Source organism: Phyllobates terribilis, unplaced genomic scaffold (genome assembly GCF_046119375.1).
Source record: "Phyllobates terribilis strain yellow unplaced genomic scaffold, ASM4611937v1 Scaffold_10__3_contigs__length_209671492, whole genome shotgun sequence".
Taxonomy (NCBI): domain Eukaryota; kingdom Metazoa; phylum Chordata; class Amphibia; order Anura; family Dendrobatidae; genus Phyllobates; species Phyllobates terribilis.
In genome coordinates this window covers 168,549,412-168,621,500 of record NW_027362770.1, presented here as the reverse complement: position 1 = coordinate 168,621,500, position 72,089 = coordinate 168,549,412, and the positions used below count along the sequence as shown (strand labels likewise).

Below are 72,089 nucleotides of genomic sequence, written 5' to 3'. Positions count from 1 at the left end.
GAGCCCATCACACAGTATGATGCCCCCCCGCAGAGCCCATCACACAGTATGATGTTCCCCCCGCAGAGCCCATCACACAGTATGATGTTCCCCCCGCAGAGCCCATCACACAGTATGATGCCCCCCCGCAGAGCCCATCACACAGTATGATGCCCCCCCGCAGAGCCCATCACACAGTATGATGCCCCCCCGCAGAGCCCATCACACAGTATGATGCCCCCCCCGCAGAGCCCATCACACAGTATGATGCCCCCCCCGCAGAGCCCATCACACAGTATGACGCCCCCCCGCAGAACCCATCACACAGTATGAAGCCCCCCCGCAGAGCACATCACACAGTATGACGCCCCCCCGCAGAGCACATCACACAGTATGACGCCCCCCCGCAGAGCACATCACACAGTATGACGCCCCCCCGCAGAGCACATCACACAGTATGATGCCCCCCCGCAGAGCACATCACACAGTATGACGCCCCCCGCAGAGCACATCACACAGTATGGCGCCCCCCCGCAGAGCACATCACACAGTATGACGCCCCCCCGCAGAGCACATCACACAGTATGACGCCCCCCCGCAGAGCACATCACACAGTATGACGCCCCCCCGCAGAGCACATCACACAGTATGATGCCCCCCCGCAGAGCACATCACACAGTATGATGCCCCCCCGCAGAGCACATCACACAGTATGATGCCCCCCCGCAGAGCACATCACACAGTATGATGCCCCCCCGCAGAGCCCATCACACAGTATGATGCCCCCCCGCAGAGCACATCACACAGTATGATGCCCCCCCGCAGAGCCCATCACACAGTATGATGCCCCCCCGCAGAGCACATCACACAGCATGATGGCCCCCCCCGCAGAGCACATCACACAGCATGATGCACCCCCGCAGAGCCCATCACACAGTATGATGCCCCCCCGCAGAGCTCATCACACAGTATGATGCCCCCCCGCAGAGCTCATCACACAGTATGATGCCCCCCCCACAGAGCCCATCGAACAGTATGATGCCCCCCTCCAGAGCTCATCACACAGTATGATGCCCCCCCGCAGAGCCCATCACACAGTATGATGCCCCCCCGCAGAGCCCATCACACAGTATGATGCCCCCCCCGCAGAGCCCATCACACAGTATGATGCCCCCCTGCAGAGCCCATCACACAGTATGATGCCCCCCCCCGCAGAGCCCATCACACAGTATGATGCCCCCCCGCAGAGCACATCACACAGTATGATGCCCCCCCGCAGAGCCCATCACACAGTATGATGCCCCCCCCCGCAGAGCCCATCACACAGTATGATGCCCCCCCGCAGAGCACATCACACAGTATGATGTTCCCCCCGCAGAGCCCATCACACAGTATGATGCCCCCCCGCAGAGCCCATCACACAGTATAATGCCCCCCCGCAGAGCCCATCACACAGTATGATGCCCCCCCGCAGAGCCCATCACACAGTATGATGCCCCCCCCGCAGAGCCCATCACACAGTATGATGCCCCCCCCGCAGAGCCCATCACACAGTATGATGCCCCCCCCGCAGAGCCCATCACACAGTATGATGCCCCCCCCGCAGAGCCCATCACACAGTATGATGCCCCCCCGCAGAGCCCATCACACAGTATGATGCCCCCCCCGCAGAGCCCATCACACAGTATGATGTTCCCCCCGCAGAGCCCATCACACAGTATGATGTTCCCCCCGCAGAACCCATCACACAGTATGATGCCCCCCCGCAGAGCCCATCACACAGTATGATGCCCCCCCGCAGAGCCCATCACACAGTATGATGCCCCCCCGCAGAGCCCATCACACAGTATGATGCCCCCCCCGCAGAGCCCATCACACAGTATGATGCCCCCCCCGCAGAGCCCATCACACAGTATGACGCCCCCCCCGCAGAGCCCATCACACAGTATGACGCCCCCCCCGCAGAGCCCATCACACAGTATGACGCCCCCCCCGCAGAGCCCATCACACAGTATGACGCCCCCCCCGCAGAGCACATCACACAGTATGACGCCCCCCCGCAGAGCCCATCACACAGTATGACGCCCCCCCCGCAGAGCCCATCACACAATATGATGTTCCCCCTACACACACAACCCCTGTGCAGTGAAATCATTATAGAAACTACTCCCCGACAGTCTACTCATACAGACGTATAACAATACAATGGTGATTTCTAGGCAAGTATTTTTGATTTATTTATTTTTTTTTTTGGAGAGGATGTGACTAAAACAGCCGTACTGCCTTCATTTATTTCTTCTTTTAAAAAACAACAACCCTAATATGAGATTTTTATGAATTTCTTGATTACGGACGCAGCGATTCTAAGTGTTAGGCTACATTCACACATCAGTGTGAGTGTTACCATCCGAGAGATATGTAATGATTTTTTTTCCCTCTCAGGTGTCATCGTAGTTGCTTCCATTTTGTTTCCTCATCCGCTTTTTTCACTGAAGCAGGTATGTGTCTGAACTTTTGTTTACTCATTGACTTAACAACGGTTCAGTTAAAAATGGATGAAACTGTGAAGTACAAGGTACAAATTCTTTGTTTCATCCGTTTTATATAAGTCTGATGTGCAAAACTTTGAAAATAAGACAAGCTCTGAGTCTCATAAACTGCAGACATGGATCTGTTTTTCAAATGGATGTGGGCATGGATCAGTGAAAATTTAGGGGTCTGTGTGATGCCCGAGATAAAAAAAAAAAAAAAAAAAAAAAAAAAAGACCGCACAAGGACGAATCACATGGATGTGTGAAAGAAGCCTTAAAGTAATAGGATCCATCTTGACGTTCAACTTCTTTTGAATAGTCTAACAATGAATATGGGGGACGTGGTTGATCATATTGTTTCAGCATTACGCAGGAAGAGGACCTGTCACTTGCTAAAAAGAATGCGAGTTAAATAGCTTAGGAAAAATCACTGCACTCCCCTGGTTCTGAATCCTTTTCCCGTTTTGCTCTGCGTCGCTCCATTGCAGAGATATTCACATTTGTTTCTCCTTGAGCTCACTATGTGAAATCTCTGCTTGTAGTGCAACTGGACAGTTCTCCTGAACCCATCCCTCTCAGAAGCTGCCAATAACAGCTCAGCAGTCTCAGGCAATGCTGAGCTGTGATTGGCAACATCTAAGAGGGAAGAGTGTAAGAGCACGCACCCAGAGAAAAGTTTGAAGGAACAGCCCCGTAACACTAAAAGCAGAGATTTCACATAGTGCTCTCCAGAAGAAACAAATGTGAATATCTCTGCAATCGAGCGACGCAGAGCAAAAAGGAAAAGAGCGGCAGAATCAGGAGAGCTCAGGGACTTCTACAAGGTATTAAAATCAATTTTTTTTTACCCAGTGCCAAGTCATGTTTAATTTCAAACATATGTTATACGAAAATACTGATGTTTTTTTTTAAAGACAGCAGTCTTTTCCCTTTTTAATTAGGATGTTGGCCTTGGCTACAGATTGGCATAAAGCCCAGGTTATTATCTGTAGTTGGCATGCACTCTAGACACGATTGGGTTATGGTGATATAAAATCTCACAGCTTCAGGATGTGAAGGGTCAAGAAAACCACAGTGAGGTGGGATAAACTGGCTATAGCTAGATCAAACACGTGTTATAGTTGTGTTAGCTTTCTACATCCAATAGTTACATCAAAATGGTGCACACAGTTCATGAATTTTGCAAAAAGTGCACCAGTGGCATTTAACTAGCGTGCTCTTTGGCTCCCCACAACACGATTGCAGAGAGACGATGAGTTACAATGGCAGCTGAAGGCCCCCATCTTGGTACTTAGGCTGAGCTTCAAAGGAGACCCCAATTTATACCGTGGTATTGCATTATATAGTATGAGCAATCAAATGATCACACATTCAAAATCCATATGGGTACTTAAAAAAAAAAAAGTTTTAAAATATATATAAAAAGTTTTAATCCCCTCCTTCCCTCGTTTTTAACTACAGAAATAAAAAAAAAAACATAATTGGTGTCACAGCATGCATGAGACCGGTCTATAAAAATATAAAATTATTTAAAACATACGCAGAAAGTAAAAAAAAAAAAAAAAATTCCCATCACAGCATCTTGCAGCGGCATGCTATTCCATCCGGTTTGCGTTTAGTTGGACCATCATTTATTTTTCAACAGGACAATGACCCCAAACACACCTCCAGACTGTGTAAGGGCTATTTGACCAAGAGGGAGAGTGATTGGGTGCTACGCCAGATGACCTGGCCTCCACAGTCACCAGACCTGAACCCAATCGAGATGGTTTGGGGTGAGCTGGACCGCAGAGTGAAGGCAAAAAGGCCAACAAGTGCTAAGCATCTCTGGGAACTCCTTCAAGATTGTTGGAAGACCATTTCCGGTGACTACCTCTTGAAGCTCATCAAGAGAATGCCAAGAGTGTGCAAAGCAGTCATCAAAGCAAAAGGTGGCTACTTTGAAGAACCTAGAATATAAGACATATTTTCAGTTGTTTCACACTTTTTTGTTAAGTATATAATTCCACATGTGTTAATTCATAGTTTTGATGCCTTCAGTGTGAATGTACAATTTTCATAGTCATGAAAATACAGAAAAATCTTTAAATGAGAAGGTGTGTCCAAACTTTTGGTCTGTACTGTATATATACACATACATACGTACACAGTATATATATAAGTTACAAGCTTGCTGTCGTCGTGTGGATACTGACCTGGAGAATCATGTTGCACAGTGATTCTTATTTATTGCACAATGAACATCGTAAAAGCAAAACCTGGAAAACAATGGTGTAATGCAGTTTTTCACAATTTCACTTCCCTTGGAATTTTCCTTCTCGTCTTTTTATCAGTACATTATGTAGTAAAATTAATGTTCTCACTCAAAATAAGTCCTGCAAAATAAAAATATAAAAACCCTTATCTATATATATAATCGTCTTATCCCGTCTTTCTGTCTGTCTGTCCAGGAAATCCCGCGTCGCTGATTGGTCCGGCCGCGGCCAATCAGCGACGCAGGATTTGAGAAAAAGATGGTGGTCGTTAGCGGCTCATCTGCAGGACAGAGGTCAGCGGCGATGCAGCAGGGAGATGACCGGCGCGAGGCCCTCATCTCCTGGCCGCTAGCAGCAGAAGGACCCCGACCCGCGGCGCCGCTGACCTCCATGCGGCTAGGGTGTCAAGGGAGGACCGGGGAGCGGCGCTGCGGGTCGGGATACTTCTGCTGCGAGCAGTCTCTCATCTCCCGGTTTCTCGCAGCGGAAGTAACCGCACAGGCAGCGGCGCTCCCCGGTCCTCACCAATACGATTCGCTGATTGGTCGCGGCCTCCTGCCGCGACCAATCAGTGATCTTGGCGCTAAATTTAAACACCGCTGTGCTGATTGGTCGCGGCCGCTGCCCGCGACCAATCAGCGATTTTGGCGCCACATTTTAACACTGCTGTGCTGATTGGTCGCGGACGCTGCCCGCGAGCAATCAGCTATTTTAACGCAAAATTTAAACAGCGGCCGCTACCAATCAGCGATCTTGGCGCCACATTTAAACACTACTGTGCTGATTGGTCGCGGCCGCTGCCTGCGACCAATCAGCGATTTTGGCGCCACATTTAAACACCGCTCTGCCGATTGGTTGCGGCCGCCGGCCAACTGCGACCAATCAGCGATTTTGGCGCCAAATTTAAACAACACTCTGCTGATTGGCGCCAAATTTAAACAACACTCTGGTCGCGGTCGCTGGCTGCGACCAATCAGCAATCAGCATTATTGGCGCCAAATTTAAACAACGTTCTGCTGATTGCGCCTGGTCAGCCGCATACATATTCTAGAATACCCGATGCGTTAGAATCGGGCCACCATCTAGTGCAACTATATCGATGAAAAAATAAAAAAAATAAGTTATGGCTCCTAGTACAATGGAAGGAACAAAATTAAATGTCGCAAACAAAAAGATGAATATGGCACAAAGTAAAAAAAAAAAAAAGCACAAATCACTAAAAACTGTACAAGAAGAGGAAAATGCAAGAAAGTATTTAGTTTGAAGAGATGCATATACTGACCAGAAGGTGGAGCTGAAGACTTGTTCTATAAAAAAAACAACAACCAGAAACATGCTGAGAATTACTCCTCTATGGAAATTGCAAAAATAAATACTAATCCTTCTTGCCAGGATCCAGATCTGCGAAGAAAATGCCCCAGTTACTTGACTTTTAGAAGAATGAGTGCAGCTCTGGAGTATAATACAGGATGTAACTCAGGATCAGTAATGTAATGTATATACACAGTGACTGCACCAGCAGAATAGTGAGTGCAGCTCTGGAGTATAATACAGGATGTAACTCAGGATCAGTAATGTAATGTATGTACACAGTGACTGCACCAGCAGAATAGTGAGTGCAGCTCTGGAGTATAATACAGGAGGTAACTCAGGATCAGTAATGTAATGTATGTACACAGTGACTGCACCAGCAGAATAGTGAGTGCAGCTCTGGAGTATAATACAGCATGTAACTCAGGATCAGTACAGGATAGGTTATAACTCAGTCCCATAGGAGACCTATGGTCGTCCAACACTTTGAGGCGTTTTTAGGACTGGAGTTTCACTGGTTTCCACCAAAACCTACTGATGGGGTATCTTGATTCTTAGGGTGACTGGGATTAACGAGGTTAGTTTTCCATTAGGCTCATGAGATACATACTCATAGACCTCCTTTCGGAATAGTGTTTGCTGCTCCAGGTCAGAAGTGGATTTTAGTGGGTCCGGTAGTTCTCACTACATAATATATTTCTGACAAACTTTTCCCCTTTGAAATGAATATGCAACTAAATCTAAAACTAGAGCTTCACTGTCAGGAATGATACAAGAAGCATTACTGAAGAAAGCATGGCCACAACATGAAGAAATCACAGGCTCTTCTCACCTGAGACGCTCCCATTCCCAGACAAGAAGAATGTGGAGAATGCGGCCTCTCGTGTTACTCGCTGTTCGGGGAGCAGAGGCGCCCCATGCGGATATTTTAGAAAAGCCTAAATTATAATGTTATACTTGACTGCTGGCGAAGTGAATATGTATCAGTGGTGTGCGGTCATCTCCAGCCTAAAGCACCACTGATGGTTTAGGAATTGTAGTAACGGGAGTGAATCTTTTTCTCATCTATTTTTTTAAATTTTAAAGGAAGTGTGAATACTTTTCTCTATTGCTTCATTGGGGGACGCAGGACCATGGGTGTATGCTGCTGACGCTAGGAGGTTGACACTAGGCAAAAAGGAAAAATAGCTCCTCCTCCGCAGTATGCACCCGCCTACAGGCACCAAGCTCACCAGTTTAAGCTTAGTGTCTGTAGGAGGTAGACCTGGATCCTAACAGATCCAACCCTGTTGTGTTTTATTAATCTTTGTTCTTTCTTTTTCAGATACAGCTCTTCAGGTCTAACAGGGAACACTACGTCCCCTGTTAACCCATCTCACATGCGACCGAGAGAGCAGTATGGCAACCCCCACATCGCCAACTCTCGGACCCGCTGGGCAGGACTTATCCCCTGTCACCTCAGGGTGATTTCTGGTGGCCAGTCCTTGCCTGTTCCCCACCCCAGCCCCCTCCTCGGAGCGGCCTGGGAGGGAGACGGTGGTCCCTGCGGGTGACCTTCCCCCAGATTCTGGGGTTGACACCGTCTCCTGCACTGTCCAGGACCGGACAGTGTGGGAAGGAGGAAAAGTCAGGATCCCCCCCCCTTTTCCACGGAGGACATCCTGAGACCTTCCTCAGAGGGGAAGAGGTAGAAGACGTATCGGGATCCTAAGAGCACAGAGAGGTATTTCTTACCGACTCTCAGTCGCAGGTCCCAGTTCCCCAGCGTTGCCGCCCCCCTCTCACCAAACATGGCGCTTACTCTACAGCGCTTCCCGGGTCACGCCCACATCTTCTGCACCCTCCCTCCTTCTTCCCATTTTGCGTGGCAATTCTGCCCGCGCTTTTCTCCGTCGGGGGGTGTCTCCGGTGGGCGGCCCCTCTTACCGACGGGTATACGCCCCTTCGACATCGACCAACCAGGGCCGAGGAGCACGGTGACGCTTCCGCCACGCCCTCGGGCTTCCCGCGGACCTATCAGGTCGGGTCTTTCTAGCCCGCCCCCTTCCCATCTGCCTATCAGAGCCTCGGCACTGCTCGTCATCAGGGCAGCTTACTTTACTCCTCCCCTACGCCGACGCCATCACTCTGCCTCACTGCAGATCTTCTTCCGGCGGCACCTACTCTGTCTTCCAGCAGTGACCCGCTCCAGACTCACCTCCGGAGTTCCGTTGGGGGACACGGGATTGGGTAGGCTCTGTCTTAACACTGACCCACACCCTTTCCTGCCCACAGCCGCCCCCCTCTGCAGTATCCCTGGTCAGGCACATATGCCCAAACCCAGGGAGCTCTCGGTCCGTCCCTCTCACATTGTCACATACTACGCCTGTACTCTTTGCGGCACTAAGTGGCCCGCGGGTCTCTCAACAGCTTTCTGCTCGACCTGCAAACCTCCCGCCATTCTGGCACCCCAGGATCCCCCCCGCCGCCCAGGACAAAGGAACTCCCTCCCCTCCGTAGTGGGCTGTTGCTATGTCCCAATCTGTCTCTGACCTCACCAAGGTATCTCAATCTCTGGTGCAGGTCTTAGAACGCTTACCAGAACGCTTACCTATGTTATCCACGGCCACCAGTGCTCCGAACGTTCCCACAGACGGTTCGCAGGCACCCCTGCCCCCTCCAGGGGCAGACTGAGAGCACGTTCTCAGAAACGGACATACACAAGCTCATCCTCCAGCTCTCCAGACTCCAAGATGCTCCCTGCGTCTCAGGTCGCCCTGGGATCTAACTCTGCATCAGATTCAGACTCTGGTTCCAACTCAGACCAGTATTCCAAGATCCAGGACATGATTGACAGCCTTATAACAGCCGTCAATCAGACTCTGCATGTTAAAGAGGACAAGAGCCCTTCTCAGGACTACTCAGTTTCTTTCAAAAGAATTAAGCGCCCCGCACGCACTTTCTCCAACCATGCAGAATTTGACGTCTTTTTTTCAAAAGCAGTGGGAGCATCCAGAAAAGCGCTTTACAGGAAAGAAACAGTTAAACATGCTATACCCGTTTAACCACGACCTTATCAGTAAATGGACGGAGTCTCCAGCTGTGGATCCTCCTGTCTCTCGCCTCTCAGCCAAGATAGTGCTGATTCTTCTGGACGGCTCCTCCCTTAAAGATACTACGGATAGACAGGTTGAGGCCCTGGCTAAGTCAGCCTTTGAGGCTGCTGGCACCTCCCTTTGCCCTTCCTTCGCCTCAACTTTGGTATCTAAAGCGGTGTCCGCATGGGCCAAACAGCTCAGGCAGGGCATCCTAACGGGGGCCTCCCCGGATGATCTGGCCAACCTAGCGGATCAAATCGGCCACGCAGGGATATATCTACTCACGGCGTCCCTCGACGCCGCTGCATGCTCAGCCCGGGTCTCTAGCAATCTTATTGCCTTACGTAGAATTCTTTGGCTTAAGGCTTGGAGCACAGACCTGGCTTCCAAAAGATCTCTAACTAATCTCCCTTTTCAAGGCTCAAGGCTGTTTGGGTCTAAGTTAGACCAGATCATCTCTGATGCCACTGGGGGCAAGAGCACCTCCCTTCCCCAGCCCAGACCAAAACGCCCTTTTCCTAGGAGACGTTCCCTTCAGTTCCGGTCCTTTCGTCAGTTCGCTCAACCGAACCCCTCCTCTCAACAGGACCGTACTCCAGCACAGCGGGAGAGACGTAAGCCTTCCTTTAGGCCCATTCCTAACTGGCACCCAAAGTGTCGCTCCTCCAAGTCCTCTGGGTCCCGATCACGATCCAACAGGTTTTCCTCAGCATGACGGGTCACTCCCACCTGGGACTTCTCCCAGGGTGGGCGGCCATCTGCTTCTGTTCCGAGACTCTTGGCTATCGGCAATAGAGGATGCCTGGGTCAAGGAGATTGTTACCTCTGGCTACAAAATCGAATTCAACTCCAGCCCAGGAACACGATTCCTCAGGTCCCACCCTCCTCAACCATCTCTGCTTCCCGGTTTCCTTCAGGCCATCGCCTCCCTTCTGCGCTCAGGAGTCATAGTCCCCGTCCCCTTTCAGGAAAGGTTTTCCGGTTTTTACTCCAATCTTTTCGTTGTTGCAAAAAAGGACGGCTCACTACGTCCGATTCTGGATCTCAAACAGCTAAACCGACAAGTAAGTATCCGGCAGTTCAGGATGGAGTCCCTCAGGTCGGTAATAGCCTCGATGGAAACCGAGGAATATCTATGTTCAGTGGACATTCAGGACGCGTATCTTCACATCCCAATCTGCGCATCACATCAGAAGTTCCTTCGCTTTTCCTTCCAGAACGCACATTACCAGTTCACTGCTCTCCCCTTCGGCCTCGCCTCAGCCCCAAGGGTCTTCACGAAAGTAATGGCAACAGTCATGGCCATTCTTCGAACAAGGGGAATTGTAATCATCCCCTACCTCGACAACCTGTTAATCAAAGGCCCCACGTTCAGGGACTGTCTCCACAGCCTCCAGATCACCTTGAACACACTCTCTCGGTTAGGCTGGTTGATCAACACAGACAAATCCTCCCTGGTCCCATCCCAACACTTAACCTTTCTAGGGATGCAATTCGACACGACCCGTGCCCGTGTCCTCCTTCCGAGGGAAAAGATATACTATCTACAGCACGGGATCCACCTTCTCTCCAACCCAAGTCCACACTCCCTTCGTCTATGCATGAGTGTACTGGGAAAAATGGTGGCAGCCATGGAAGCAGTGCAGTTTGCCCAGTTCCATACCCGGCCTCTTCAACTAGCCCTTCTCTCAGCTTGGGACAAGAACCCGTCATCTCTAGATCGACGCATCAGGTTACCTTGTCAAGTGAGAGGGTCTCTAACCTGATGGTCCCGCCCTTCTTCCTTCAGACCCAGGAGGTCATTCCTACCGCCGCGCTGGCAAGTGGTCACCACCGATGCCAGTCTTATCGGTTGGGGGGCACTCTTCCTTCACCACACAGTGCAGGGCCGGTGGAGTCCCCACGAAGTTTCCCTACCGATCAACATTTTGGAGAGAAGGGCAATTTACCTGGCGTTGCGTCACTAGCAGGGTTCCCAGTCCATATACAATTAGACAATGCCACGGCCGTGGCATACATAAACCATCAAGGAGGAACGCGCAGCAAGCCCGCTTTAAGAGAGGTGGCAAGAGTGCTAGTTTGGGCCGAGAAGACAGTTCCAGCAATCTCAGCAGTCCACATCCCAGGGGTCGACAATTGGGCGGCCGACTTCCTCAGTCGGCAGGGCCTTGCCTCAGGAGAATGGTCTCTCCATCCCGAGGTGTTTCACCAAATCTGCTTACGGTGGGGCACACCGGACGTCGACCTCATGGCGTCTCGGTTAAACCACAAGGTCCCATCCTTTGTAGCTCGGTCCCGCGATCCGCTAGCGATCGCTCAGGATGCGCTAGTCATATCATGGTCACAGTTCCAGCTGCCCTACCTCTTTCCATCTCAACCTTTGATCCCTCGAGTCATCAAAAAGATCAAGACAGAGGGAGTACCGGTCATCCTAGTAGCCCCGGATTGGCCCAGACGCGTCTGGTACGCAGATGTAGTAAACCTGCTCGTCGACTCCCCCTGGAGACTGCCAGACCGTCCGGATCTTCTTTCTCAAGGGCCTTTTCTTCATCAGAGTTCTCGTTCTCTGAATTTAATGGTATGGCCGTTGAGGCCGCGGTGTTGAAGAAGGCGGGTTTTACTGACAACATCATTCAGACCCTAATTAACGCCAGAAAACCCGCTACCTCGCGCATATACAGAACCTGGAGAGCCTTTGTTCGTCACTGTGAACAGAATCAGCTGGCTCCCATGTCTTTTTCCTTACCGGTTATTTTGGCCTTTCTTCAGTCTGGCCTGGAGGCATGACTCTCTCTTAGCACTCTCAAAGGCCAAGTTTCGGCCTTGTTCATTCTCTTCCAGCGCAGCTTGGCTGGCCGTCCTCAGGTTAAGACGTTTCTACAAGGGGTGGCCCACTTGGCACCTCCTTATCGCCCTCCAGTGGACTCATGGGACCTTTAATATGGTCCTAAGCATTCTACAACAGCCCCCGTTTGAACCCATTCAGGACATCTCAGCCTCTCTTCTCTCCTGGAAGGTGGCTTTTCTGGTAGCGGTTACCTCAATTAGGAGGGTTGCAGAGCTCGCAGCCCTCTCTTGTCGGTCGCCTTTTCTGGTCTTCCATCAGGACAAGGTAGTTCTCAGGCCAGTGCCTTCCTTTTTGCCAAAAGTTGTCTCCTCTTTTCACATTAATGAGGACATTGTTTTGCCTTCCTTTTGCCCGGCTCCAGTGCATCCACGGGAGAAGTCCCTGCACAAATTGGACCTGGTCAGAGCTCTACGTGTGTACCTTTCTAGAACGGCCTCCCTTCGGCGTTCGGATGCCCTCTTTGTCATCCCTGAAGGGCATCGCAAGGGTCTTCTTGCTTCCAAGTCAACAATCGCCCGTTGGATACGTTCGACCATTTTGGAGGCATATTGCATCTCGGACAAACCTCCCCCTCCGGGAGTAAGGGCTCGCTCCACCAGGGCCTCTTGGTCGGTCCGCCATCAGGCTTCGGCCTCTCAAATCTGTAAGGCCGCAACTTGGTCTTCACTCCACACCTTTTCAAGGTTTTACAAGGTCCACACTTATTCTTCGGCTGATGCCAGTTTTGGACGGAAGGTCCAGCAGGCAGCAGCTGCCACAGTCTGACCTAGTCTGTGACTATCTAGTGTTCTCCCACCCAGGGGACTGCTTTGGGACGTCCCATGGTCCTGTGTCCCCCAATGAAGCGATAGAGAAAGAGGGATTTTTGTTACTCACCGTAAAATCTCTTTCTTGGAGCCTACATTGGGGGATACAGCACCCTCCCTGATTTTGGGCATATGTCCACTTGGCCCGGTTGGGTATCTCATTCAGCTTTCACAGTTGTGTCCCGTTGGGCATTGCATTGTTGTTTTTTTATGCTTCTACTGCTTTAGCCACTAACTGGTGAGCTTGGTGCCGGTAGGCGGGTGCTTACTGTGGAGGAGCTATTTTTCCTTTTTGCCTAGTGTCAACCTCCTAGCGACAGCAGCATACACCCATGGTCCTGTGTCCCCCAATGAAGGCTCCAAGAAAGAGATTTTACGGTGAGTACCAAAAATCCCTCTTTAACATGCATTGTATCTGGTGGGTTGTTCCGCTCATAATGACTGTGCCCATTTTTTTTTGCAGTGGAGGAAGGCAGGACACGAATGTGGCTGATTACATGGTGACAGCTGCAATCAAAAGCCGTATAGTAGGCACGTCATGGTGTCCTGCCCTTTTTCTAGTTTGGGGGCAACATCCGGAAGCCTAAGTTTTCTGAAACTACAACTCCCATCATGCTCTGACAGCCCAAAAAATATCTAATTCAAGTATGAATCATGTAATAAGGGAACAGCTGCAAATTCCATGAACTTTTTTTTACGCAGCATGTGGATGAGATTTAGTTGGATCCACTTTGCAGATGGTCAGTATTCAATGACCACAGGACAAGACCGTGCAAATTGCTAACTACCAGCCGGCATTATACCATCACAATGACATTACGCCAGGCCGGCTAACCAAAAGAGGAGCCGGCAGCATCTGTCGCTCAGCTTCATATACAGCATTTTTTTTTCTATTACATTCAAAAGGCTTGCAGGAAAATATTAAACTAAAAAGTGCAGTTTTTGGGGTCTTTACAAAATGCATGCATGACCCAGAGATGGTTTTCCTCTGTAAAGCTTCCTGTAAGAGTATAAAATATATATATACACATATATAGATATATGTATAGAGAGATTTTATATATACATATAATAATTTTGCTTGTTTTCCAATAAAAAAAATTTTTTTTATATATATATATATATATATATATATATATATATATATATATATATATATATATATATATATACATACATACATATACATATATACACAGACACACCTCAAAAAAATAAAGGGAACACTTAAGCAACAGAATATAACTCCAAGTAAATCAAACTTCTGTGAAATCAAACTGTCCACTTAGGAAGCAACACTGATTGACAATCAATTTCACATGCTGTTGTGCAAATGGAATAGACAATAGATGGAAATTATTGGCAATTATCAAGACACCCTCAATAAAGGAGTGGGTCAGCAGGTGGGGACCACAGACCACATCTCAGTACCAATGCTTTCTGGCTGATGTTCTGGTCACTTTTGAATGCTGGTTGTGCTTTCACACTCGTGGTAGCTTAAGACAGACTCTACAACCCACAGAAGTTGCTCAGGTAGTGCTGCTCATCCAGGATGGCACATCAATGCGATCTGTGACAAGAAGGTTTGCTGTGTCTGTCAGCGTAGTGTCCAGAGGCTGTAGGTGCTACCAGGAGACAGGCCAGTACACCAGGAGACGTGGAGGGGGCCGTAGGAGGGCAACAACCCAGCAGCAGGACCGCTACCTCCGCCTTTGTGCAAGGAGGAACAGGGGGAGCACTGCGAGAGCCCTGCAAAATGACCTCCAGCAGGCCCCAAATGTGCATGTGTCTGCACAAACGGTCAGAAACTGACTCCATGAGGGTGGTATGAGGGCCCGACCTCCACAGATGGGGGTTGTGCTCACAGCCCAACACCGTGCAGGACGCTTGGCATTTGCCACAGAACACCAGGATTGGCAAAGTCGCCACTGGCGCCCTGTGCTCTTCACAGATGAAAGCAGGTTCACACTGAGCACATGTGACAGACGTGACAGAGTCTGGAGACGCCGTGGAGAGCGATCTGCTGCCTGCAACATCCTTCAGCATGACCGGTTTGGCAGTGGGTCAGTAATGGTGTGGGGTGGCATTTCTTTGGAGGGCCGCACAGCCCTCCATGTGCTCGCCAGAGGTAGCCTGACTGCCATTAGGTACTGAGGTGAGATCCTCAGACCCCTTGTGAGACCATATGCCGGTGCGGTTGGCCCTGGGTTCCTCCTAATGCAGGACAATGCCAGACCTCATGTGGCTGGACTGTGTCAGCAGTTCCTGCAAGATGAAGGCATTGAAGCTATGGACTGGCCCGCCCGTTCCCCAGACCTGAATCCGATTGAGCACATCTGGGACATCATGTCTCGCTCCATCCACCAACGTCACGTTGCACCACAGACTGTCCAGGAGTTGGCGAATGCTTTAGTCCAGGTCTGGGAGGAGATCCCACAGGAGACCATCCACAACCTCATCAGGAGCATGCCCAGGCGTTGTAGGGAGGTCATACAGGCACGTGGAGGCCACACACAATACTCAGCCTCATCAGGAGCATGCCCAGGCGTTGTAGGGAGGTCATACAGGCACGTGGAGGCCACACACAATACTCAGCCTCATCAGGAGCATGCCCAGGCGTTGTAGGGAGGTCATACAGGCACGTGGAGGCCACACACAATACTCAGCCTCATCAGGAGCATACCCAGGCGTTGTAGAGAGGTCATACAGGCACGTGGAGGCCACACACAATACTCAGCCTCATCAGGAGCATGCCCAGGCGTTGTAGGGAGGTCCTACAGGCACGTGGAGGCCACACACAATACTGAGCCTCATTTTGACTTGTTTTAAGGACATTACATCAAAGTTGGATCAGCCTGTAGTGTGTTTTTCCACTTTAATTTTGGGGGTGACTCCAAATCCAGGCCTCCATTGGTTAATAAATGTGATTTCCATTGATGATTTTTGTGTGATGTTGTTGTCAGCACATTCAGCTTTGTACAGAACAAAGTATTCAATGAGAATATTTCATTCATTCAGATCTAGGATGTGTTATGTGAGTGTTCCCTTGAGACAGAGACAGAGATTACATATACACACACACAGTGTGCAGAATTATTAGGCAAATGCGTATTTTGATCACATGATACTTTTTCTACATGTCGTCCTACTCCAAGCTGCATAGTCTTGAGAGCCAACTACCAATTAAGTAAATCTGGTGATGTGCATCTCTGTAATGAGGAGGGGTGTTGACTAATGACATCAACACCCTATATAAGGTGTGCATAATTATTAGGCAACTTCCTTTCCTTTGGCAAAATGGGTCAGAAGAGAGGTTTGACGGGCTCTGAAAAGTCCAAAATTGTGAGATGTCTTGCAGAGGGATGCAGCAGTCTTGAAATTTCCAAACTTTTGAAGTGTGATCACCGAACAATCAAGCGTTTCATGGCAAATAGCCAACAGGGTCGCAAGAAGCGTGTTGGCCAAAAAAGGCGCAAAATGACTGCCCATGAATTGAAGAAAATCAAGCGTGAAGCTGCCAAGATGCCATTCGCCACCAGTTTTGCCATATATCAGAGCTGCAACGTTACTGGAGTATCAAAAAGCACAAGGTGTGTGATACTCAGGGACATGGCCAAGGTAAGGAAGACTGAAAAACAACCACCCTTTGAACAAGAAACATAAGATAAAACGTCAAGAATGGGCCAAGAAATATCTTAAGACTGATTTCTCAAAGGTTTTATGGACTGATGAAATGAGAGCGACTCTTGATGGGCCAGATGGATGAGCCAGAGGCTGGATCAGTAAAGGGCAGAGAGCTCCACTCCGACTCAGACGCCAGCAAGATGGAGGTGGGGTACTGGTATAGGCTGGTATCATCAAAGATGAACTTGTGGGACCTTTTCGGGTTGAGGATGGAATGAAGCTCAACTCCCAGACCTACTGCCAGTTTCTGGAAGACAACTTCTTCAAGCAGTGGTACAGGAAGGAGTCGGTATCGTTGAAGAAAAACATGATTTTCATGCAGGACAATGCTCCATCACATGCATCCAACTACTCGACAGCGTGGCTGGCCAGTAAAGGTCTAAAAGAAGAAAAAATAATGACATAGCCCCCTTGTTCACCTGATCTGAACCCCATAGAGAACCTGTGGTCCATCATAAAATGTGAGATCTACAGGGAGGGAAAACAGTACACCTCTCGGAACAGTGTCTGGGAGGCTGTGGTGGCTGCTGCACGCAATGTTGATTGAAAACAGATCAAGCAACTGACAGAATCTATGGATGGAAGGCTGTTGAGTGTCATCATAAAGAAAGGTGGCTATACTGATCACTAATTTTTGGAGTTTTTGCATGTCAGAAATGTTTATTTCTAAATTTTGTGCACTGATATTGGTTTACCTGGTGAAAATAAACAAGTGAGATGGGATTATATTTGGTTTTTATTAAGTTGCCTAATAATTCTACACAGTAATAGTTACCTGCACAAACAGATATCCTCCTAAGATAGCCAAATCTAAAAAAAAACCCCACTCCAACTTCCAAAAATATTAAGCTTGGATATTTATGAGTCTTTTGGGTTGATTGAGAACATAGTTGTTGATCAATAATAAAAAATAATCCTCTAAAATACAACTTGCCTAATAATTCTGCACACATATATATATAATGAGAAACAGTTGGGTCAACATATTAGAAAACTCACGGGGTCAGTGGTGACAACAAGGACCTGTTCACCACTCATGGCCATGAGTAACAAATGCCTACTCTGAAAACAGATTGGAAACAACGAAGATGAGTAAGAATGGCATAAAACAGCAAAATTTTATTAGTCGATTAAAAGTGTACAATAGTGATACAAAAGATATATAAATATAAATACAATGGGTGACTATTGGATCAAAAGAAGAAAGACCCCCGTAGCATCTTCTTCTTTTGATCCAATAGTCACCCATTGTATTTATATTTATATATCTTTTGTATCACTATTGTACACTTTTAATCGACTAATAAAATCTTGCTGTTTTATGCCATTCTTACTCATCTTTGTTGTGCAATATATATATATATATATATATATATATATATATATATATATATATATATATATATATATTCACACACACTTTATTTTATATACTCTTAGAGGAAGACTTAAATGTAAAAAAAATATATTTTTTTTGTTTTCCTTGACGAGTATAAATACCAATACATAAAATTAAATTTAAAAAAATCTTCATCTGAACCAGTTCGATAAAGAACAGCACAACAATTTTGAGATAAAACACATTTTAATACTGAAAAGAAAAAAAACAAAAAAAAAACCCAGTGTCATGAATTCATACAGTACAGGGAAATTAATACTGATGTGGAAACAAAAGCAGCATTACCCAAAGCAACTTTCCCCGGTTACAGAGGAAACAGTAAAACCAAAACATTTCCATGAAACAGATACATTTACTGGATGATAAAAAATTACAAAAAGACAAAAAAAAAAACACTTTCCTGGGTCTTGAAGTACAGGTGAAGGTACAGCATATGCATTATTGTATTGCTCAGGCAAAAACCTTTTATTTTTTTTGTCATCGCGAGTCCAAGTGGTTGGATGGGAAAAAAAACCAGAACAAAAAAAAACTTTAAAGGGGATGGAAAATGGCGCTGCTTCACAGGAGTACCCAGCATGTGTCTATTACAAACACACGAAGGTCGAGGTGTTGATGAACAACAAGTCCCAGTGAGGCTCATCAGCCCTTAAAAGTATCTGAATACAAGATAAAGCATTTCACAAAACAATAAAAGAGAAAAAAAAAAAAAGAAACCAAAAACTAAATGTTACAAAATGCAGCAACAGCGCATTTCCGGTTTTCAGCAGACGACGGGAAAAATTTAATAAAAACTTAAAAAAAAAGGTGCGAACAGAAAAATAAAAAGAGGATCAACATATACAGTTAGTGGAAGTCTTACTTTTACACAGTACAACCCCCTCATCAAATGTAACAAGTAGTGCAAAATATCTCTTGTTCAACCCCCTCGCCGCCCCAACAACCCAGTGTATGAGAATAAATAGATTTACACTAAAAAAAAAATAAAAATTGAAAATAATACCTATAAGAATCATTTGATTGACAGATATTCCCCTTAAAGTGAACACACCAGAAAAAAAAATAATAAAATCACACCATGATGAGACTTGGAAAAAAAACACAATGATTTGCTATAGAATAAGTAAATCTATGCAATAAATGCATAATATCACAGCTTCATGATTCTTCCAATGTAAAAACTGGAAAATTTACCACCAGTCGTCCCCTACCCTCATTTACAGGTATATTGAGATGTGATGGACGGAAACGCACAAATCCGGACAAGGGAATGGGGAATGTTCTGGGACCCACAGACAGGGATGAATTCACAATATAGAAGACTAGGGATGGCCACGTCTTAATACTTGCAGTGGTTTCTTGCGATATGACATAGGAAAATAATTATTTTAGGATTCTCCAGGTATTTACAACTTGCACCTTATCTCCAGGCATGCTTATCGAGTCGGTATGACATAACAGGGCATTGAAAATGTGTATGCGGTAGCTGTAACCATTATTTTTTTTTGGGGGGGGGGGGAGTTAACAAGATAATTGTGAAAATATACGAGTGATATGTTAAAAGACAGCCAATCCAAGTGCTGGATACAGTGAGAGGCTGCGTGCTCAGTGACATCACTGGAATGAACGCGGGATAGGCTGCGTGCTCAGTGACATCACTGGAATGAACGCGGGATAGTCTGCGTGCTCAGTGACATCACTGGAATGAATGCGGAATAGGCTGCGTGCTCAGTGACATCACTACTTCTAGTAAAAGGATAGGCTGCGTGCTCAGTGATGTCACTGATGTTATAGAGGCGTAAACAGCGTTTTGCTAAAGCTGGATATTAACTTTGCTGTGCTTGAGTCCGAGACATTAATAAACTGGTGCCGTATCCCTCTCTAGAACCAGTGATGTCACCGACTATGCAGCCGGTGCCGTTGCTAAAGTCAGCAACGCCAGGAAATGTGCATTTTACACCTTCACCAAAGCAATTAAAGTCACTGAATAGTCAGCCTGTCCCCTAGCTACATCATTGATCTTGCAGCTTATGCCTTTGCTAAAACAAGTGATGTCGCCGATTCTCGTGACGGGATCGGCAGCAAGTTCAGTGATGTCGCCGATTCTCGTGACGGGATCGGCAGCAAGTTCCGTGATGTCACAGATTCTCGTGACGGGATTGGCAGCAAGTTCCGTGAGGTTGCCGATTCGAGTGACGGGATCGGCAGCAAGTTCCGTGTTGTCGCCGATTCTCGTGATGGGATCGGCAGCAAGTTCCGTGATGTCATCAATTCTAGTAAAGGTGGATACCGCATGATCAGCGACATCACTGGCACTAGTGAATGCATTGGCTGCATGATGAATGATGTCATCTATTTTAGTAAACGGATAGCCTGCGTGCTCAGTGACGTCATCAGTTCTCGGGAATCTCACTGGCTCCAAATAAGAAAATAAAAAGCTCAAGAAGTGGACGTTTCTACCGCAAACAAGCGCCCGTCATTTCACGGCTCAGAATATTTCTACATAAAAAAACGGAAACAAATGAGCATCTGGCGAACAAATAATCGAAGCACCGAGTCAGGGAGAAGAAGTTCTTGCAGTAATTCCACCTTCCAGGAGGAAATCCAGGAATTAGAAAGGAGTAGAAGAGAAATCCGCCTGGAATATACTCCGCCTTTTTATAAAACTACAGCCGTATATACAGACACAGCGGGAAAATACTCTATTGTACTAAATATCTGATTCAAATATACTAACAGTGTCGAGACACCAGCAGCAAAGGCTACGTACGGTCGGGGTCCCGCCGGGCTCAGCGCGGCTACGTACGGTCGGGGCCCCGCCGGGCTCAGCGCGGCTACGTACGGTCGGGGCCCCGCCGGGCTCAGCGCGGCTACGTACGGTCGGGGCCCCGCCGGGCTCAGCGCGGCTACGTACGGTCGGGGCCCCGCCGGGCTCAGCGCGGCTACGTACGGTCGGGGCCCCGCCGGGCTCAGCGCGGCTACGTACGGTCGGGGCCCCGCCGGGCTCAGCGCGGCTACGTACGGTCGGGGTCCCGCCGGGCTCAGCGCGGCTACGTACGGTCGGGGTCCCGCCGGGCTTCCAGTGACTTGCTACTATTCAGTGTATTGCAGCACATAACTCTGCAGCGCGTTATAAAGGTTCAGAGAAAACTCTGAAAATGGAAAAAAAAAAAAAAAAAAATCCAGAAAACACAAAACAAAACTGGAATTAATACTGTACAGCGTCCCGGACGCAGACCTACACGTCTACGCCTTTAGTAAGCGACCCCTCCAGAACGATGTTAAAGTCTTGTAGAGTCTGCAGGACCCGGACGAGAGAATTAACCATCATGTTGTCCCTTAGCAGAGCGGTCTCCTCGTACATCCGAGTGATGGCCGGACACTCGGCCAGAAGGGGGATCCACTGGGCCAGTAAGTGATCCCTGGAGAGGAGGAAGATCGAAAATATCAGAAGTGAAAGAAACACGGCTCTGGGGAAAAAAAAAAAAATTACCTAAAAAAGGTCGGTGCCCTCCCTCCCTCCCTCCCCTTCTAACTAAACAAATTTGTAGTCTGTAGCTATGGAGACACACAGTTCTCGTATAGGAGTTGTATACTCAAAACGGTAGGTGGTTTTTAACCCATTTAAAAAGGGGTTGTCTGAACACAACATATTAATGAACCTATCCATAGTTCGGTGGGGGTAGCTCACTTGTCACTCCCACTGATAAGCTGTTGACAGGTTATCAATGTGTTGTGCCGTGACAGTCCCTTTTTCTCATTTTTTTATTTTTTTTATTTTTTTTTAAGAAAATATTTATTTAAAAAGGGGTATTCCCATCTCAGAGATCCTATCTCAATATGTAGTATGAGTAATAATAATATTAGCAAATACCTCTAATTAGAAATGTAGTATAGTTCTTCTGATTTGCTATTTCTCTATCCTCACATGCAGGCATCCATTTTTACGACCACTGATATAGTGACATTTGCTAGTGGTCGTAACAATGGATACCTAAGGTCCCGACGTGAGTAAAGAGACATAGCTAATCAGAAGAACTATACTACATTTCAAATTGAAGGTATTTGCTATTATTTCACCTACCACAAATTGGGATAAGATTGGGATGTGAATTTTTTTTATACATTTGTGGAAAAAAGGTGATTTAAACTTTCTCTATGTTTTGTTAAATATTTTTAAAATAATTAATTTTTTATTATTTTCGTCTTTTTAATACGCTAACACTACGGTACTGAAGCGTATTGTGATATCGCCTCTGAAGCCCAGCCACATTGCTGCGACTGCTGTCACTAAAGGGTTAAATCAAAACTTTTCTGAACTTTTGCTATTCAATATGCATGGTAGCCATGGTTGCAAAAGTATACACACCCCATGCATCTCATTGATTCTTTTCGAAGACGTTTATGTCGTCTATACAGGAAAATGTCACAAAAGGGCGATAGACCATTCGTCTAGAGAAAGGGGGAGGGGGGGGTCTCCTGACATCGGCCACTTGGGGTCCTATAAGGACGACCCCCCTCCCCCCGCATCCATATGTGATAGAAGAAGGGTCTGCGGCCATGGCGGCCCCCTCCCGGTGTTACGTAGCATCTCACCTTGCTCCGAGGCAGACGAGGAGCTGGAACTTGCCGTCTTTGCCGATGTTCCTGGGGGCCGTGACTATGGTGCTGACGTAGTGGCAGAACGTCTTGCAGGACGACCTCTGCAGCAGCTGGTCTTCCTCGCCGTCTCCGATCTGATCTGTCGCTTCGAAGAAAACCACGGCTTTCTCTGCAGGAGGGAAGACGGCACGTCGGTCAGAGCGCGTACGGTATGAATACAAGTCACGTTCTGAAGGCAGCTTCGGCTGTGATCGGAGTAAAAGCCCAGCTATGTAATTACAATGAGGTTTAGAAGGTGGACTTACACTTTAAGGATTTGCACAGTCTTAAGGGCTGAGACCCGACAACAGGATCAGGATGCAAGAAAACAAAAATCGATTTCAAGGCGATTTGGGAGGAATGTGACATTTAATAAAAAGGTCGAGCTGGAGCTCGGCGTCCGTCATCAGCAGTATCCAGACAGTGTGACATAAGCTGACATTTCATCTGGGGAAACAGCGTGATGGCCAGCGTCTGCCTGCAGGTGGCAGCACTCAGTCACATGGATGGAGGTAATCAGCAGCATATTACAGGTCTGATGCTCCCTGTCCTTCACATTCAGGATTCTTATTTAGTAGGGGGGGGGGGGAAGACACCTTCAGTGTGTGTTAATTAACCCCTTCCTGACACAACCACTAAAATGCTATGGTCAGAGATGCCAGCGGCAGTTTAGTTAAATCGCAGTGGTCGGAGTTAGCTCTGATGGCTGTATAACACAGCCAGCACCTATAGTCCGGGCGCACTTCCTGCAACCGACATACAGGTACATCCGACATCGGGGAAGGGGCCAATATCCACCCTTGAATTTACCTCCACGCCTGTTATTAATTATGCAAAACCCTTCATTATTAGTTTTCCTGCAGAATCGGCTTCTTATCTCGGTCTCGGCAGGCAGCACAAAGCGATTACGGACGACCCCGCTACCTCCCTATTCCATTCACCTTGGCTGCACCAGTCAATGCAAGATTACAGCAAAAAAAAAAACAAGCAATAGACCGAAATAGCCGTGTTCCTTTATTATTATTTTTTTTTACCTATGAAGTCCCAGATGAAGACGCTCTTGTGGAAGATGCGGGCAGACTTAAATCCGTGATGAAAGACTTGCTCCAGGGCTGAGACGAGGCCGCTTTCTCCGCAGAGCAGGATGGTTAAACTGCCTCTCTGCAGGGAGACGAATCGTGTAAGAGGCTTTAAAAGGAGACGCCGCTAATGTGGATTAGTGCCGAAAACCTGTGCCGCATAACAAGAGCCAGAGAGGGACCCGGGGGGACATCAGCAATGACACAGCCGGGAGGACAAGGGACCCCTCCTCTATACACAGGACTAACATGCTGGAATTTATAGATTTCCAATAGCTTCAGAGCCACAGGTTGGGGAGATTTCCTGAGCCGATAGCATCAAAATCTGATATTCTATATTTGTGTGACAAAGGGGTGGGGACTAGCGAAAAAGGGGTAGTGCCTTATCTGTAAAGAGGTATGGGCCTGAAATGCCACAATGTGTTTTAAACTTTTCCCAAACTTAAGACTGCAGCATAAGCCGCTTTTGAGAACTGTCTACTCGAAGTATGTACCGTTCAAAAAATTAGGTGTCCCCCTTTAAGAGTTCCTAAATTAACGTCTATATACCCTTCATAGGCTGCGCGGTGGAGTACGGTCTATGGCTCCTTGATATCAGCCCCTGCAGACTGAGGGACGATTAAGAACATGTAGCGTTACGGCTATACAGGATCACGGAAAGTAGGTTAATCCTCCTAAAGTAAGATGGCATTTTCAGGTCAGTGAGAGAGAAAGCTGCGGTTCTGTGACCGGGGAATTGCTGCAGACGGCGTCGCCTCTCTGGCTTGATATCGATGCAGAATATACATCAGAATAAAATATGGAGAGGGGGTTTTTTTACCTCTTTTTCCGGCTTGTGAAAATGTTTTACGATGTTATTCACCGCTTCTCCGATTCCTTCCTGGATCTGTCCGGCATTCGGTTCTGTAAAAAAACACAAAAGTCCATATGTATATGCCAAGGCCGATCCAGAGCACCCTATATAGGACAGAGATAGAGTACAGCGCTCTTTTCTCCTACCTACCGGCTTCATTCAACAGGGCACATCAGAGGTCCCATTGCGGTCCCTGTTATCAAAACCCCACCAATCAGAAATTAACACCTGCTTAGTGGATAGGTGCCATCTTTGAATGTCAGTTAAAAAAAAAAAAATCCCTTAAATGCTGATATCTGGCACCAGCTGATATGTACTTACTGGAATTCTTCCCCGTCAGGGAGGTAATACTCAGCCTTCATTCAACAGGGCACGTCAGAGGCCCCATGGCGGTCCCTGCTGTTGGACCCCCACCAATCAGAAAGTTATCACCTACCCAGTGGATAGATGCAATCTTTGAGTGTTGGTTAAAAAAGCCCCTTAAATGTTGATATCCGACGCCAGACTTACTGGAATTCTTCCCCGTCAGGGAGGTAATGCTCAGCCTGCGGGCTACGGTGGGGGATTTCTGCAGCGGTGGGGTCCGACTTTGTTTCCCAAGATCATCTTCAGATACCGGTGTTATGAGCTCTCCGATTAGGACCCTCTCCAGGCTTCCATCGTCAACTCCTTTTCCCAACCAACGTCCACACGGGAATCTAGAACAAACAGGTAAAATGTCTCCTAAATTCAAGCAATGCATTTCGAGTATTCCCCGCTCCACCTTTTGCCTGAAGAAAACACTTCATCTTCCTAAATGTAATACATTACTGCCCTCTCTGCAGAACAACCTTACAACATTTTTACTGATGGGTAAGATCAAATCCATGAATGAGGGAACTTTCATGATTCTCACTTTTTTGCAACTTTGCCACCAGTGCAGGCAGAGTAACGTGCCCTTACCAGTCCTGCAGGGCCTGTATCCTGCTTCTCCTATGCAAAACCCCAAATAGCCCAGTGATCCTCTGCGAGGAAAGACATCTTGTTTTGTTGCTTTACAGGGTACGAAACGGGCAGAACATCAAGCTGACCTTCCCAAAGGGCTGAGAAAAGCAGCAATAAAATCTCATAGAAGTGCTTTAAGGGCCATCATAATGAAACCGTCCGAGCATGGGGACGACATCAACAGCTTGGAAGACGTGATCTCATCGATTAAAAAACATTTATTCAGTCTTATAGAATTTTATAACTACATAATAAAGCAAAAAAATAAATCCAATTCCACAAATGGCTTACTTGTACGTGTGCCCGGTTATTTCGTTCCTGACCATGACGCAGTCGACCAGCCATTTGGCCAGAAGTCCTGAGTTGTCGTGCCCCAGCTGGGCTGTAGTGAGTTTGCCCAGATTCTGACACTGATGAAAAAAGCAGCGATATGGAAAGAAATAAAACATCAGAACAATATAATAAACCCCTTTATAAATCATCATCAGGGATATGGGACAGCGCAATACAAAAAAACGGATGAAACCAAAATGCTAACAGGAAGCGTGAGAATTTATCTCTGTATGTAAAAAAAAAAATATCTTGAATTAGAAGGTCCGTCAACAGCAGTGTGATAATGGTCTCTACATCGCAAAAAAAAATCGAAAGGAAAAATAAAGATATATCACAACACTGGTAATATTCAAGGTGGAGTCTCACTTTAAGACGTTCATAAGCAAAAAAAATTACATAGGTCTAAAAGAAAAAAAAATAATTCTGCCAACAGCAGTTTGCTGATGGTTTCTGTGTTGCAAAAAGTAATAGAAAAAAAAAAAAAAAAAGAAGAGGAAAAATTAAAATGTACCATAACTCAAAATTCAAGGTGGTACAGATATTTTGGAGCAAAGAGATTATACAGGTAAATAAAAAATAAAAAAAAAATTATATATATATATATATATAAATAAAGTCCGTCAACAGCATCTTTTTGATAGTTTCTATGCTGGAAATAGTAAAAAGAAAACTAAAAACAGATCTAGATAAATCTATCTATCTATTATCTATCATCTATCTATTATCTATCTATCTATATACAGATATATCTATCTAGATAGAGATAGAGATGTATCACAACACGATTAAAGGTAAAGGTCGTATTCAAGGTGGATTTTTGCCTCATCTTAAAATGATGAATTAGGAAAGGAATATTAGACAACCTGCAAAGAAAAAAAACCAACAAAACTGCAGCCAAATGTCACCGCGGAGCCCTCGAGCCGTAACGTGACGACTACTGACAGGGACACGGGACCTTTCCGATGGCGACGAACCTCAAATGTCATCTCCAGCAGATTCTTGGGGATCTGCATGACTCCGGTGTCCCCCAGCTCTCCGGAGACGCACACCCATGGATTGGACGTGGTGATGGCATTGCTCAGCTTCTTGATGGGGATAATCAGCGCTCGGTATGGAATCACTGGGGACAGAAAAAGTTTTAAAAAAAAAAATCATTATCTGACATGAAGAACTCCGACTTCGCTCTGACCCACTTTTTATACAGAGTCCTGACACATAAATTGGGTCTAGAGCAGTGAGATTACACAATAAAGCCTTTCATCAAGTCACTACCGGCCTAATGAGCCCAAGATATGAGAACTGAGGGGTTATCGGAGGACAACGGCCGGGAAAACAAGGACTTTAATGGTGAATTTTAAAGGGAAACTCCAAACTGATAAACTACATTATAGCTAGTGGAGGGAATGAAGAAGTGATGCATGACAGGTCAGATTTGTGTCCAGTGTTCTTTTTATTGTTCAGATAAGTGAAACTGAGAATAGGGAAACCCAACGTCACTTACGGATGGTGGTGAAAACGCTGGTGAAGCAGAAGTAGTCCACAGCGTTCAATGAGAGGAGATGGTAGAGAAACTGCTCCTTCTCCTCCTCGCAGCGTAGGAAGGCGTAGCGCTTGTACAACTTCCTGCAAGAAAAACAGCAATCAGCGCATCTAGGACCATCTGTCCTGCCGTGATCTAGAGGCGAATCAGTGCCCCCAAAACTGTACAACCAGCTGCAGACCAGAAAACAATGACATGTAGAAGCATAAGACCTCCTGCCGGCCTGATATCCATCAGCATCGGCCCAGGCAGGCAGCGCGGCTAGAACCATGTGACACGGGCTCAGGCAGGCAGCGCGGCTAGAACCATGCGACATGGGCCCAGGCAGGCAGCGCGGCTAGAACCATGCGACACGGGCCCAGGCAGGCAGCGCGGCTAGAACCATGCGACACGAGGCCCAGGCAGGCAGAGTGGCTAGAACCATGCGACACGGGCCCAGGCAGGCAGCGCGGCTAGAACCATGCAACACGGGCCCAGGTAGGCAGCGCGGCTAGAACCATGCAACACGGGCCCAGGCAGGCAGTGCGGCTAGAACCATGCAACACGGGCCCAGGCAGGCAGCGCGGCTAGAACCATGCAACACGGGCCCAGGCAGGCAGCGCGGCTAGAACCATGCGACACGAGGCCCAGGCAGGCGGTGCGGCTAGAACCATGCGACACGAGGCCCAGGCAGGCGGTGCGGCTAGAACCATGCGACACGAGGCCCAGGCAGGCGGTGCGGCTAGAACCATGCGACACGAGGCCCAGGCAGGCGGCGCGGCTAGAACCATGCGACACGAGGCCCAGGCAGGCGGCGCGGCTAGAACCATGCGACACGAGGCCCAGGCAGGCAGCGCGGCTAGAACCATGCGACACGAGGCCCAGGCAGGCGGTGCGGCTAGAACCATGCAACACGGGCCCAGGCAGGCGGCGCGGCTAGAACCATGCGACACGAGGCCCAGGCAGGCAGCGCGGCTAGAACCATGCGACATGAGGCCCAGGCAGGCAGCGCGGCTAGAACCATGCGACACGGGTCCAGGCAGGCAGAGCGGCTAGAACCATGCGACACGGGCCCAGGCAGAGCGGCTAGAACCATGTGACACGGGCCCAGGCAGGCAGCGCGGCTAGAACCATGTGACACGGGTCCAGGCAGGCAGTAAGTTCCCACCTACAACTTGGCACATTCGGGGCAGTCACACTCACTTGGTGAGCATCTGGTTGGTGAGAAGCTGCTTGAGATGCTGGGACAGTAATTTCTTCTCCAAGGAAAGTCGTATCCAGCCCCGCGCTCTGCCCACATCAGTTTTTATAACACTCAAGTTCTGGATATGTCTAGAGTTAAAAAAAAAATTATATATATATATAAATTAGATCAGAAGTTAATACAGATGGATGCATTTTTATTTAGTCAGCAGCCCTCCTCATCTCCACTAGAGGGAGCTATGTTGATATTGCTTAATAATGGACTTTAATGGAATTTCTGCAAAAATGTCTACAGAGAGCTCCATCTAGTGGTCGCTGCAGGTAGACAGAATTTTATCTTTGTTTGGACACTTTGTTTTTTTCCCTTTGTATCAGAAAAGTGAATGTCTATTTAATCATGATCTTTCCTAAAAACATAAAAGGCCTCAATTCATCCAAGTGTTTTTACCAAACGCTTGGAAAAGTAGCAATAATATTAGCTGCTCTTGGCGTTTTCATAAAGAGGCGTGTGTGTGTGTGAACAATGCCGGTGTGGAGGAATCTCAGCCAAAGAGCTTTGGAGTATTACATTTCTTATCTTATGTAGTCAAGAACTCTGCTGCCTTGCAGTAAATGTCAGATATGGGACAGTTCTCTTTTTCAAAAGTGCGTATTCCCCTTTAAAAAAAATATGCTGCAGGCTATAGAAACAAAAAAAAAAAAAAAAAAAAAGAATGAAAAATCCTATAAATCCCCCTGACTTGTCAGCTTTGTGATCAATGCGCAATGGCAACACTATAAATATTTGATGTCTGAAAGAGTGGGAAAGTAAATTATTCATAGAATGATAAGAACAGAGGTAGGAGGGCGCACTACAGACTCAACTTAGCCTCTACTGTGGTTATTCTGGTAACCACTAGGGGGAGTCTGGAAACGAATCAGTGTTCATTGGCAGATGTATAAATGAATGAGTTCTCAGTGAGAGCTCCCCCTGGTGGTGACTGAAGCAGCTAATATTTTATCCATTACAGGTTATGAACGCCTATTTTTTTTTTTTTACGTCATCATTATTGGCTCCTGTGATCTCCCGAACTATCATCTAAGCTCACTTATGATCTTGATCAACTGGCTGCCTCGATCACCACTAGAGGGAGCTCAATACCTAGATAGTTTGCAGTGAGCTCCCTCTAGTGGTGGCTTCCAGCAGTCAGAATGTTATCATTTACTTCCACCTTTCTAAAGTTGATTCGGCGCTCTGTATCAGTAGATTTGAACTTCAACCGTTATCAGGAAAAGTTAATATATTGCCAAAAATATTGGATGGTGGCTGTCTACAGTTCTAGCAATACACACTCACGTACCCGGCGTACCCACGTACCTCATGTCCTGAATAAGTGACACACGCAAGGACGGCATGGGAACACTAGTGTCAGATTTTCTCCGTTCGGGGCCCAGCCCAACTGTAAATGTAGACGAAAAAATAGATAAAAACATTGAGATAAATCTTATGTAGAACATCTACATTACAAAAATGTGAGTACAGAAAAAAAATGTACGTATGTATGTACGTACGTATGTACACACACACATACACACTTGAAACCAGAAGTTTCCATACACTATATAATGACACACATTCATGTTTTTCCCCCAATATATGACATGAAATCAGAATAAACCTTTCCCGTTTTAGGTCAATTAGGATTACTATAATTTTTAATATTTGCCAAATGCCAGATTAATGACAGAGAGAATGTTTTAAGACATTTTTATTACTTACTGCAAAGCCTAAAGTTTCCATACATTTCATTAGTATTTGGTCCCATTGCCCTTAAACTGAATGACTTGGGTCACACGTTTGGGATCTCCTTCCACAAGCTTCTCACAATAGTTTGTTGGAATTTGGGCCGATTCCTCCTGACAAAACTGGTGTAACTGATCCAGGTTTGTAGGTCACCTTGCTCGCAGCCTTTTCAGCTTTGCCCATAAATTTTCAATAGGATTGAGATCAGGGCTTTGTGATGGCCACTTCAAAAAATTGACTTTGTTATCCTTAAGCCACTTTGTTACCATTTTGGCAGTATGCTTCGGGTCATTGTCCATTTGGAAGACCCATTACCGCCCAAGCTTTAACTTCCTGGCTGATGTCTTGAGATGTTGCTTCAGTATTGCCACATAATCTTCTTTTCTCATGATGCCATCTATTTTGTGAAGTGCACAAGTCGCTACTGCAGCAAAACAACCCCACAACATGATGCTGTCACCCCCGTGTTTCACAGTTGGGATGGTGTTTTTAGGCTTCCAAGCTTGTCCCTTTTTCTTCCAAACGTAACGATGGTCATTATGCCCAAAAAGTTCAATTTTAGTTTCATCAGACCACAGGACATGTCTCCAAAAATTAAGGTCTTTGTTCCTGTGTGCATTTGCAAACATTAATCTGGCTTTTTTATGTTTCTTTTGGAGTAATGGCTTCTTCCTGGCAGAGTGGCCTTTCAGCCCATGTTGATACAGTACTCGTTTTACTGTGGATATTCACACAATCTTACCAGCTTCCACCATCATCTTCACAAGGTCTTTTGCTTTAGTCCTTGGGTTGATATGCACATGTCGGAGCAAAGCACGTTCATCTCTAGGACACAGAACCCGTCTCCTTCCTGAGCGGTATGATGGCAGTACATTCCCATCTTGTTTGTACTTGCGTATAATTGTACAGATGAACGAGGCACCTTCAGGTATCTTGAAATTGTACCCAAGGATGAGCCAGACTTGCGCAAGTCCACAATTCTCTTCCTTATATCTTGGCTGATTTCTTTAGACTTTCCCATGATGCTACACAAAGAAGCAGCGTGTTTCAGGTGTGCATTAAAATTCATCCACAGGTGTGTCTTTAATTAACTCATATGTTGCCAAATCAAGCTTCCAAACACATGACATCATCATATGGGCCGTCCAGAATTGTTTAAAGGCATAGTAATCTTATTGTATGTAAACTGTTGACTTTGCAGTAAGTAATAAAAATGCCTTAAAACATTCTCTCTCTCTCATTATTCTGGCATTTGGCAAATATTAAAAATTATAGTAATCCTAATTGACCTAAAACTGGAAAGGTTTATTCTGATTTCATGTCAGATATGGAGAAAAACATGCATATGTGTCTTTTTATATAGTGTATGGAAACTTCTGGTTTCAACTGTATACATACGCACATATATTCTCTATATAAAAAATTATATATATTTTATGTATTCATTCATAATTACAATACTAATTGTATACAGGTGTAAAAAAGGGCGACCTGTAAAACAATGGCATGTGGCGGCTCCTGTGGGCAGGGTAATGGCGCCAATAGTGACAGACTTCCTATTGGATTCAATGGAGACTTACTTGGCGATTCAAGATTATGCTCATGCCGCTCCTCCCTTTCCTGATACTGGAGCAAATGAGACCATAAAGCAGATTTCCCCTGAAACAATAACAAAAATGTATAAAAGCAAAATCATTTTATATATCGCCTTAAAGGGAAACTCCGATTTCCTGCTATGCGAACACTGACGCGTGAAAAAATTTGGACTGCCTCCAGTGGCCACTAGAGGGAGCTCACTGAAGACAGTCCCGCTAAAAAAGTACAGCAAGGGTACGATCAGTCAGAATGGGGCGAGTTATATAAGGATTAGTGTAAATCTGCACTAATCACCCTTACACGTGGTGTAACATGCGGGCAGATAGGCACCACTCTCCCCTCTATGAAGCAGTTTGGTGGGGAGGGTCACACACGCGGCGGCCTCTAGATTACCTGTTTGACCTGTAGGCCGTGACTCCAGATTCTCTCCAGGAGGTCGCACAGGCTGGCGATCAGCGTGTTCTCCTCTAATCCGGTTATATTGGCGTCTGCGTGTCCGAGCTCCACGGCTTCGTGCCCCATCTTCTCTACCAGCATGCGCTTTGTCTGATCAAATAGAAGAGAGCATCAGCATCGGCTCATGCAAAAGTTATATCCCCCCCCCCATGCTTATCCTCGTCAGGCCCACCAGACCCCCAGTGTACGCTGAGCCGGTGATTACTCTCTAGCCTGGAACCAGCCTGACAGCCATTTAGTTTGCATCACTGTTAATTAGTCTGGCTTTAAGTGCCAGATTCATCACATTACCTCCCTCCTGCCCCTCCGAAGTCAGACGGACGCCGTTTTTTTAATTTAAAGGCAGTCGTTTGTACAAATGATTAATGTAAATGCTTTACAGGACGTATCGGGGCAGATTTATTACGGCTTGAAAAAGAGACAGCAGAGAAGTAGATCAGATGAGGTCTGGTTATCAAGGTATCTCAAGCTGTAAGATACATTTAGGACATTTTTTAAACACTAAACTAATGCCACGCTTTCTCTGCATCCGTAGTGATAATCGCTTTTATATTGCTCTCTCTTTAATTTATCGAGTGCCTCATCCCCCACCGCGCACCTACAGAGCGAGTGCTCAGTCCCTCTCGCTCACTGTGCGCATCTACAGGGCATGTGCTCAATCCATCTCCCACCATGCTTATCTACAGCATGCACGCTCTCAATCCCCCTCTCCCACCGTGCGCATCTACAGCATGCACGCTCTCAATCCCCCTCTCCCACCGTGCGCATCTACAGCATGCACGCTCTCAATCCCCCTCTCCCACCGTGCGCATCTACAGCATGCACGCTCTCAATCCCCCTCTCCCACCGTGCGCATCTACAGCACGTGAGCTCAATCCCTCTCTCCCACCGTGCACATCTACAGAACGTGAGCTCAATCCCTCTCTCCCACCGTGATCATCTACAGCGTGAGCTCAATCCCTCTCCCACCGTGCGCATCTATAACACGTGAGCTCAATCCCTCTCCCACCGCACGCATCTAAAGCATGCGCAAGCTCAATCCCTCTCTCCCACCGTGCGCATCTACAACACGTGAGCTCAATCCCTCTCCCACCGTGATCATCTACAGCGTGAGCTCAATCCCTCTCTCCCACCGTGCACATCTACAACACGTGAGCTCAATCCCTCTCTCCCACGAGTGCCTAGGCTACCCTCCACACATCTGAAGCACGCACTCACTCACTGTTTCTACATCTATTCTGCAATCACTGGCTCTCTTTCTGCATTTCTAGCACTCTGACTTGCTCACTCACACTCTCTCGATGCATCTGGAGTGCGGTCTCTTTCTGCATTTATAGCATGCTCACAGTCTCGCTCTCTGGAGTCAGTACCTTACTCTTAATCTTTCTTCAGCTATGCTGCTCGCTCTCTCAGTACCTTTAGCGCCCTCTCACTCTAGGCGTTATTATTAGAGCACTGAGAGCGAGCCATAGAATTTCTCTTCCAATTTCTGTTCCCAAAGTCATACTAACCTAATTTATTTATTTTTTTTTCACAAACGACAGGGGGAACACGAGCGGCGGCTCTCACCTTCATTCGGCATTCCTTCAGTAATCCTTCCACAAACTTTGAATTTGTCTGTGCGATCACCGCCGGGGACAGATCTGACAATTTGGGCTGTCGAACGGTTTTCCCCAAGCTCCGGGCCTCCTGCATATATTTCTGCAATTAGTAGAAAACGAAAAGCGACGAGTAATGAGAGCGTTTATCGGAAATTGTTTATTTTCTCCAGAATCCGAAATTTAAGGGGGTCGGTCATTTATTTCATTAGTTATCTGTATAGCGGTTATATTTTAGACCTAGTTATTGATGGCTGGACCGTCTGTGACTTATAATACCGCCTTTGCATAGAGATTGCGGTATTTAGATCAAGGTTGTAGTTTTGACCTCCGGTGTGCTATGCAGTTGTAGTTTTGACCTCCGGTGTGCTATGCAGTTGTAGTTTTGACCTCCGGTGTGCTATGCAGTTGTAGTTTTGACCTCCGGTGTGCTATGCAGTTGTAGTTTTGACCTCCGGTGTGCTATGCAGTTGTAGTTTTGACCTCCGGTGTGCTATGCAGTTGTAGTTTTGACCTCCGGTGTGCTATGCAGTTGTAGTTTTGACCTCCGGTGTGCTATGCAGTTGTAGTTTTGACCTCCGGTGTGCTATGCAGTTGTAGTTTTGACCTCCGGTGTGCTATGTAGTTGTAGTTTTGACCTCCGGTGTGCTATGTAGTTGTAGTTTTGACCTCCGGTGTGCTATGTAGTTGTAGTTTTGACCTCCGGTGTGCTATGTAGTTGTAGTTTTGACCTCCGGTGTGCTATGTAGTTGTAGTTTTGACCTCCGGTGTGCTATGTAGTTGTAGTTTTGACCTCCGGTGTGCTATGCAGTTGTAGTTTTGACCTCCGGTGTGCTATGCAGTTGTAGTTTTGACCTCCGGTGTGCTATGTAGTTGTAGTTTTGACCTCCGGTGTGCTATGTAGTTGTAGTTTTGACCTCCGGTGTGCTATGTAGTTGTAGTTTTGACCTCCGGTGTGCTATGTAGTTGTAGTTTTGACCTCCGGTGTGCTATGTAGTTGTAGTTTTGACCTCCGGTGTCCTATATCTTGATTTGTATAGGAAAAGAAGGCGACTAAAAAAGAACGCAGGGTGGTTTTTGGCGGGCATTCACTAAGGAACAATAGAGCAGAAGGCAGCGCTATTGTCTCCTAATGAAAGCGGATGAAAATAAAAGGATCAAGCGCCTTTATTCATCTGTGTCTTTTATTTCCTTTCTTAAAGGGACAGTACAAAGCAGCATTTACCGGGACATCGTCCTCGCTCTTAATCCCATCCGAAATGACAATTGAAAAAAAAAAGTATTGGCCTTCAAATCCTTGGCAGAAAAAGGGTTAAAAATCATACCAACTAATCACAAGTACATTTTTCTAGAATGACTTTTAGACTGGCACTCATCAGATTAAATATGCAGTGGAGTTATGCGAGACCCTCACAAATCATAAAGATATGTAGTCTATTTTTTTTTTTTTTCTCCAGAAAACCCCTTTAAAATCCGGGGGAAAAAAATTACTCGGTTTACAGCACTGATTTAGACGTATGTGTCTCCATGGTTACAGACTACAAACAAACCCTGTGTAGTCAGGACCCTTTCATCTAAGCTAACTAGCAAATGTATGTTAGCAAAAGGTAGGAGACAGGTACGGGAATGGGATTGGAGGGTAAATTTGTAACCGGTTACCTTGGAGACGCATCGGAATGCAGAACAGTTGGAAAAGAATTTGAATCAAAAACTAATTTTAGCGTTTTTTTTTTTTTTTTTTTAAAAGTGCAAATAATTTATCATGTACACAGGTCTTTTTGGTCCATGAGTAGTGGAGAGAAAGCTGCTGCCAAATCACCTCTGACAGAGGCTTATCTTCTGGAAATAAAGGATTGGGCATGCTGAAATCCAACATGCCCCATCCAACTTTCTCAATGCATTTTGTAGAGTCAGGTCACCCTGATAAATATTAGAAAAAGCCGCGGTTTGGCCGACTTCCATCTAAATGTGTATAGCCACCTTAAGTGAGGTATCGGGCACCGACAAACTGATGAACCATCTATAAAATCAGATCAGAAGATCCCAAATTTAGCTGAATCTGTCCTATTTTTTTTGCACGGATGCTACTTTAAATGAACAGTTTTGTGCGTGTGAACATAAAGAAAGGCAAAAATGACAATAAAAGGAGAGATAGTAAAATAAACACTGCGCACACAATGGCGGCAAAAGCTCAGCTGTGATCGACAGGCGCATCAAAGCGTGGGGGAGGGTATACGATGCATTTTATGGGATGAAAAGCGGTGGGGTTCAAAGTGATCGACACTACAAAGCCTATCTACGAGGCAGCTCCGTGGGGTGGGGAGGGGATCGTGAGCGCTCGGTAAAAGGTGCAAACGTGAGCAAACAAGACAGACGTACCAGGCAGCACTCTGAGAAGGATTTTTTGGGAGGCCGTACTGGAGCGGGGAAGCCCTGATCCCACTCCCAGAATGCCATAGAGTTCTGGCGGAGCAAGTTCTCCTCTGACTGCTTAATGAGGAGACCACCCCCCACCGCGAGGAGGGACAGAAAGCAAAGTAAGAGAGAACACAGGCAGGCATGCACGCACATGACCCGGAGCAAAAAAGGGAAAAAAGAAGACAAAGTAAATACAGAATAGCAACATAAAAAGGCTCAAAACAAACAATGGCAGCAACCAAAGAGATGACATCGCGAAACAATTCACCTTAAAGGGCAACTCCACCCAAAATAACTTTTTTTTTGCCCTGCTATGGCAGGGGGTTACATCCATTTACCAGCTTCATGTTCAGCTTTTCCACATCGCTGATTGGAAATTAAGGACTTATTTCCTGGCGATAAATATATATCTTTTTCTAAACGGGTTCTTCATTAAATTTGATAACCTATAGATGAAGTTTGATGAGGTCCCAATGATTTAAATACTAATTTAAGTCTGATGTAAAGAGATTGCAGCATACAGTAAAGCAATAGTTTTGGTTTTATTTGGGAAAACAGCACCAATGTGGTTGAAAGTGGAATTGCAGCCACTTTACTACCTACTTCCAAGAGATAAGACGACTTGCGTAAATCAATAAACCAAAAGTAGGTCTCCCTTTAAAAAGGGAGAAAGGCTGGAGATTTATAGATATTAGGACTGATCAAAAATATCTGATGCACCCTGGGATTTGACGCCGTGTCAGTTGTCAGCAAACCTTCTACTTGACGGCATCCCAAAAAAATAGGAAAACAGAGAACTCTGAAATTTGTCTTGAATGGGGAGTCTCATCACAAACTACATTTTATACAATGTGGCCGCCAAAGTGATCAAAGAGGCGTTCGATCTGCTAGTTAGGTCTGAAACGATCGGTCTGATCGAATCGATCGATCATCCGCATTCCTGTCGATCAAAAATGTATGTGTTTGGCCAAGATTAGGTGTGCCTAAAAGCTGGCAAATTATGAGATAAAAGTGGATACCAGACCTAAACCTTAACCTACAGCTGTGAATGAGGTGGCTCAGTGAGGCAAAACTCTTTCCTCAAGGTGTTAATAGTCTGCCGGTGTTGTGAGACACGTCTGCCTCCATACAGATATGATTCAATAAACTATTACAGCAGCGTCCCGCTGTCTCAGACAGCAATTTCCTCGCAGATCTCCTGTGGCAATCGCATAGGATTTGACTATTTTAATATTCCAGGCATGCCTGTCGAGTGTCTGAGAACAGCGCTGGAAACAGATGTACACCGCCGTATAGTTCTTCCACAATAAATGTGATAATATATGTCTGAATGGTACTTTTCCAGCCATTGTGACCCCACCAAAGTCAGAGAGAGAGAAAGGTTACAGCATGCAGTAAAGCACACTATCTGTGTTTGGGAAAACAGCACCACACTGGTCAGAATGGGAATTGCAGCCACTTGTGGTAACAAGCTGTAATGATGGCTATGTTTACGACCACTTGAAGACCAGTAGTTTATTTTTAGAGGGGAGTTGCACTTTATATTTCATGTAGTTAGTCTCCGTATTAGGTTGGCAGGAAATCTGCGCAGTGATGACATAGCCCAGCTGATGACAAGAGGAAGGTGAACATGAAATGTGAAGTTCGAGAGGAAAGAAATGTCACCAGCTGAGAGGGCGGATTATCTGGTCGTACAGGAATCTGGAAAACTATTCCAAGTATGAGGCATGCCCACTGTCTACTACAATGGCTGCCATTCATGCATGGCACGTAGCCCAGAGTGAGCGAGCCATCACTAAAATGGAAGCAATCAAAGAGTTCAAACGGGGCAGAGAAGATTGATCAGCAGTCGGAGGTTCTTTTTTCCTTAATTCCCTGCTACATAAATGCTAAAATTATTTCTGCCTGTAGCCACCACTAGAGGGAGCTCACTGCATAATAAGGCTACAGTGAGTGATACACTAGTATGCAGTGAGCTCCCTCTAGTGGCGGCTGCAGGGAAGTAGAATTAGATCACATTGGTTTAGGATTTATACCATCCCTTCTCTGCCATCCTGAGAGCTGCCAAGGGGACTGTTGTGGAGAACGCACAGTGTACGATATGAAAAAAAGTGACCTGTGCCTTTAAGAGACATTTAAACGCAGTGCCGGGCGAACATTTCATTAGTGATCAGGCCTAAATTAGATGACGTGACGGTTATGCTGTGAGCAGAATTAATATTGGAACAGAAGACCGGCATTAATCATTCACTCGCTGTCCGTGATCAGGAGCCGGCGCCAGACTGTGACCTCAGGCTCTCCAGACACAAGGGGGCCCCACCGCCTGATCCTCCGCCAGGAGGGGGGCGGCCAAAGAGACGTCAGTCACAGTCATCTCTCCTGACCTCAGTGACCAGAGCTCATGTAAGGACAGGAAAATTCCTTTAATCCGGCATGAGTGGGACCAGAAGGGCGCCAGACATTCAATACAAAAATATAACATGATTACAGATTATCGGATGCCAGACTAATGGAAGATTTGTGCCATATACTGTTCAAAGGGGGCTTGGGACAGGTAATCAATGCCAGATCGGTGAGGGATCTGCCATAAGCAGCTGATGGAAAAGGCCGTGGGGCACCAGGAGTGGCTCACAACATTGTGCAGTGGTCATGACTGGTACTGCAATCTCCCTTCATTTGTTTAGAACTGAGCTCGCAGTACCACTCACGGCCACAACATAATGTACGGCGCTGTTCCAGTTCTAGGCCGTTGTGGCTCCTTTAATCAGATAATAGATGGGGATGGGTGGGGGAGGGTCAGATTCATGGCACCTGCCGATGATCTATCCTAATGTTGGTTTACAGAACACCTCACTAACAACATTTATACATTTCTAGACTATCAGATGCCGGATTAAAAGGAATTCTAGAATATTTAAATTTTTATTAAGGTTTTTTTGGAATACAATTAATAATTTTGTAATAGCTGTTTATTGCCAGATTAAAAAGTAATTTGTTCAATTTTTCAAGGCCCTATAGACATAGACTGGAGCAACCCGGACTTATATTATGGGATGCTGCGCAGCTCTGACCCATAAGTTAAATCTCTGGTACCGCAGATCAGCCCTATTAGCTGCAATACCAGACGTGACCTGCGGACTAGAGGGAAGCCGATTACAGAGCAGGAAAGCTGAAGGTAAGAGGTTAATTCACGACGTGCGCCAATAATTAGCGAGGGCAAAGCCATTGCGTCGTAAAATAAAATGAGAGCGGAGTAATTTGCCATCTGCTGTTACGCATTGAGCTAGCCATCACACGCCGCGACGACGTACCTCCCTCAAGTCGTTGTCTAATCCGAGGTGCTCTGAATGCTGCCGCTGGCGGTCCTTCCTCCGCTGCGCCGTGGCGTTCCGGCTGACCCACCGACTGTAGGTACAAGACAGAGGATAACAGGCGACCGCGCTAAGCCACAATGTGCTGCTAGACAGAAATAATACCGCACACCGCCATACAGCTGCATACGAGCACCGATATACACTATCGCAGCCTGGGGCTCATTACTGAAAGTGCATCAATTTCTAACAAACATTAATATTCATGAGGCTGTAACTCATTTACATACAAAGTGCAGCATACCTCAAGATCATGTAAACTCATCACTTTTATCAGAAAACTCAATTTATCTACAAAGTGTTGTATTTTATAGGAGCAGTATTATAGTAGATATATTCCTGTACATAGGGGGCAGTATTATAGTAGATATATTCCTGTACATAGGGGCAGTATTATAGTAGTTATATTCTTGTACATAGGGGGCAGTATTATAGTAGATATATTCCTGTGCATAGGGGGCAGTATTATAGTAGATATATTCTTGTACATAGGGAGCAGTATTATAGTAGTTGTATTCTTGTACATAGGGAGCAGTATTATAGTAGTTGTCCAGGAAATCCCGCGTCGCCGATTGGTCCGGCCGTGGCCAATCAACGACGCAGGATTTCAGAAAAAGATGGTGGCCGTTAGCGGCTCATCTGCGGGACGGAGGTCAGCGGCGGTGCAGCGGGGAGATGAGCGGCGCGAGGCGCTCATCGCCCCGCTGCTGGCAGCACAAGTACCCCGACGGGCGCCGCCGCTCACCTCCATGCGGCTAACGTCGGGAGATCAGCAGCTTGGCCCGCTGATCTCCGGAGGGCAAGTGTGAACGGAGGACCGGTGCCGCCGGTCGGGATGCTTCTGCTGCGAGTAGCAGCTCATCTCCCGGCTTCTCGCAGCAGAAGTAGCAGCACAAGCAGCGCTGCTCCCCAGTCCTCACTAATACGACGCTGATTGGTCGCGGTTGATGCCCGCGACCAATCAGCGATATTGGCGCCAAATTTAAACACGCTCTCCAGTCCTCACTAACACGGTTCGCTGATTGGTCGCGGCCGCCACCAATCACCGATATTGCCGCCAAATTTAAACACCGTTTTGCTGATTGCGCCTGGTCGCCTGCATACATATTCTAGAACAGGGTTCCCCAACTCCAGTCCTCAAGGCCCACCAACAGGTCATGTTTTCAGGATTTCCTTAGTATTGCACAGGTGATCACCTGTGCAATACTAAGGAAATCCTGAAAACATGACCTGTTGGTGGGCCTTGAGGACTGGAGTTGGGGAACCCTGTTCTAGAATACCCGATGCGTTAGAATTGGGCCACCATCTAGTAGTATTTATATTCTTGTACATAGGGGCAGTATTATAGTAATTATATTCTTGTACATAGTGGCAGTATTATCTATCTATCTATCTATATCTATATATAATTGTCTTATCCCGTCCGTCCGTCTAGGAAATCCCGCGTCGCTCATTGGTCCGGCAGCGGCCAATCAGCGACGCGGGATTTCTGAAAAAAGATGGCAGCCGTTAGCGGCTCATCTGCGGGACGGAGCTCAGCAGCGATGCAGCGGGGAGATGAGCGCCGCGAGGCGCTCATCTCCCGGCCGGTACCAGCAGAAGGACCTCGACCTCCAGACCCATCTGCGGGACGGAGATGCAGCCGGGAGATGACCGGCGCGAGGCGCTCATCTCCCGGCCGGTAGCAGCGGAAGAACCGCCGGCGTCGCTGACCTCCATGCAGAAGAGAGGACCGGGGAGCGCCGCTGCGGGTCGGGATACTTCTGCTGCGAGCGCCCACTCATGTCCCGGGTTCTCGCAGCGGAAGTACCCGCACAGGCAGCGGCGCTCCCCGGTGCTCACCAAGACGATTCGATGATTGGTCGCGGGCAGCGTCCGCGACCAATCACCGATTTGGGCGCCACATTTAAAATATCGGCCGCGACCAATCAGCACAGCGGTGTTTAAATGTGGAGCCAAGATCGGTGATTGGTCGCGGCCGATATTTAAATTTGGCGCCCAAATCAGTGATTGGTCGACGGCACCGCCAGCGACCAATCAGCGATTTTTAACACAAATGTCCGGACCTTTGTAACACCATGCAGATACTGTGGGGACATCAGCGGTTAGGGTGTGAAGGGAGGACCGGGGAGCGGCGCTGCGGGTCGGGATACTTCTGCTGCGAGCAGTCGCTCATGTCCCGGCTTCTCGCAGCGGAAGTAGCGGTACAGGCAGCGGCGCTCCCCGATCCTCACTAATACGAATCCGCTCCCCACCAATACGATTCGCTTATGTGCGGAGAGCGCGACCAGCGACCAGTCACTGATTTGGGCGCCACATTTAAATAGCGGCCGCGACCAATCACCAATTTTGACGCCACATTTAAACACTGCTGTGCTAATTGGTCACGGACGCCAGCCGCGACCAATCAGCGAGCTCGGCGCCAAATTTAAACAACGCTCTGTTGATTGATTGGTCGCAGCCGGCCACCACGACCAATCAGCGAGATGGCCGGCAAATTTAAACGCTGCTCTGCTGATAGCGCCCGGTCGGCCGCATACCTATTCTAGAATACCCGATGCATTAGAATCGGGCCACCATCTAGTCTACTGTCTGGTCTTGTCTGCCTGCCTGTCTTGGAAATCCCGCGTCGCTCATTGGTCCGGCAGCGGCCAATCAGCGACGAGGGATTTCTGAAAAAAGATGGCGGTCGTTAGCAGCTCATCTGCGGGACGGAGCTCAGCGGCGATGCAGCCGGGAGATGAGCGCCGCGAGGCGCTCATCTCCCGGCCGGTACCAGCAGAAGGACCTCGACCGCCGGACCCATCTGCGGGACGGAGATGCAGCCGGGAGATGACCGGCGCGAGGCGCTCATCTCCCGGCCGGTAGCAGCGAAAGGACCGCCGGCGTCGCTGACCTCCATGCGGAAGGGAGGACAGGGGAGCGGCGCTGCGGGTCGGGATACTTCTGCTGCGAACGCCCGCTCATGTCCCGGGTTCTCGCTGCGGAAGTATCCGCACAGGCAGCGGCGCTCCCCGGTCCTCACCCAGACGATTCGATGATTGGTCGTGGTCTTCGGACCCGACCAATCACTGATCTTGCCGCAAAAGTTAAACACTACTGTGCTGATTGGTCACAGACGCTATTTAAATGTGGCGACAAAATCGGTGATTGGTCGCTGGCGCTGCCCGCGACCAATCAGCGATTTTTAACACAAATGTCCGGACCTTAGTAACACCATGCGGATACTGTGGGGACATCAGCGGCTAGGGTGTGAAGGGAGGACCGGGGAGCGGCGCTGCGGGTCGGGATACTTCTGCTGTGAGCAGTCGCTGATCTCCCGGCTTCTCGCAGCAGAAGTAGCTGCACAGGCAGCGGCGCTCCCCGGTCCTCACCAATACGATTCGCTGATTGGTCGGGTGCGGAGAGCGCGACCAATCAGTGATCTTGGCGCCACATTTAAACACCGCTCTGCTGATTGGTCGCGACCGCCAGCACGCGACCAATCAGCATTATTGGCACAAAATTTAAATCCCGCTCTGCTGATTGGTCGCGGTGGCCGGCCGCGACCAATCAGCAATTTTGGTGCCAAATGTAAATACCGCTCTGCTGATTGCGCCCGGTCGGCCGCATACATATTCTAGAATACCCGATGCGTTAGAATCGGGCCACCATCTAGTAGCAGTTATATTCTTGTACATAGGGGGCAGTATTATAGTAGCTATATTCTTGTACATAGGGGGCAGTATTATAGTAGCTATATTCTTGTACATAGGAGGCAGTATTATAGTAGTTATATTCTAGTACATAGGGGCAGTATTATAGTAGTTATATTCTTGTACATAGGGGGCAGTATTATTATAGTAGTTATATTCTTGTACTTAGGGGGCAGTATTATAGTAGTTATATTCTTGTATATAGGAAGCAGTATTATAGTAGCTATATTCTTGTACATAGGGGGCAGTATTATAGTAGTTATATTCTTGTACATAGGGGGCAGTATTATAGTAGTTATATTCTTGTACATAGGGGGCAGTATTATAGTAGTTATATTCTTGTACATAGGGTGCAGTATTATAGTAGTTATATTCTTGTACATAGGGTGCAGTATTATAGTAGTTATATTCTTGTACATAGGGTGCAGTATTATAGTAGTTATATTCTTGTACATAGGGGCAGTATTATAGTTATATTCTTGTACATAGGGGGCAGTATTATAGTAGTTATATTCTTGTACATAGGAGCAGTATTATAGTAGTTATATTCTTGTACATAGGGAGCAGTACTATAGTAGTTATATTCTTGTACATAGGGGGCAGTATTATAGTAGTTTTCCATGTAGCAATGGGTAGTATTATATAAATGGCCGCTGCAGGTGATTACATAACAGGACTCGGAGGATAATCCGGACATGAAAGCATTGCAGGCATTCTCGCTTTGTACAGGACAGGCTCTTACTTGTTGCTGATCGGCCCGTTCAGCAGAACGTCTGACTGCAGTTTGGGGAAGAAGCCCTGCTCGTATTTCCCTTGCCCGATCTTCATGTCCAGCAGGTGAGGGTGGATGGCCGTGTGATCCATCTTTGTCAGACGCTGCTCGATGGACACAGCTGGAACAATGAATATACCAGTCAGGGGCGTCGAATAATATAAAATTGCGCTACCCCTCAAACAGAGCTTGCACATAACTCCACCGCCAATACATTGCAATATTCGGGAACTGGTACTTAAAACAGATCGATCGTAAAACCCTTTTTACTGTAAATTAATATGAAAACCATTTTTCCGATATCTTACTTCTAGGCCGAGATATGATTGTTTGAAGTTTAAGGCCCAAAGTCTGAGGCTGCACTACTGAGACATCCAGATATTTCCTCTTCTGACGTGTCCGCTGTAGTTTTTTTCATGGAATCCAAATAACTAACGTATGTGTATATATTGATAACATTGTATTCAACACTACATGCTGCAGAAAAGACTATGCAGTCATGAGAATGTCTCAGTGGTGCAGACTCAGGCTTTAGGCCTGTAACTTGAAAACGCTCATATCTCAGTCTAGAATTAAGATATCGAAAAACGGTTTTCACATTTTTAATGTATGAATTAGGGACTTTTCTGTTTAGCTCCTTCCTTTACGCAACTTCTGACGGTAGGAGGAGGACATTGCATGTACTTGTTGTTATAAGTGAGCAAAGCCTGCAACAAAGTGAAGGTGGGAAGAAAAAGCAAGAAAAGAAATGTGAATTTAGTACATGTAAAAATATATATAAAATCACATTTACAATCCGTCTGGTTTCCTCCCGTGCACAATGCATGTGGCTTTGGGGCTTCAATGTGAACAGTCGTTAATCGCTGGAGGATCAAGAAACCTAAAAAGTAAGCATTATGTCTAGCGTTAAAAAGGCGGGAGCATGGCTGCCGGCGGAGCGATTGACAGCGATCCGCGCAGCCGATGGGCAAGTTACTGCACAAACATGGTGAGGACGACTATGCGCAGCCTCCGCAGCACAGAGGATTCCGGGCCGGCGAAGGCTTCACTGCGAGTCCATGTCTCAACGCGTCCACAATCTGCTGAGGGAAGGGCCGCACATCTCGATGATCAACGGGGCGTGAGAAATAATGCAAGGAGCACTTAAAGGAGAATTCCACCCATAAAACAACAAAAATGCAATGGAGCCCACAGGACTTACCGGCTTCTTTCAAGGTGGTACACGACTGGTACGTGGAGGTCCGAATGGCTGGTGCCCGGACGTTGTAAAGCCGGGTTTTCTCAATGCGGGAATCGAACACTCGGAGCAGAGGTTCCTTCTCTTCCCACAGAGACATGATCTTATTATCGATGAACGTGGCGAACATCTGCGTCTCGATGAATCGGGAAAGGAACGGGAGGTACGGCTCAGGCTGGTCGGAGAGGAAAGAGGCCTGAAGAAGAGGAGAAGCAGTCACTGATAGTTACAGCCTGTATCATACCCCAGAGCTGCACTCACTATTCTGCTGGTGGAGTCACAGTGTACATACATTACTTATCCTTTAGTGATTCCGAGTTATCTGGAGGATAACACTAATATGATCTTTACCTTATCGAAGTTCTGCATCTGCTCGCGGTTTGTGAGCCAGGACTCCATATCGTGTGCGGCTTGTATAACGAAGGCCTCGTAGTCGGCAAACATCTGCGTGAAGCGATTAGCAAACACCTCCCGGATCTGCACGTTGAGCTTGTAGTCCTTCAGCTCGCTCTCCGCGCACTTGAACTTGTGTCCGTCCTCGGCGTCCGTCAGAGGAACGCTGATGCTGATCTTGTCCATTTTGATCCCCGTCCTTTTGGTGAGAGCCTCCAGCCGGGCCATGGTCTCGTTCCCCTTCAGCAGCTCGTACATGTTGATGTTGTGACCTGAAAAGTTCCCGTTCTTTTTGTCGTTCACCAAGTCGTCCAGCATCAGGCTTTTCAGCTTGGTGGCGCTCTCGCTGCAGTGTAAGTTTCCCTCCGGGGGTATCCCATAATTCAGAAGAACTTCAGAGATTTCTTGGATAAATTCCAGTTTGTTTGGGAACTGGGGGAATTCCTCCGGGAGCTCGATAAAGTGGTTATCGATATCCACAAAGCAGAGGTTAGCCTGCGACCAGAAGATAAAAAACTGTGGTCAAAACATTCCAGAATGAGAGGTACTTAAACAAGTCTGTGTCATGTGGAGAGGCAGTCTACTGTACAGAATATTCTTGCATATTTACTAACAGTCCTGATTTTGGCAGGATAGTCCTATAACTATAGGTCAATAGAGGCAGAATTTATATAAACAGAGTCCTCCTGGGGGGGGGGGCGGCTTAAAGGGGTTTTCAAGAAAAGAAAAAAAAATTTAACGGATCAAGAAAATGGATATAGAAGTCACCCAGGAAAGAAACAAGGGGGGGGGAAGGAGAGAGATGGAGCTGCAGAGATGGACATGTTTTAGTAATTAGGTCAGTCAAATATGTATGTGGTTATAATTATTATTTTGCCTACTGAAATCACGGGTTTAGGAGTGCTGGAAGAAGAGATAGCAGCTGCTTTATGTTGGGTCCACCCTCATGTATTAGCCAGAGAAGCTACTATAAGATTTTCTTTTTGGAGGATCCAATGGTGTAATACCCAATATCTCCTCTGGAGGTGCTGAAGGAGCAAATCGCTACTTTCCGCACTGAAAATTAGTAGAGGATCCCAGTTTTCTTTCCCTAAACACTTTAATCCGTGCTACTACAGCAGCCTAAATCTCAGCTCTGGAAGAGAATGAAGGTTTAATCAATCCTGAACTTTAACCTTTAAGGTGGAGCGTTCACTTAACGGTCGTAACTGAATTACAGCCCTCATTAATGGCAGCATCTGTGTACCCTAAAAGTGTTTTTTGTTGAGTTTTTATGGATTTTTTTTTGAACGTCAAGTTCTGATTGCTGTCGGGCTCATGGAGGCAGGTCCGGAACGACCATGCATGAATGAAAGTGGACACCCCCTTTAAGGCTTTATTCAGCCTGATATTCCAGCTATGATTCCTTAAAGTGGTATTTATGCCACTGAGATAAGAAAAAGGGGGTCTAGTGACTCCTGAACGTTCTCCATAGTGAATATGGATGAAATTGCGCTACTGTCCCTTTAAGACTCCTGGGAGCTGGCAGCCGTACAAAGCAGTTGAGTCAGAATACAAATGAATCCCCCCCCCCCCTCTTTTTTTTTTTTTTTTTTTTTTTACATAATCTGCATATCATCCCAACAGACATGACTCACGGGCGACTGTGCCCACGCGAGATGTGGTGCCCGAACCCACGACGGGAGAAGATGCTGCCGCGAGCAGGAAGGCAACGCCACCTCTCCTAACGACTGACCCGGAGGGTCTATAAAGGAGGGATTCCTCAGTTGTGACCCTTTTATGAGCCAGGAGGAACAGATGGCCTGTCTGTGATGAGACATCACCTTTAACCTGGTGCCGAAAACTACACCCACTTCAGTCTGTAAATAAGGTGGCCTTCCCCTTTAAAAGACAGAGCCGCAAAAGTAATCCAATCAGTGTATTAGGTAAGAGCTTCCACCCCAGGTTCAACGTCCACCGAGGAGAGCGGAGGGCACAGCCGGTGGCGGCAGTCACAGGACGATCCCTCTGACGTCACCATTACTCAGCAGCACCAGTCACCCAGCTTTCCCGCACTCCAGAAAAGCAGGAGGTGACTCACCTCCTGCGGGAGCTCCAGCTTGGAGCGGTCGGTGCCTTCTTTTGACTGCAGGCCCATTAGGTACGGCACGGGGGCGTCGAGGAAGTGCAGCAGGGAGGCGGGCAGGATGGGCACGTACACGTGCTGCCACTGGAAGGGGAAAAGGAGCGAAGTGATCCCCTCCGCCACAGTCATCAGCCGCTGGTAATCTGCAAGGGAGAGAAGGAGTTAAAAAAAAAAAAAAAAAAAGTTAATATGGCTGCCAATGGGGAGACGTCGTGGAGGCGGCAGCTACAGGACCCGGGTCATAGAGACAGATGTGGCGCTAATGTGATTTGTGACACCTGCCAGGAGATGCTGGGAGTAGTAGTGTCTCCATCCTCGGGTCTGTAGTGTGTATAAATAAAAGCATCTCGGCTCCGACTGCTGAACAAGGGAATAGCGCGGCCAAGATTATTACTGCGCCACTGCTCTGTGCTCGCTTGACCGAGGCGCACTGTGACGCTCCGCGGCAGCCGAGGCGCACTGTGACGCTCCGCGGCAGCCGAGGCGCACTGTGAGGTTCGCCTTACCTTGCGAGTACAGCAGGATCTGCATCTCCAGTAAGACACAAGTGAAGAGCTGGACAAGGTTCTCCAGTCCCAGCAGCTCAAAGGTCTCCCTCAGGGGGTAGTCGGACAGGGGCAGCTCGTTAGGCCCCGGCCGCTGACACACGATGGGCTCGTATACGCCGTAAAACTTCAGAGAGCGGCCGGGCGGCGGCAGTGGCACCTCGTACAGGATGTTATGGATGTAGCTCTCCAGAGGCAACGGCGGCGGTTGCGGGGAGCTGACGGCCTTGTAAAGCTGAGACAGGAACTTCTTGCACGACTGCATGAATGGCAGTGGGGTGATGAGACAGATGCACTTGGAGACGTAGAGCGTGTCCCTGGAGATGTCGTAGGAGTTGTAGCGCTGGAGCTTGGCGAGTGACGTGGCGTCCCCATCGTCCACGCTGCTGGCCAAAGAGTCCATGCTGCAGGACGACGAGGCGTAGACGCTGTTGCACTGCTCCGCGTTGTGCATCTGGTACAGCGTCTGCATGGCCGTACAGATCTGCTTACTCGTCACCTCCTCAAAGAAGGTCAGGACGAAGCCGTACGTCCGTGAGCCGTCCTCCCTGGTGATGATGAAGGAGTGGAACTGGGGGTCCCGGTTGTCGGCCTGCGTCCTGAAGGACAAGCCTTTGGGCATGCAGAGCTGCAGAAAAACGATGGGAGAGTGAGGTGTGGATGGTCCTGTGTGCGGGAGATACAACTCAGGGGGGCCGCAGGACCCTCGTATTAGAAATAGATCTATTACAGAGGTCTAAGCTCTAGATTATAGAGCGGAGACCTCCTGACAAGAACTGCCCTAGAGGACCCCCGACTGTCATGTATTCCTTGAAATACTAATGGGTGATCCCAGATGCAAATAACTTCTTAAAGGGATAAGTAGACCCCCCTCCCAATGAGGGGCTTTTTCTATAGAAGAAAATGGATGAGGGACTTCCCTCTAATAGACCCCCACCAATCCCGAGGACGGGAGGCCCGAAATCCACTTTTTGCATGGAGCGGTACTGAGCATGTGCGGCCACCACTACAGTGACATCGGTGGTCGCACATGCTCATTACTCCTCCTTTCGCACATGCTCATTACTCCTCCTTTCGCACACGAGACTTAGGGACCCTTGATCTCTGGTGGTCCCAGTTGTCTGACCCTTAGCAATCATGCATATTTCACCTCCTATGCGTCGGTCCGCCATCCCTTAGTCCTTACCATGTTGACGGCATCTTGATCAAAAGGGTTCCACTCCACGTTCTGCGGATAGTGGGCCAGGACCTTGGACTTGAAGGTTCGTCTCACCGGACTCTGGTCAAAGTTTTCACCTAGTTTGAAAAACAATGATACAAAAAGTACAGAACGAGGCAGAAATCTCCATTGGACTCCCTAGTCCAAATCTGTAAAAAATAAACAAAAACTTCCCGATGGTGCAAACTAAAAACAACCGTAACGATCTGCAGTTCATATAAAGAAGTCGTACTTAAAGGGGAGATCCACCTAAGTTTTTATTGGCACACTCGTACCAGATGTTTCCAAGCAGCGCTGAAGTGCACAGAGACTCGAAACGAAAGGTCATTAAAAAAACAAAAACAAATTGAGATGGAGTTCCCCTTTAAATAGTGGACCATGAAAATCCCCACTGGAATCTGATAAGACGCCTCAGCAGCGGAGATCGCACAGCTGCCTGTCCATAAATGCTCTGCCGTCACGTAGCTCGCTTCTAGGCAGAGCGCCAGGGCTGACATCAGAGGACAAACGACACCTCGAACAAGTGATTTGTACACAGGAGCTTGTGTTCTGTGTTAATGAAGGGGATTCATTGTAAAAAAGAACAACAAAAAAAAAAATATACAAAATAAATGTGAAAAAAATAAAAAGATCAAAGTTAAAACAATAAATAGAAAAAAAATAATCCAGCAAACTGCAAAGTAAATGAGATCAACATTAACGAAAGAAAAAAGACTAAGATAAAAACTAAAAAAAAAAATTTTTTTTGTAAAATACAATTAGGTGATAAATAAAATACTAATAAATCAATGCAAAGTGAATAAGATGAAAAGCAAAAACAAAACATTCATTAGCAAGTGGGAAAAAAATACTTTGCATTTTTGCTGAATTTATTGGTATTTTTTCCCCACTTACTAATGTGTTTATTTTTGCTCTTAATTTTTATATCTTATTTACTTTGCATTTTGCCAAATTAATTTATGATTTCATTTTATTTCTTGTATTTTTTGTATTCATTTTGATAACCCTTTGCAAATTTTTTTTTTTGTATTTATCTTTAGTTTTTCTTTTCTTGCATTCATTTTGATCTTATTATTTCTTGCATTATTTTGAGAAGTAAAAAAAAAAAAAAAAAAAAAAAAAAAACACAATTGACACCCCCCAAACAAAAATAAAACCAAAAACAAATAAAAAAGAGAAAAAAAAAATAGAATAAAAAATACTAGCAAATTCAGCAAGAATGTTAAATATCAAAATTAATACAAAACCATAAAAGCAAATATTCATAAGTGAAATCCAATAAAAAACTAATATAAACTAATTAATCCTAATATACAAGCATAATTCCTCTCCAGTTTGTACTCCGTCCATCCTCTCATAGTGGGTGCTCCTTAATCGGAGGAATTACTCAGAACTAAGCATTCAACCCCCCAGAATGCCCTATGGAGACCAAGGATGGGGCATATTTAAATTCAACATGTCCGATCTCTCTAAACCGCCTGATATTTGCAGTCAGCAGAAAGTCAGACTAATCCCTCACAACACATTAGTTTGGCTTTGACTTTTCTAACATTAAGGCTGTGTGCCCACGATGCGTTTTTTAAGCGTTTCTGCAGTTGCAATTCCGCCACGGAAACCCTTAAAAAAACACTTGGTAAAAGGTCTGCCATGTTCCCCAATGATCATCCGCATGTGCTGTGCACATGATGCGGAAGTTTCGCTGCAGATTATCATTGTGGAAAAATCCTCAGCACTACCAATTATTTTGCGGAAGCGCGGCGTTTTCGCCGCCATTGACTTGCATTGGAACGCATTGAATCTGCATCACTACATCTGTACTTGCAGAATCCATGCGTTTCAATGTGCGGATGGTACCCGGGTGTGGAGGACAGGAGACTCTCCTCTGGACCCGGTACCATAGAAACTGTAAAAAAAAAAAGAATAAAATAAAAAAAATATACATTATACTTACCTTCTGATGGCCCCCGGTGTCATTGTCTCGGCTTGCCGGCAGCTCGCGATGGTCTTAAGGACCTATGCTGACGTCATTTAGTCATGTGACAGGTCACGCGACCGCTGATGCCGGCAGGTCCTTTAGTCTACCGCGAGCTGCCGGCAAGCCAGGACGCATCGGATAAAGACACCGGGGGCCATCAGAAGGTAAGTATATATTTGTTTTTTATTTTTTACCATTCTTTCGGTCACACTATATATGCCGGTTGCATGGATTTATATAGTGTGACCAAGTTGTAAAGCACTTTCCAAGTGATGCTAAAAATCGCTTGTCAACCCGCATGCGGAAATGCATGTGAAGAACGCTTCACATCCGCTTGTCCCTGGCAGGAAAAACACATGTACAATCCGCATGCACAATCCGCATGCACAATCCGCAAGCGTTTTTTTCTGCCAGGGAGATGCAGAAACGCTCAGGAAAAAATCCGGAGCATTTCTGCATCGTGGGCACATAGCCGTATAGACAACACCCTTGGGTGTCTTGTTTGACAAGGGGGAGGAGCTAAGCATGTTTCTAATGGCAACCTGTTTTGAGGGCAGGCTTGTATCTGATCGAGAAAAAAAGACCTAAAATATCTCCTAAAAATAGAACAAATAATAAAAATATTTTTATGTAAATTTGACCCGTGACAGTGTGGGCGGGATTTAACACAGCTAATTTGCATATCTAAATCATCAACGATCACTGGGATTTAAAAGCAATAGTACAGAAGACAAGAAAAAAAAGCAAAAGAAAGGAGGGGAAAGTTATCAAGACTAACAATACTTACCATGGAAAATAATATGATATCTCTAAACACCGCTGACATCTGCTCCTAACTGGAAACTGTCAGCAAGCAGGTCAACGGATCTATTAATATTCAGAACACTCAGAACACCGGCCGGGAACCGGATTTTAAAGATAAAAACGTAATAAGAGGACACGGCAGCTGACATGCTTGCTGATGGTTTCCAGTTATAGGAAGAACTTTTTTTTTTTACTGCACAGACTAAAAGTAAAATTTAAAGTCTCATCCGGTTTCGCAAATTAATGATTGGCTACTAGGACATTAATACGGCGACATGATTGAATCTAACAATGTGCATTGCCCAACTCGTTAATGAGGAGAGGGGCTCATCGTTTGCATATAAATTAACGACTAAGACCAGCTAAATCACCACCACCACCAACTACCACCACCACCAGATTACTAGTAATGATAGCCACACATAAATGGACTGTATTAATTGGCTGGAGAGACTCCACCCATGAACTGAAGCTCCACCCACAGTTGGCTTAGCTCCACCCATGAGGAGCCGAAGGTTCTACTTTCTTTTTTAAATGGAACTTTAGAACTTCCAAATCATTTACATGTGTGGCTAGCATGAGAACGGCGCCTAAAAGAACAATCAGCGGCTACCTAACAACACCAAACGCAAAACGAAGAAGGAGGAAGAGGAAGGAGGAGATTAGCCTAACTTTATTTAAAACCCACAGGAAACAAGTGAGCAAAACATCTTGACACATTAAAGGAGGAGGATTTGCAAGTTAGAACGGGTTTCCAAGTGGGATGGGGGGGGGGGGGGGGGGGACTACAAGTCGCAGCACATCCTGCCTGCCAAGTAAAGGAGTGTGGTAATTACCTACCAACAGTCAAACAGGTGCGACACCATATTTCGTATGATGTGGACAAAAAAAAAAAAAAAAACTAAAATTTTTGCTAAAAAGTGTTCAATTTCGAAGTTTTTTTTTTTCCTTAAAGGGATTGTTCAGATTTTTTTTTTTTTTTTTTTTAAAGGCTGCTTTTTTTCCCCCAGAGGGTGATAACCTATACAAATCGGCCATCATATAAGGACACCGTATTAGTTGTCACACAGCTTTCCTGAAACAGACCTAGCCAGGAGCTAAAGCAACGAGGGTGTTGAAGAAGAAAGTGGACTTGTTCCGCATATCAACCAATCACAGTTCAGAAATTAAAAGCTTTACTGTGATTGGCTGCTATGGATATCGAGGACACTTATTTCTGTGACAGTTTTGATTTGTTGCTACGTGCAACGAGGGTCAGAGTTTTGATGTTTTCGGCCATAAATAAAATATAACAAGGTAATATTCAAAAAACATTATAGTGGATTTCGAAAAAAAAAATCCAATCCGTTGCTACTAATCTTCAGATGGAAAATTCCTTTAAGTGCTTGGGACAATGTTTACAAGATGCTTTTAGCTCATTTTCTACCACATCGGCAATTACGCCGGACGAGACAGAGTCGCGGATGCGCAGGGAAAAAAAAAAAAAAAAAGGCTTCAGGGGTTGGGAGGAGGGACGTGAAGCAAGCGACAGATCAAAAAGTGAGCAATCATTGTGATTTTGAGGGATTTAAAGTGGGTGAAGTGCAGAGAGGACTTATGGTGTCGAGCCTAGGTTACCTTTAATCTTACCATCTTGGCTTCTGCCATGTCGATCTGCTTCTAGCCACTGGTATAAAACTAAGTGAACAAAAAAAAAACAAACAAAATGGCCGTGTGAATATAATAATGAGGGTCCTGAATGGAAAGGAAAAAAGCAAAATTAGTACAGACAACATAAAAATGCAAATATGACACACACGGATGGAGAATGTGCAAAAAAAAATGCAGCAAAGGGGGACCACTGATCAATCCCTTTAAGGCAAGGTTTCCATGGTGACTTAAAGGGGACATCCAGGGAATTTTCTCCTATCATATCTCTTAATTGGGCTTGACGTGCCGTCTCAAAAAAAAAAAAAAAAAAAAAATTCCTCACATATCGCAGATAGTCACGCGCCATTACTGGAATGTGATAGAAAAAGAAAAAACCCGCGACACAACCAACAAATAGCGGATTGTGACCTTGCCGGGAAGGAATCTTATCTGTGGTGTAATTTTAGAAGCCGCCGCCGCCGACCGTGTCAGCGACTTTAAATAGCCGCGCGCCCAGCGGCGGAAGATAATTGGTACGACATCTGCATACGATTACCACAAAGGAAATAAGGAGGATTATAGACGGCGGATAAAGGGTCAATGTCTCCTGCGGGAGAGGAATAAAAATTCACTACGGGGGGGGGGGGGAATGATGAAAATAGGCGATGAATCCCCGGCTGCTGCGGGCGGCGGCGGCGAAACACGCGCGTTGAATAATTCATTGTGAAAGTAAAATAAAACCAGAGGCTATTTTCATTCATCGGTCTTTGTTTGGGGATGGGAGGCCATAAAAGCTTTATAAAGGAAGCTGAAAAATCAATATGGACGCCAATACAACTCGTCCAGCGAAAAAGTCAAGAAGTATGGGGAAAAAAAAAAAAAAAAAAAAAAGACAGTAACCCAGCTTTTCCAAGTGCCTGACTGGAAAATGATTAGAGATCTGATGTATTTCCACGTTTTCAGTCACATTTTCCAGTCGGGATTCTCGGAAAGCTGAATGAAAAACCATGAGAATAGTTACCGCCATTTTAACTCTCAAAAAGGCATTTCCATGTTCCTGACAGGAAAATAATTAGAGCCGGGATGTGTATCCGCATATTTAGTCACATTTTCCTCTCAGGAGTCAAGGAAAGCTGGATGAAAAGAGTCTATGGGAACGGCTGCTGAAGTCATAATATCAAAAAAGAATTTCAAGATTCCCGATAGGAAAATAAATGGAGCTGGCATGTATTTCTACATCTTCAGTTACATTTTCCTGTCAGGAGTCTTGAAAAGCTGGATGAAAACCCATCTATGACAATGGTTACCGCCATGTTAACTCTCAAAAAAAGCATTTTCAGGTTCCGGACAGGAAAATATATAGAGCTGGGATTTATTTCCACCTCTTTGGTCACATTTTCCAGTCAGGAGTCTTGAAAAGCTGGATGAAAACCATGAAAGGGAAAATTACTGCAGTCATAAAAGTAGCCATCCAGCTTTTCCGGGTACCTGAATAGAAAATGAAGAGCACTGGGATATACCTTCCCATATATTTAGACACATTTTCCCATCACGAGTCTTGCAATCCAAGCATGGATCGTGTTTCATGGATGTGTCAAACCGGAGCAGCCATATTTAGTAGTCACCCAGCTTTCCCGAATAGAAATTTTTCAATTACGTACTTGTATTGCACAGAGGAACATATTCCTACAGAAGTAAAATGACTTTTCCAGTCAGGAATCTAGAAAGGCTGGATGACTACGAAAATTTGCGAATATGGATGCCAACGACAGCATTATCACTTTCATGCCTGAAAAATCAGACAGCGTCAGCGAGTGATATACTTATGTATAAACTCCATTTTCCAGTCAGGAGCTGAGAAAAGCTAGATGACAACATCTACAGGAACCCTTAATACAGCCATGTTAGCCGTCACCCAGCTTTTCCAGGTTCCTGAATAGAAAATTAACAGAGCTGGGATGTATTTCCACATTTTTCCTGTCAGAAGTCTCCATAAAAATCTCTATATGGACTGTTACCTCAGCCATATTAGTGATCACCCAGCTTTTCCAGGTTTCTGACAGGAAAATCTTCAGATATGTATTGCAACAGAAGTAGAAAGATTTTTCCATTCAGGAATCTAGGAAAGCTGGATGACAGTGCATATGTGGCCTATAATGCTATAATCGGTCGTCACCCAGCTTTCCAAGAAACAGATTTTTTTTTTTTTTTTTTTTTTTATAATATCAGCTGGTTATGTTCTTCATTGTAACATTAACCGCCTGATTACATGTGTTACACGGTAATATTCAGATGCCTGAGGCCCCCCGCCCGATACAAATGACTTACAGCTGGTTACGCGGGCGACGCATAGGTGACGGCTCCAGCAGGGAAATTACCGGGCGAATTACAATCTCAGACAAAAGACTTCCATAGTGTGAACTCGATGGCAAGAACACAAAATGTTTACGCGTCGTCACCAGTATTGGTCGTTAATCTCACCCTAGACACAACAGGGGTCTTAAAAGTGACCTCCAGTGAACAGCTGAAACCTCAGGCATTACTCCACTTCATCTCCACAGCTCATTCCTTTCATGTCAAACTCATCCAGGTATCTGAGATATGAGGAGATGTTGGACGCCATCCTCACAATGGAAATGCAACAGCTTCTCCATGATCCCACCCGGGGTCGTCACGCTGTGGAGATGCAGCAGCTTCTCCATGATCCCACCCGGGGTCGTCACGCTATGGAGATGCAGCAGCTTCTCCATGATCCCACCCGGGGTCGTCACGCTGTGGAGATGCAGCAGCTTCTCCATGATCCCACCCGGGGTCGTCACGCTGTGGAGATGCAGCAGCTTCTCCATGATCCCACCCGGGGTCGTCACGCTGTGGAGATGCAGCAGCTTCTCCATGATCCCACCCGGGGTCCTCACACTGTGGAGATGCAGTAGTGTAAAAGGATGGGGTCATGTCAGCGAGGCAGAAAAAAATTAGAAGTTACAACATTAAGTAACCCTTCCTACACCGAGCTCCCCACTCCCTATGTGGGCGGTAACCTCCGAAACCCCACGTTACAGGAGATCCGCTACTGATCATCAACTTTTATTAAAGGTTGAGGTCGGACAAGAAATGAAGAAGTGAAAAATGCAAATCCTCAGCTGCCACAAACCGCACCGATCCTTCCAGACAAGGCGAGCAGCAGCTTGTGGGTTTTTTTTCACATCTTTAATTGAATATTTAACATTTCTGACTCGGTAAAGTAGGTCAGGTCTTTAGAAAAGCTAACAAGTTTCTTCCTCCGCTAAATTATGCAGATTTTGGGAATCGGCTGACGAGCGGAGAAGTCTTCTAATATTCACGATTCAACTGGTGCTTATTAGGTTTGAGTTGCAAAATCCCCTTTAAATTCTTAAAGGGGTTCTCTGGAAATATATTACCAATGATCTATCCTTATCTGACCTCTAGGAGCCCAATGAAAGGTCACATCACATCCCTTTAGTAGCACCTAAGCAGAGACTACAGCTCCTTGAATGAGAGGGACTAGGTAACAAGGTTTTTGAGAACATCTTAAAGGGATTGTCCTTCAAACCACATGCATCAGCTATACAGAATAGGTCACAAACGTATGATTGCTGGGGAAGTCCGATAGCAATCCTGGGAATGAAAATCCCAAAAATTGCCTTTGTGAATAGAGCTGGTAGTGAGCATGTGCGACCATGCCTATAGACAGTGAAGTGGTCGCACGTGGTCAGTAGTGCTCCATTCATAGGGATGTAGAGGTAACACCCAGTGACCAATTTATAATGAAACACCGATCCAGGGTCACACACGAGACATATCAGTGGGACGGGCTGCCATGTATTTACAGCTGTGCTCCCCGCCGTCCTTGCTGCCGCCGCCGTAGGGCAGGATTCTGCAGAGCCTTTATGGCAGCTTACGGCTGATCACTCCTGACAATTCCAGCTTAGGTTCCCTGCCAGGCGGGAGGATGAGCGAGATCAAAGCGTCCACGGGGGCGAGAACAGGCTCAAATTTTTCTCTTTTTATTAGAGCCTCTACCTTGTTTCCCCGGGATTAGGCCAAATTATCCCAGCGTGGGCCGGGGACGGAGAGAACGCAATTTCTATGCTAATACTCTCACCGGGCGGGACGTCTGCGAATCAGGAAAACGTGATATCAAATACATATTGGATTATCTCCGGCAGAAAATAATAAATCCTGGAGTAGTTATACAAATTATTCTTTACAATTCTTTATAAACTTCCTGCTGTCCCTGTGTTATTCCTCCTGGAAATTAGTAGTTACCAGTTTCCCTTTACATGGGGTGCACACACTGTCCGACACCATCGGTGCTGACTGTATACACCTTTTTGACAGGGTCAATCGTGACTTCCAGTTGTCAATTCGCTCATGATTTTCCAGGAGGAATAACAGAGGAATGATACAAACACAGAGTCCAAAGAAAAAGATTAAAATGAAACAATGAATACCTAATTTGCCGTTTTGCTCTTTTTGTTATTATAATTTTCTGTTCAAGTAACCTTATTTTTTTGCTGAGATCGGTGTCTGAGGCATCATGTTGTGAGATCTCGTCTCTCGCTCAGTGTGAGATATTTACATCCCAAGACGCGGGTGTACAAAACAGTCATCTGCAACAGTGAGAAACCCATACTGATCCTGAGCTATAGCCTGTATTATCCTCCAGAGCAGCACTCACTATTCTGCTGGTGCAGTCACTGTGTATATACATTACATTACTGATCCTGAGCTATAGCCTGTATTATCCTCCAGAGCAGCACTCACTATTCTGCTGGTGCAGTCACTGTGTACATACATTACATTACTGATCCTGAGCTATAGCCTGTATTATCCTCCAGAGCAGCACTCACTATTCTGCTGGTGCAGTCACTGTGTACATACATTACATTACTGATCCTGAGCTATAGCCTGTATTATCCTCCAGAGCAGCACTCACTATTCTGCTGGTGCAGTCACTGTGTACATACATTACTGATCCTGAGCTATATAGCCTGTATTATCCCCCAGAGCTGCACACACTATTCTGCTGGTGCAGTCACTGTGTACATACATTACATTACTGATCCTGTACTGATCCTGAGTTACATCCTGTATTATACTCCAGAGCTGCACTCACTATTCTGCTGGTGCAGTCACTGTGTACTCACAGTACATTACTGATCCTGAGTTACATCCTGTATTATTCTCCAGAGCTGCACTCACTATCCTGCTGGTGCAGTCAGTGTGTACATGCATTACATTACTGATCCCGAGTTACATCCTGTATTCTACTCCGGAGCTGCACTCACTATTCTGCTGGTGCAGTCACTGTGTACATACATTACATTACTGATCCTGTGTTACATCCTGTATTATACTCCAGAGCTGCACTCACTATTCTGCTGGTGCAGTCACTGTGTACATACATTACATTACTGATCCTGTACTAATCCTGAGTTACATCCTGTATTATACTCCAGAGCTGCACTCACTATTCACCCCTGAATTACAGGAGCTGACTGAAGCTATTAGGGGGGACAGCAGGAACTTATACGTCTCTTCGGACACTATATGGAGAGCGCTGCTTCCCACCTGAATTATTAATGGCAATAACGATCATCTCCTGCGGGGTTTAAAAATGCCAGAGACGGGAGAAAATCAAATTCTAGGATTGTAGCAGGAAGTAAAACAAAGGATCAGTTGTGTCTGATGTAGAACAGAGAAGTCCATAAAAAAACAAAAAACAACTCAATCATAAAAAAGGTCTAAAACAACAACTACAGCGTAAACACTGAAATAAGCGCTGAAATCATCCATCCCTGGCCGGATTATGACATTTGCAGATTATACTGTATTTATAGACAGGCAAATGGTTACGGGGGTACTCCCATTTCATGGAGTGATGTGGAAGGATTTTAGGCAGGTGAGAAAAAACAACAAAAAACAAAACACAAGTGTTAATAGTTTATTTTTGGATGAACAAGAGAGAAATGTAAATCCCATCAATATTTGGTGACCGCCCCTTGAACAGCGTCAGGAAACAGGAACTGCTGTATAGGAGGCTTAAAACTGGGTGAGGAACAGCCAAACTCTGCTACAAAAGGGTGAGGTTGTGGAAAACAGTTTTATATCACAGATCAACATCATGGCAAAACTAAGCCACTAAGTAATTATACTGCATCAGACAGGTATCTCCCAAGCAAAAAAAAAAAAAAAACAATGCAAACTGTGGATTCAAGATGTTCAAGCTCTTTTGTAGAAGCCCCAAGAAATAGGCAACACTGACGCAGTGATCGGCCAAGGAGACTTAGTGCAGCAGATGAAAGACACATCATGCTTCCTTTTAAAAGCAGACGATGTCCAGCAGTGCCATCAATTCGGAACGGGCAGCAACACTCTCTACTGTTCAGAAAAGAAGAATTATGGCCAACAGCCCACACCTTCTACACAGAAACAAGGTCAAGAGACTCAACTAAGCCCGGGATTCAGAAAAATGGCAGCAAGTGCTCTGGGCTGAGGAGTCAAAATGTGAGATATTTGGCTTTAACAAAGGCAGTTTGTGAAGCCTACGATCTTTGCTATTGGCCGTGGCCCCTTTAAGATGGCATGCCTGCCCACACCACATACAAGTGCCCGGCCGCCAAATCTTAAGGGGCAGCCGGTTTCTTGTATATTAGGTTTCTTGGTGGCACCTGTGAGTTTCTGGTGACCTCAGACCACACTTGCTGGTTGCTGCTGTCAGTCTGCACTTGTGGCGCCGCTGATCATGCGCAGAGCCGAGCGTGCGGAGGTCAGAGCTAAGTCTCTGCTTTCAGAGTCATCTGTCTCTTCTCATTACACGGAGAGCAGTGTGCGTCCCGCTGACGAGCCGACACGTGAGGCTCTGCGCAGAGCAGAGGGCACTGCAAAAAGGCAAAACGCGGTGCTGCAATGCAGACGAAGCGCAGAGAAAGCTGGATCCTCCTGCTGGAGAGGTGAACTCCGCTTTTCTAAAATCCTGAAGAGAGTAGCAAATCTGCCTTGTCCCAGGTGTACTCTATTATCCTTGCAGCCCTTCGGATATATAAAGTGATAAAGTGCCCCGACATCCCCCAGGGAGAGCTGTATCAGTAGCGATATTGGACGTCACTCAGCTTTTCCAGGTTCCTGAACGGCAAATGATTATTTTTCAGCATCAATGGCTTACTTCCATATCGTTGCAAGGACTTGCCATTCAGGATTGTAAGAAAGTAGATAGACAACTTCCTGTGGGTGCTGTAATTGCAACCATATGGGAAAAAAAAATAAAATAAAAAATAACTCAGCTTTTCCAGCTTCCTGAATGGCAAACCTAGTAACGCAGAGATACATGTCTAATCCCACATTACTGGACGAATTTGGCCTAAGAAAATGGACCGACAACCTCATATGGAAGCTGTAATCACAACCATGAAGGGTTGTTACCCAGCTTATCTGGCATCCTGAATGGCACATCTGCCTAGTTATGTAGATAAATTCATACTCTATACGTCCACATCACTGTGCAGCTTTGTCATTCAGGAGTGTAAGAATGTGGGGGGCTGACATCCCCCAGGGAGAGTTGTGTCCGTAGCCATATTGGTTGTCACTCAGCTTTTCCAGATTTCTGAATGACAAATGACTAATCCGGTAGCATTACAGGTCTACTTCCATATTATTGCAAGGCCTTGCCATTCAGGAGTATTGGAAAGTGACAACCTAGATGGCTGCGATTTATCATTTCCACATGAGGTTGTCAGTCCATTCAGCTTTTCTAGATTCCTGCACTTCACATCTGCCTATTATGCAGTTACACATAGGCTCCTGAATGGTAAATCTGCACAGGAGTATAAGAAAGTGCCCTGACAACCCCCAGGGAGAGCTATATCAGTAGCCACATGGGTTGTCACTCAGCTTTCTCAGATTCCCGAATGGCAAATGACTAGTTTATATCTACTTCCGTATCATAGCATTTTCAAGTGTTGAAGACTGAACCGACAACCTCCTTTGGGAGCTGTAATTGCATTCATATACTGCATGTTGTCACCCAGCTTTTCTAGCACCCCGAATGGCAAATTTGCCTAGCTATGAAATGTTATGCGTGTCCATATGACTCCATGGATAAGAAAGTGGTCTAGGGAGCCTCCTATGGAAGCTATAAGAGAAGACATATGGCTTGTCACCCAGCTTTCCCAGACTTCTGAATATTAAATCACCCTAGTTTCTCTATTGCATATCACAGCAAGGAATAGTACAAAAAAAAAAAAAAAGAAAACACAACCCGATAAAGTATTACCTCCTAATGGGGCTGTAATCTCACCCATACAGCTCGTCATCCAGCTTTCCCAGTGGCCAGATTGTCTAAATCATACACGTGAACCCTATATGTTCCCAGCACAGCATGGAGTCTATGGAAGTGAAAGGACAATCTCCTAGGAGGTTATCAAATATTATTTTATATTTATTAATTATATAGTTTTTATTATTTATTTGTATTATTTTATATTTCTTTATTAATTATCAATTTATTATATATGTTTATTAATTATATAGTTGATTATTATTTAATAATTATATATTCATTTTTATTATTTTATTATATACATTTTTAATTAATTAGGAATTATATATTTATTTATAATTATTTAAGATAATTTTTTATCCCTAATATATATATATATATGTTTTATTTTAGTTATTTTTTTTTTTTGGGGGGGGGGGGGGGGCACGAATTGTGTAAAACAAAAAAAAACCCAGTTATTGTGAACAGGCGGCTATCACGCGGCACATCTGCTTCTAGAAACAGATGGTGACTTGTGAGGCCGGCGCAGTCATTGTGCGAGATGCAGGAATGGCGGTGGCCCTGCCCGTCAGTGTCAGCTGGCTCTTTGTGATGCGCTGACCCGCGCACATCCATTATCCTTGCACTTCTTTTACTCACGAGGACAAAAAAAAAAAAAAAAAAAAAGGGCCCGGCAAAAACTCTGCAACAGCAACATTTCTCTCACTGCAGAAAGCAAGCAGAGTTACCGACCATCTAGTATCAGTCCCTATACTGTCTCCAATGCTTTCCGAGTCACCCCTCAAAAAAAAAAAAAAAAAATCATCTACAGCTCCTATGCAGACCTATGCGTCACCATGGTAACAGACTACAAAATAAAAACACTCTGTAGTCTGATCCTGCAGTCATAATCTTAAAGGTTTGCAAACGGAGTGACTATAGGATCAGGGTTTTTTTTTTCAGTCTTGGGGGGGGGGGGTTCCCAAATTTTTAACACCCCCCCCCCTCCGTAAATATTAAACTGTCAAAAAAAAATATTTTTTTATAATAATATATATTTTATTACTATTATAAACAGTGGTTTCATTTTTAGAAGAATCGGAGCAACAGATATAAATCAATAAAATGGCTGATAACAGAGAACAGATGTCAGTCACCCCCCCCCTTCTGCATTTTTTTTGCTTTTTAGCTTCCATACAATTTGGAAGAATCGAGTTTTTTTTGTTTTTTGCTTTAAAAGAAAAAAAAGAGGAAGAGGAAGGAAACTCCATACAATTACGGGATATAAATAGCAGCCAACGTGGGGCGCCGGCGGTACTAGATTACTACTGTGTAACTGAGCCGCTACCATTTAAAGGGACGGGTATCTAATTATCCTGATGAATCACAGTCCTTCTGGATTGGAGGCAAAGAAGAGAGACTTTTTTTTTTTACTGGGCTTATCTCCACAGAGAACAAAGGATTGGGCATGTCAAAAACCAACATGCCTGATCCATCTTACTTGTGACATCTTTAGAGCCATCACACCCCTATGTAAATAGGATGGCCATTCACGATACAGGAAGAAGAGGCCGGGTGAAGCGATGCCGAAGCAGATAGAGATCACAGCGACTTTATTCCATCAATTGTCCATTTAACTTTTTTGCTTTCTTCTATCCAGACCCCTTTAATAAACACCCCCAGAATGTCTTCTGAAAAAGACCACCGGGGGTGGGGGGCAAATAGCTGAAGAGCCAACCTGACTGGAGGCAGATGCCCCCCATCCGTATATATTAATCAGGTCAGCATTTGTGGAGGGAGTCAGCGCCCCATAAATCAGTGTATAACAAGGGGACAAGGGGCAGGAAGATCAACAATGGTCAGCTAGGCAAGGCCCGGGGTTGCGCCAGGAATTCTATTACATTCAGGCTATGTGCCCACGTTGCGGACCTGAAGCATATTTTTTACGCTTCTCCCTGGCGGGAAAATCGCATGCGGATATTACATGCGGTTTTCCCGCCAGGTAGAAGCGTTTGTGAGGCGTCTTTGCATGCATTTCTGCATGCGGGTTATCAAGCACTTCTCCAAGCATCACTTGGAAAAGTGCTTGACAACTTGTTCAGAATGGTAAAAAATAAAAAAATAAAGTTTATACTCACCTTCTGATGCATTCTCTGCCCCGTCCGGAGGCTTGAGCGGCTCACGCTGTTGTGTGCAGGACCTGCGGTGACGTCATTGAGTCATGTGGTGGGTCACATGACTCAATGACGTGGCAGGTCCTTCAGACAACAGCGCGACGGAGGGAAAACATCAGAAGATAAGTATAAACTTTATTATATTCTTTTTTTTACAGGTTCTTTGGTACCCAGGTCTGGATGAGAGTCTCCTCTCATCCAGACTTGGGTACCATCCGCACATTGATTTCGCTGCGCTTCCGCAAAATTAATGAACATGCTGCGGATTTTTGACCGCAGCATATACGCTGCGGAAAAATCCGCAGCATGGGAATTGACATTGCGGAATGCCATTGGGGACCATGGGGTGCGGATATACATGCGTTTTTCAAGCGTTTACGCTGCGGAAATTCCGCAGCATATACGCTTGAAAAACGCTACGTGGGCACACAGCTGAGAGGAGGAAAAAAAAAAAACACTGTGAAGTCTCTTAGGCTATGTGCCCACGATGCAGAAAATTTCTGCAGCATTTCTGCATCTCCCTGGCAGAAAAAAACGCATGCAGATTGTACATGCGTTTTTCCTGCAGAATACATGCGGATCCACATGCGTTTCCGCATGCAGATTGTACATGCGTTTTTCCTGCAGAATACATGCGGATCCACATGCGTTTCCGCATGCAGATTGACAAGCGCTTTCCAGGCGATTAGCATCACTTGGAAAGTGCTTGACAACTAGGTCACACAGTATAAATCCATGCAAACAGCAACCGGCAACCAGCATGGATTTATACAGTGTGAACCGTAAAAATTAAAACAAATAAAGCCCCGGCGTGGCTGCAGCGCTCGTTCCTGTCTGGTTCCTGGATGCCGGCATATCGCGAGACAGAGCGGTGAAGGGCCTGCGGTCACATGACTGTGACGTCACCGCAGGTCCTCAAGCGATGCCGGCATTCAGAGAGAAGCCGTCGGACAGGTGAGTATAAACTTTATTTGTTATTTTATTCTTTTTTTACAGGTACAATGGTACCCAGGTCTGGATGAGAGTCTTCTCTCCTCCAGAACTGGGTACCATCCGCACATAGAGACGCATAGAAGCCGCTTGTAAAAATGTACAGTCGCGGTTTCTGTGCGTCTCAATGCAAGTCAATGGCGGGAGTTCCGCTGCACTTCCGCAAAATTAAGTGACATGCTGCGGATTTTTGTACGCAGCATAAACGCTGCGGAAAAATCCGCAGCATGTGCATAGAACATGCGGAATCCCCTTGGGGACCATGGGGTGCGGATTACCTAGCGTTTCACAAGCGTTTCCGCTGCGGAAATTCCGCAGCATAAACGCTTGAAAAACGCTTCATTCCAGCTTTGGAAAGTAAAAATCCTCCAAATGCCCAAAAAACAGATCAATAAAAAGTCGAAGAAAAGGGCAGAAAACTCCAAGCAAAAAAACCCAGAACCCTTAAAGTACAAGATGAGTGAGCCGCACTATGTCTGCAGAATAGATTTTTTTTCCCCTTCTTCGACCAGTTCCGATGTTACCTAACATCAGAAGATCTCCATTTAAATTGATGCGGGGGCGACGGAAATATTCTTTTAATTTCATCTCAAGTGAAGCTAACAGGAACCAGCACTCTCCCCGCCGGCCCGGGGAAAAAAAGGGGAGCCGGCACTCTCCCCGTCGGTCCGGGAAAAAAAAAGGGGGAGCCGGCACTCTCCCCGCCGGCCCGGGAAAAATAAAGGGGGAGCCGGCACTCTCCCCGCCGGCCCGGGAAAAATAAAGGGGGAGCCGGCACTCTCCCCGCCGGCCCGGGAAAAATAAAGGGGGAGCCGGCACTCTCCCCGGCCCGGGAAAAAAAATGGGAGCCGGCACACTCTTCGCCAGAGATTACTCTAATAATATTGTTGAATCGTCTGAGATAAATTCAATCAAAATAAATAGGAAAAAAGAGGAGTTGTGATGTTGGCCAATACTTCTCAGATGGTGAACTGGACAGATCCCAGCCGACCATTAGCCAAGTAGATAACAAGGTTTCCTTAATGAAAGGCTCCGGGAGCAGATGTGGAGTTGTTGTGTTGTCGGCTTCAATCCAGTTTTATCTACTCTGCTGATCCTACATATGGTGATATCTCCACCTTCCTCTTGGGGAACCCCAAATACAAGAGAGGTCAGTGTTGAGGTCTCCACCCAACATTGACCAATGACCTACACTCAACACCAGGCAGGTAACATCCAGCCTCTTCCCATGATGGCGTATTGGCATTAGTCATGAACTAGGAGGGCTCAGGATGAGCAGCGCTATATGGTGGACGTCTTGGTATACGTGGCACATATAGCCACATACACCTGGCCTGTTGCCACGTAGGAGTCTATATTCAGCCCAAAACGACGGTCGAGCCTCACCGAGCAGGTTTCGGTTGCAGTCATTGGTGGCGCTTCCTCTGCACCTGGCGCCACAGTTCTACAGTATGTGCTCCGCAGGCACCCTTGACAACCCCGTACTCAGTGCCATGTGCCCAGACAGGAATGTAAAAGCTGGATGACACCTGATTTCCTATTGCGAGAACCCCGGATAGCACAAAGTACAAAGGTGACGGAGTGGACTATGTGACAGCACAGCGGAGCTAGTCACAACGTGTACACAATGGTGTTTGCGACTCCTTTCTATGTTTGTACTAGCGCGACCTTGTCTTTAGTACGTAAACAGCCGCGAGAAATCACGGACCGCACACGATAACATGTAAGAAAGATCATCCTTGCGTCAGTCATTAAAGGAAATAAATAGCTTTTGGCTTCTTTTTTCCCCAGAAACAGCGCCACCCATGTGCACAGGTTATATGTAGGATTACATCTCATCCACAAATTCTTTTCTAACGAGCTATAAAAACCAGGCACAAGTGTTGCGATGTTTCTGGAGGAGAAACAACTGTGTTATTTTTCTAATCAAATACTATCCCTTTAATTGGATTTAAAGGGGGAACTGACCTAAAATTAATCTGGCCAAGTAATAAGAAAAACCGAACAAAAATAGAAAAATATTGGCTACCCTTCATATACCGCCCAAGTCACATTTGTTATTTTAATGTAGAGACAGTATAACGGCATGGGCTCGCTTTATGGCAGCTGTAGTGAATGGAGTTTAACAGCCTCACCTAATCACTTCTAAGCTTCCAGATAAGGAGAAAGAAATGAGGGAGCTGTGTACAATCACCTCCCTTGAAAAAAAAAAAAGTAAACTAGAGACAGTGTATACAGCCTTATCAGTGTGTTACCCTGCCTATCTAGTCTCCAGCAGCGCAGCAGATCTTAGTGATAATATGATGACCCTTCTTATGGCTTTCCTTTTGCCCAACCCGCATAGTTCTGCTCAGGTCCGATCCCTATGCAAATGAATGTAAAAATTGGCGAGAAAACTCCCCCAGGTCACCGGGTCATCCGAGAACCTGGTCCGCGGCTCTGCCGGAATAGATCTCATCATTATTCATTTACCACTTAATTAATCTTCCTTTCTGGAGCAAACGATGCAAATGACATATTAAGTGGCAGAAGAAGGACGACCTCGGAGGGAAGACGGCGGCCGACAGAAAGCCTTGACGAGTCTTTGATGGAGCACCGGCGTGTAATATCACAGGAGCCGAGATTAGAAAATGAGAATTATAGACTTTACATAATTGCAGCCCCCTCCCCCTTAGTCTTCCATTAAAGGGGTTTTCCCACCTTATAGAGTGAAGACTTACCACTATGACAGGACATCACTTATGATCGCTGGAGGTCTGACCCGAGTACAGCGACAAGAGGAGCACCCCCCCAATATACATATACACAGCGACGAGGGGCGCACCCCGATATATTTATGTACAGCGACAAGAGGAGCACCCCCGCCAATATACATATACACAGCGACGAGGGCCCCCCCCCCAATATACATATACACAGCAACGAGGGCCCCCCCCCCAATATACATATACACAGCGACGAGAGGCGCACCCCGATATATATATGTACAGCGACAAGAGGAGCACCCCCCCAATATACATATACACAGCGACGAGGGCCCCCCCCCAATATACATATACACAGCGACGAGGGCCCCCCCCGATATATATATGTACAGCGACGAGAGGCGCACCCCGATATATATATGTACAGCGACGAGAGGCGCACCCCGATATATATATGTATAGCGACGAGAGGAGCACCCCCCCCCCAATATACATATACACAGCGACGAGGGCCCCCCCCCCAGTATACATATACACAGCGACGAGGGCCCCCCCCGATATATATATATGTACAGCGACGAGAGGCGCACCCCGATATATATATGTACAGCGACGAGAGGCGCACCCCGATATATGTACAGCGACGAGAGGCGCACCCAGATATGTACACAGCGACGAGAGGCGCACCCCGATATGTACACAGCGACGAGAGGCGCACCCCGATATGTACACAGCGACGAGAGGCGCACCCCGATATGTACACAGCGACGAGAGGCGCACCCCGATATATATATGTACAGCGACAAGAGGAGCACCCCCCCAATATACATATACACAGCGACGAGGGCCCCCCCCAATATACATATACACAGCGACGAGGGCCCCCCCCGATATATATATGTACAGCGACGAGAGGCGCACCCCGATATATATATGTACAGCGACGAGAGGCGCACCCCGATATATATATGTACAGCGACGAGAGGCGCACCCCGATATATATATGTACAGCGACGAGAGGCGCACCCCGATATATATATGTACAGCGACGAGAGGCGCACCCCGATATGTACACAGCGACGAGAGGCGCACCCCGATATATATATGTACAGCGACGAGAGGCGCACCCCGATATGTACACAGCGACGAGAGGCGCACCCCGATATATATATGTACAGCGACAAGAGGAGCACCCCCCCAATATACATATACACAGCGACGAGGGCCCCCCCCAATATACATATACACAGCGACGAGGGGGCCCCCCCAATATACATATACACAGCGACGAGGGGAGCCCCCCGATATATATATGTACAGCGACGAGGGGTGCCCCCCCCGATAGAGATAGATATATATATATATATATATATCTATACACACACACACACACACACACACACACACACACACACTCCCCCCCCCCCCCCCACCTTTAGCTGATGCCGGCTCCCCCCCCCCACCTTTAGCTGATGCCGGCTCCCCCCCCCCCCACCTTTAGCTGATGCCGGCTCCCCCCCCCCCCACCTTTAGCTGATGCCGGCTCCCCCCCCCCCCACCTTTAGCTGATGCCGGCTCCCCCCCCCCACCTTTAGCTGATGCCGGCTCCCCCCCCCCACCTTTAGCTGATGCCGGCTCCCCCCCCCCCCACCTTTAGCTGATGCCGGCTCCCCCCCCCCCCCCCCCCCCACCTTTAGCTGATGCCGGCTCCCCCCCCCCCCACCTTTAGCTGATGCCGGCTCCCCCCCCCCCCACCTTTAGCTGATGCCGGCTCCCCCCCCCCCCCACCTTTAGCTGATGCCGGCTCCCCCCCCCCCCACCTTTAGCTGATGCCGGCTCCCCCCCCCCCCACCTTTAGCTGATGCCGGCTCCCCCCCCCCCCCCACCTTTAGCTGATGCCGGCTCCCCCCCCCCACCTTTAGCTGATGTCGGCTCCCCCCCCCCACCTTTAGCTGATGCCGGCTCCCCCCCCACCTTTAGCTGATGCCGGCTCCCCCCCCACCTTTAGCTGATGTCGGCTCCCCCCCCCCCCACCTTTAGCTGATGCCGGCTCCCCCCCCTCCACCTTTAGCTGATGCCGGCTCCCCCCCCTCCACCTTTAGCTGATGCCGGCTCCCCCCCCCCACCTTTAGCTGATGCCGGCTCCCCCCCCTCCACCTTTAGCTGATGCCGGACCCCCCCCTCCACCTTTAGCTGATGCCGGCTCCCCCCCCCCCCCACCTTTAGCTGATGCCGGCTCCCCCCCCCCCCACCTTTAGCTGATGCCGGCTCCCCCCCCCACCTTTAGCTGATGCCGGCTCCCCCCCCTCCACCTTTAGCTGATGCCGGCTCCCCCCCCCACCTTTAGCTGATGCCGGCTCCCCCCCCTCCACCTTTAGCTGATGCCGGCTCCCCCCCCTCCACCTTTAGCTGATGCCGGCTCCCCCCCCCCACCTTTAGCTGATGCCGGCTCCCCCCCCTCCACCTTTAGCTGATGCCGGCTCCCCCCCTCCACCTTTAGCTGATGCCGGCTCCCCCCCTCCACCTTTAGCTGATGCCGGCTCCCCCCCCCACCTTTAGCTGATGCCGGCTCCCCCCCCCCACCTTTAGCTGATGCCGGCTCCCCCCCCTCCACCTTTAGCTGATGCCGGCTCCCCCCCCTCCACCTTTAGCTGATGCCGGCTCCCCCCCCCCACCTTTAGCTGATGCCGGCTCCCCCCGATCTGACCCCGGCTCCGCTCCCCGCGCACAGTCACCAGCTCTCTCCGCCGCAGCCTCCGCCGTGTCCCCGCATCCCTGCGCTCATCTTACCGGCCAGCTCATCCGGCTCCAGCCCGCTGTCCGCATCCGTCCCACAGATCACGAAGTAATGGGCCAAGCGGCAAGGAGGGGCTGCCGAGCCCGAAGCGGAGCTGCCGCCGCTCATGCTGGCGGTCCCCGTACAACCAGTGTGTATCTCCCAGCCGGGCCTGCAGTGCTCAGCACCGGCCCCGTCCGCAGCCCATGTCCTCCGGCACCGAGCCCCGGGCAGCTGAATGAGAGCGATACAGAGTGCGTCCCGGGGAGCCCGCCAGGTGGCGCTGCCGAAGAACAACACCGCCCACCACTGGGAGCAAAGGATAAGAGGATAACACGCCCACTGACAGCGCCTCCAAGCCCCGCCCACATCAAGGAGCAAAGGAGAAGAAGCTGCCAATCACCCTAATAAACCACGCCCATATAGCCTGAACGCTACTTATTACACGCCCACAATCAGGGTGATAAAGACACGCCCATACAGTGTTGTTCCACATAACCCCGCCCACCAGGGGAGATTGACAGCCACAAAAGATAAGGTTTTCTCCACGGGAAGAACAGATTTAATGAAAACTGTTAAACAATCACAGCGCAGCTTTGATTTTACAAGTGCAGTGTAAGAAATTAAAGCTGATCTGTGATTGGTTGCTATAGGCAACAAAAATGGTTCTCCTTCCATCGTTCACACTTTATGGCAATGGTACCAAAATTCCAATTTTACTGTCCCCCAAGAATTACATGATCATATCAGACGTGTTGACTGCTTTTTGTTGTATTTTTTTTGGGGGGGTGGTACGGTGACTGAAAACTGGGAAAGCCATTGTTTTGCCCCTTTTAGAGGAGTACAAAGATGGCAGTTATGGGGGGCCGTGTCATCCCACTGATACTCTGCGATCATGTTGGGGAGGGTGCGGCCCTGGCATCAGGTCACTTAAAGGGATTGTCCAGTGAAAACTTGTCGTCGTCTATCCGCAGGACAGGTGATAAATTATTGATCCGGGGGTCCGGCTGCTTGGACCCCCTCATCCTCAAGCCCCGTCCTGATCGGGGCA

General features: G+C 46.8%; 1 protein-coding gene across 3 annotated transcripts; it reads right to left on the bottom strand.

Moving 5' to 3' along the window:
• Positions 1-18,057: 18,057 nt before the first annotated feature.
• On the bottom strand, positions 18,058-71,333 carry DENND5B (DENN domain containing 5B). Of its 3 annotated transcripts, none has more exons than XM_073650104.1 (22): positions 71,053-71,333; positions 54,104-54,163; positions 49,675-49,784; positions 48,450-49,116; positions 47,899-48,086; positions 45,777-46,313; positions 45,390-45,621; positions 44,159-44,309; positions 39,662-39,755; positions 33,904-34,035; positions 32,272-32,424; positions 31,863-31,941; positions 29,857-29,938; positions 28,500-28,628; positions 27,279-27,400; positions 26,752-26,897; positions 25,736-25,854; positions 24,971-25,158; positions 24,428-24,510; positions 23,563-23,689; positions 22,484-22,658; positions 18,058-21,309 (listed from the first exon to the last, which is right to left on the bottom strand). In XM_073650104.1, the coding sequence occupies exons 1-22, from the start codon at positions 71,165-71,167 to the stop codon at positions 21,126-21,128; spliced, it is 3,873 nt and encodes a 1,290-aa protein (XP_073506205.1). In that variant the 5' UTR covers positions 71,168-71,333; the 3' UTR covers positions 18,058-21,125. The 3 variants fall into 3 exon arrangements, with proteins under 3 accessions (XP_073506205.1, XP_073506206.1, XP_073506207.1); XM_073650105.1 differs by having other exon boundaries at positions 54,116-54,163; XM_073650106.1 differs by lacking the exon at positions 54,104-54,163.
• Positions 71,334-72,089: the final 756 nt, after the last annotated feature.

What these genes read in the sequence shown, in the direction of transcription:
- DENND5B (XM_073650104.1), bottom strand. Translation starts at nt 71,167, where the DNA reads ATGAGCGGCGGCAGCTCCGCTTCGGGCTCGGCAGCCCCTCCTTGCCGC. An exon ending in ACGGCCTACAGGTCAAACAG is followed by an intron (nt 31,942 to 32,271) that starts GTAATCTAGAGG and finishes TTATTGTTTCAG; the next exon opens with GGGAAATCTGCTTTATGGTC. An exon ending in CCTGACGGGGAAGAATTCCA is followed by an intron (nt 24,511 to 24,970) that starts GTAAGTCTGGCG and finishes GTTTTTTTACAG; the next exon opens with AACCGAATGCCGGACAGATC.